We start from the raw sequence: 71,755 nt of genomic DNA on the forward strand, positions 1-71,755 counted from the left end.
TGTGAGGACTGGATGAAGTCCGCCGCCTTCCAGAGTTCTCTCTATGTGCCAGGTGAACTCCATCTTAGCCGGTTCAACTCTTTTTCAAAGAAGTGACACGCCTAGGGAATGTTTGGAGTGTTTCCACAGCATTCCATTGGAAGCTGCACGGATGCTCCATTCTCTCCAAGTGCAACAGCATGTCCCCCACCCACACCTCTGCTGCACTCCGGAAGTTTTGTCAAAAATTATTTAGAATGCGGAATTCATGTTACAAATGATAGTGTGATTTCCAGATGAGCCACAGAACTCCCCATAATTAATGTATAAAGTAAAGAGCGTATGTGCGCACACACCCTTCACCATTAGAACTGCGAAGGTGGCCCTTCAGGTAAAGACTAGTTCAGACACTGCCTTGATGGAAGTGATATATGGTGACAAATGGCTCCTTCACTTGGAAGTCTGATGTGAGCGGGAGCACGGTGAGGGATTCAGTCTAGGCACCCCTCACTCACCGGGACAGGTATAGACCCCAAGAGCTACCCTGATTTGCTATACTCTGATCACCGTCTTGCTGTAATTTTCATTCCACCCCTCATGGGTACCATTCTTTCTTCTTCTTCTCTCCCTCTCTCCCCCCACCCCCACCTCTCTGGCATAATCTGTTTTAGTAAGCCCCCAAAATATGACATTTGGGGAGAAAACAAGGTCTGAAAGGAAGTTTAGGAAAGCAGGTATCATTTATCATTTTACCACTGAAATATGTTTTTCATTTAGGATGGGCTTCTGTGGATACTTGGCAGAATTCTCTAGTTTAACACGTCTTTCGAATATTCCATTCACCGAGATAACGAGGCAAAGGAACAAGAAGAGGAGGAGGAAGCCCTACATAGCTATCAGTATCAACTCACTTCTGTGGCCACACTTGGCTATGCATTTATTAGATGTGACATGACTTAAGGTTCAAAAAATGATAAGGCCATCTCCAGGATGATCTCATTGAAAGTACAAACGTCCCTGAAATTCTTATTCTGTGACCAAGAAAAAAAAAAAGAGGGCAAGTCTGTCTGGTATTCTCTGTACATGTTCTTCCTCAAGACGACATTTCTAAAATAATCTCAGATGTGGTGTAACATTTGCCAGACAGCTGTTCTAGGGAATGCCAAGAAGATAATCCTTGGGTCTATCATAGTCTTTCGTGTTTTTTCTCCCTTTGGTGAATTCTGGGTCGAGGACTGTTTATTGACGCATGTTCCAAAGTTGAGCCAATCTCTCTAAGGAGGCTTGAAGGCACTTGAGGTCTTTTACCCCTATTCTACTGATGTAGTTGAGAAGGCATTTTCTCAACTGCATATCTACGAAGATGCAGTTTCCACTGAAGTATTCTACTGATGTAGTTGAGACGGCATTTTCTTGGTAAAGGGATTGACCTTAGCTCTGTTTCTAGAGGGCAAATATCTACGAAGATGCAGTTTCCACTGAAGATGTACTTGGTCTGCACGTTCTCTCCTTATCCCTGTGACAGCTCCATCCAGGATGATAAAACCCTGGGGACAGGGAGTTAAGACTCAGTCTGAGAGCTGGAAGGAAATTCTAGAATCCAATTGGCCCAGCATCCTCCTTTCCAAACTGCTAGTCACCTCCACTGTTTTCTAGAGAATTACATGCTTTTTACCAATAAACACATTCAGAATCTCGTGGATACTTTAATACACATGAATTTATCTTTCATTCAAATGAGCTTATTGAAAGAATTTTAGACAGGGGGTGGGGGGGATTTTGTGTGTTTACCTGGATATGAAACCTTGAGGTCAGTCCTTCTCTCAAATCTTCAAAATGCCAGTATTTCTGAGGCTGCCACTTCTTAAACCATAGTCATCTGTCAGACAACAAAGAGGACCGATGTAGAAGAGGAAACAGGGGCGTACAATATGAACAGGGGTCTAGAAAACAGGCAGATCTCAGGCAGAGACAACATGAGGGAGGAACGTTTTAATGGATCTCTTGGAGGTCCTGCCAGATTGTTGCAGGAAGCCAGAAAAAGAAAGAGAGAGAGAGAGAGAGAGAGAGAGAGAGAGAGAGAGAGAGAGAAAGAAAGAAAGAAAGAAAGAAAGAAAGAAAGAAAGAAAGAAAGAAAGAAAGAAAGAAAGAAAGAAAGAAAGAAAAAGAAGGAAGGAAAGAGAGAGACAGGAAGGAAGGAAGAAGGAAATCTTGCCATGTGCAACAACATGGATGGATCTCGAGAGTATTAGGCTCAGTGAATTCAGGCAGAGAAAGACCAAGACTACGTGCTGTCACTTAGGTGGAATCTAAAAACAAAACCAAATGAAAACAGATTCACAGATATAGATAACCAAGGAGTGGTTGCCAGAGGGGAGAGAAATGAGGGGGTTGGGTGAAAAATAAGGAAAGGGGATAAAGAGGTATACGTTTCCAGTTATAAAATAAATAAGCCACGGGGATGTCATGTACAGCATGAGCAATGTGGTCATTAATATCGTAACAAGTTTGCATGGGGATAGATGGTTCCTAGACGTAGGGTGGTGATAATTTCATACTGGATGCAAATGTCAAATCAGACGTAGTGCACCTGAAACTAAGATAATACTGTGTGTCAACTATTTTTCAATAAAAAGGAATTAATTTAAAATAGTCTTTAACTCAATATCTTTAATATATCATTTTAGTATGTCATGAATATTTAAAAATTGTTCACAAGCTATTTTTATCCCTATTTTGTGTTAAGTCTTCAGGCTCTGGTGACTATGTTATGCTCACGGCTCCTGTCCATATGGACCAGGCTCGTTTCTAGTGCTCAATACCCACAAGTGGCTAGTGGCTGGCACTCTAGGCAGTACAGAGCCAGAGAGGGGTCAGGTCCACTGCAGTCCAGGAACTTGACCTGTCTTACACTCCAAACAGGAGGAGTCTGAGGGTTTAATGAATGAGCAGGATGGGCCTGAAGCTAAGGAGAGTTTCATGAGGTCCTCAAGAGTAGTCAGTGCCTTCTGGAACTTTGAGAGCTCCCTTAGCAACCTGCGATTGGGGTCCCGTCAGCCACTGCTTTTCCAAACTCAAGAGTTAACGGACTGACCAAGGGCATGTCTGAGGAGCAGAGCAGCCGGAGAGGGACCCTGACCTTCCTTACACCACTCAGCTCTGACGTGGTAAAGAAGACCAAGACAGAGCACTCAGCTCAGCCTTCTCTTCCGTCACTGACGAGCTAGAATTTTGGCCAGGTCATCTAAGCCCATGCCCGACAGGGATCAAACAGGCCTAATAAGAAATGCTATATGATCTGCTCTTGTCTTTTGTTCCTTTCACGTTGGCTTTTCTAGGAGGTGAGGAAGATTTTTCCTGCAGGCTGGCAAGAGTGTGAGGATGATGATGTGATATAAGGAAATATCTGTTGAGACAAGAAAACGGGGAAGTGATGAAAATTATGGAAGTCCAATGGCCTTAGAGGATTACTGACTTGGAAAATTGCATAGGAAGTGAAACATCCAGACTTGGAAAAGGTTTAAAGGTTTAATTCATGCCCAGGGATAAAGCAAGTGGCCTGAACGAAGGCTGCTTTCTGGCTATAACAACACAGGCTCTATTCTGTGAAAGAAGTCATTTGAGTTCATTGTTAGGAAGAATTCCATGGTTATCGACAAAGTTAAGGCTGGCCCTACCAGCTCATCCCTTATGTTCCTAATATTGATGTCTCCTGCTGACATATGACATCCATATTGTACATGAAGCCACTGGACCCTAACTATGTCCCCATGAGATGGGACAAAACACTGAGGTTCTCAGAGTTGGCAGTTAGTGGATTGTAGAGGATTTTAAAACCAGTCTTCTGAATTCAAATCTACATAAATAATACAAAGGGTCATATTATGACCAAGGTCATAATATATGGCATGTAGCCAATAAATACTTATTGAAAAAGTTGGTTGATTGAATGAATGGGTGAATGAATGAATGAATGAATGAAAAATAAGAAACTGAACTTCTTGACATTCCTCAGAAGACTCCATTTCCAAATTTAAGTATGATCTCATACATCCTCAGGAAATGTCCTTAGGAAAGTGTTTCCCTTCATTGATATTGCATAGGAACAGCAGAAAGTATCTTCTTTTAGTCTAGATTTCCTTGTCTAATCATTATATAGAAGTAGTTTGAACAATGAGGTATCACCTTCCTCCAGTCAAAATGACCACCATCAAAAAGTCTATAAACAGGAGTTCCCATTGTGGCTCAGCGGTAACAAACCTGAGTAGTATCCATGAGGATGAGGGTTTGATCCCTGGCCCCACTCAGTGGGTTAAGGATACAGCATTGCTGTGTACTGCAATGTAGGTCATAGACACGGCTCAGATCCCATGATGCTATGGCTGTGGTGTAGGCTAGCATCTACAACTCTGATTCCCAATTCAACCCTTAGCCTGGGAACATCCATATGCCACACATGGAGACCTAAAAAGACAAAACAAAACAAAACAAAACAAAAAGCCTATAAACAATAAATGCTGGAGAGGATGTGCAGAAAAAGGAACCCTCCTATACTGTTGGTGGAAATGTAAGCTAGTACAGCCACTATGGAGAACAGTTGGAAGTTCCTTAAAAAACTAAATATAGAACTACCAAATGATCCAGAAATCCCACTCCTGGGAATATATCTGGAGGAAACCATAATTCGAAAAGATATATGCACCCCAATGTTCATTGCAGCACTATTTACAATGGCCAAGACTAGGAAGCAACCTAAATGTCCATCAACAGAGGATTAGATAAATAAGATGTGGTGTGTGTGTGTGTGTGTGTGTATATATAATGGAATATTACTCAGCCATAAAAAAGAACAAAATAATTCCATATACAAAAGCTGGATGGACCTAGAAATTAGCATACTAAATGAAGTAAGACAGAGAAAGACAAATATCATATGAGATCACTATTATGTGGAATCTAATAAAAAATGATACAGAGGAACTTTAAAAACAGAAATAGACTCAAAGACTTAGAAACCAAACAAATGGCTACCAAAGGGGAGACATGGTAGGGAGGGATAAATTAGGAGGTTGAGATTAATATATACACACTACTATATATAAAATAGATAAGTAACAAGGACCTACAGTATAGCACAGGGAAATCTACTCGATATTTTGTAATAACTTGCATGGGAATAGAATCTGAAAAAGGGAGTTCCCGTCATGGCGCAGTGGTTAACGAATCCGACTAGGAACCATGAGGTTGCAGGTTCGGTCCCTGCCCTCGCTCAGTGGGTTAACGATCCGGCGTTGCCGTGAGCTGTGGTGTAGGTTGCAGACGCGGCTCGGATCCCGCGTTGCTGTGGCTCTGGTGTAAGCTGGTGGCTGCAGCTCCGATTCGACCCCTAGCCTGGGAACCTCCATATGCCGAGGGAGCGGCCCAAGAAATAGCAAAAAGACAAAAAAAAAAAAGAATCTGAAAAAGAACAGATATACGTATATGCATAACTGATTCACTTTGCTGTACACCTGAAACTAACAAAACATTGTGTAAGTCAACTATACTACAATAAAATTTGTTTTTTTTAATGTCGTTTGAGAACACTCATCTCTGTTGCTCCATGCTTTGGGCAAAAATATTCAGACATCTCAGTGGTGAGTACTGAACATTAGGCAAAGCAGCCTTCACTGGGAAATGTGTTGTCCACGGATGACCTTGATCAGCTGCAGAGACAGAGGCAGCCTGGTGGAGAAGGTGCTGGTCAAGTCAGCCTCTGCCCAATGCCTTGCTTTTCTTACCTGGATAGGAAAGTTTCCAGGGAAGAAGATGCTGTGTTAAAGGAATTTGATAGACGGAACTGGGTAGAAGCAACAAACCAGTGAAGAGAGAAAATAGTCTGCCTATAGATTATTTTGTCCTTCAAGTTCAAATTCACTTTCTCTATTTCTAGAGGGAATTTTTTTTTTTTTTCTATTTCAAAGGATCTCAGACACAGGGTATTCCAACTGGAAGAAACGAGAGATAATAACAATAATAACTACACTTGCATATCCTAGGTGTGATCCAAACACTTTACCTGTATTTACTCTTTTAACCCTCCAGCAGGCCCTAGCATCTCCCTCTGCAGTAATCCTCTCATGTATGATCCCAGATACCACTGTTCACATTATCTTTAAGAAATTCAAGTGAATGGCACTCACTGGAACTGTACAAACCTTCAACCTTGCCCATATTATAGTGGAAGAACCATCACGAATCCAGCACCTGAATTTTACCGATGGAGAAACTAATGTTAATTCACATAGCAGGTTGTCCACAGAGTTGATTCCAGAATCCTGACCCTTAGGTGGTTTTTTGTTTTTTGTTTTTTTTTGGTCTTTTTGCCTTTTCTAGGGCTGCTTCCCACCGCATATGGAAGTTCCCAGGCTAGGGGTCTAATCGGAGCTGTAGCCGCCGGCCTACACCAGAGCCATAGCAACGCGAGATCCGAGCCGCGTCTGCCACCTACACCACAGCTCACGGCAACGCCAGATCCTTAACCCACTGAGTGAAGCCAGGGACTGAACCTGCAACCTCATGGTTCCTAGTCGGATTTGTTAACCACTGCACCACGATGGGAACTCCGCTGACCTTTAGTTTTGAGTCTGATAACTGTGTATTCTGTCCTGCGCTCCACTGTGGAAGCTGAGGGTGACTTCAGTATCCATGTTTAAAGAGCTCACAACTAATAGGGGAGGTACTGGTCACAGAGGTACGTAAAAACCAGCATGTCTCCACATTCAGGTTCTAGTAAATTGTTCCCTCATCCTCTAGTTGTACATGTTTTCTCCTTCCTCAGGTCCCCAAGTCACCAATGGGTCTCCATACACTTTCATCTCAGCAGCGCACAGTAGTGGCAGACGTGTGCTCTGAGGTCACGGCTCCATGACCTTGGGCACATGTCTGTGCCTCAGTTTTCCCCTCCAGAATGTGAAGATAACAATAGCACTTATCACTAGGGTTGTTATGAGACTTCGGTGAATTAATCTTCTAAAGCAACTAATAGTGCAAGGCACGGAGGAAGCATATGTGTTTTGCAAAATGCTGGATTATGAAACAGCCTTCCAGCTTCATTCTCTTCCTATAATATCAAAAAACTCAGACTCATAGACGTTGAAGACAAACTTATGGTCACCAAGGGAGAAAAGCTGTAGTGATGGGGATAAATGAGGAGTGTGGGATTAACATATGCACACTACTATATAAAAGAGTTCACCAGCAAAGAGCGACTGAGTAGCACAGGGAACTCTACTCGATATCCTGTACTAACCTATATGTAAAAGAATCTGAAAAAGAATGAATACATATATAACTGAATCACTTTGCTGCACCCCTGAAACTAACAACATTGTAAATCCACTATACTCCACTATGAAATAAAAATTAAATTTTTTAAAAACAATAAAATTTTAAAAATACATACTCTTGCTAAAGCCCAAGTCTGCTTACCATCTTCCAGGCTCCAAGTTCTCCAGTAGCTCTCACACTTGATTTTGCCTAAGAGTCTCCTGGGGTGCTTGCAAAAAAGGGCAAACTTCTAAGGATTCTAGCTCAGAAGGTCGGGGTGGGGCACAGGAATCTCCATTTTATCACATACCCCAAGGGATTCTAAGGTAGGTGGTCTGATAGCACAATCCGAGAGGGCAAGTCCTCCCCAATAAAGTCCACTTTTAGCACGGCTTTTGGTGACCCTGGCCATCTGGCCCTTGTCTACCATTCCAGCCTCACGGCTCAAAACCCGCCCCTCATCCTGCCAGCCAGACCTGCGTCAGGAAAAATGCAAAGCCATGCTGAAGTCAAGCCCAATGGCATTTCTCCATATGACTACTGTGTTATATGAGATTAGGGGGAAAAACAGCTGAGTCGACACCCAAGCAAAGTCTCTCTGGGCCATGCCAGTGGGTCACCATGGGAACCACGTTGCTGTGACTTCGTCCAGAGTGAGCATAAAAGCTGAGAGGGACAAAAACACACATCGTGTTTCTGAGTTCCTGTTCTCTTTCTCAACCTCCCTGAGAGACCAGGGCACTTGTTTTCTTCTCTTAAATTAACTCAAGGGACTGTCAGTTCTAAATTTGGGGAAAGGAAGGTGAGAAGGGGCAGAACGGAGACAAAAGCAGTCCTGAAGCCAGGGGACAATTCTCTGAGATAAATGGCACATTGAGCTCCAGGAATGCCCTGCTGCAGACTGGGAACTCATCCAAAGAAAAGACTTTTTTTTTTCCTTCATGACAAAGCTACTTAAGCTGATTTGATGCTAGATTCCCTAAAAATTGTCTTGACACACTAGCCCAAGAACTTGATAATACCTGTTTTGCCCAGTTATACAATCCAAGCACTTTTGAAAGGTGTTTTGGGAGTTTCCTGGTGGCCCAATGGTTAAGGATCCAGTATCACCACTGCTATGGCACATGTTCTATCCAGGGCCGAGGAACTTCTGCCTGCCACAGGTGTGGCCAAAACCTAAGAAAACAAAAGTCCCTGAGCTCCCTTCTCAATAAATCCAGGTCAAACCTATTAGTATTTTGTGTTTAAAGTTTACTTCATCAACCGCCAGACGGCATCATCCACCTGGACTGGGTTGAACAGTGTCCCCAAAACACGTCTATCCAAAATCTGTAAAGGTGACCTTATTTGGAAATAGAGTCTTAGATGTAGTTAAAATGGAGGTGAAGATGAGGTCACACTGGTTTTCTGTCTTCCACAACTTGGGCTGCTCTAACAAAAATACCACAGGCTGGGAGGCCTATAAAGAATAGAAACTGAGGGAGTTCCCACTGCTGCACAGCGGAAACGAATCCAACTAGTATCCATGAGGACGCAGGTTCGATCCCTGGCCTCGCTCAGTGGGATAAAGGATCCTGTGTTGCTGTGAGCTGTGTTGTAGGTCACAGATGTGGCTCGGATATGGTATTGCTGTGGCTGTGGTGTAGACTGGCAGCTACAGCTCCAATTCAACCCCTAGCATGGGAACCTCCATAGGCCGCAGGTTCAACCCTAAAAAGGAAAAAAAAAAAAAAAAAAAAAAGTATATAAATTGATTTCTCACAGGTCTGGAGGCTGGAGGTCTAGGTGCTGCAGCATTGTTTTCAGGGTAGGGGTGGTGATGGCTGAAGAAGTTAGGGAACCCTGTGGGATCCCATTCAAGGGGGCTCTACCCTCACAACCTAATCACCTCCCCAAGGCCCCACCTATTAATACCATCACATTTGGGGGTAGGATTTCAGCACATGAATTTGGAGGAACACAAGCATTCAGAAGGTGGCAGATGGGGGTCATACTGGATTAGAGTAGGAACTAAATCTCATCACCCAAGTCCTTTAAGAAGAGAGACTCAGAGAAGAAAATGCCATGTGCCGGCAGACACACAGGGAAGAGGACCACAGGATGAAAGAGGCAGAAACTGGGGTGGCACCAGACAAACCGAGCAAGACCAAGCATCGCCGGCCACGACCAGAACCCAGAAGAGGCAAGGCTTCAGAGAGCGGTGCCCTGCTGACACCTTGACTTCAGACTTCTAGCCTCCGGAACTGTAAGAGCACAAATTTCTGTTGTGTTCAGCCACCTAGTAGGGAGTTATTTCAGCCCTAGGACCCTGCCCAACAGGTCCCTTTCTTGGTGATAGAAAATTCATACTCTGATGGCTTTCGGATTGATCACTGGACAATCAGCAGGTCAGATGGGTTTGAACCATCACTGGACTAAGCTCAGATCCTGGAAAACAGTAACAAGCAGTTTTATTTTGCAATCAGAAAATTTCCTCCAGCAAAGCCAGTATGGGGTCCAGTTAACATTCCCTGCTGGAGGCAAGTCTGAGCACAGCGTTCCAACTTCCTTAAGGGTCTGTCCTCTGCCCTCCTTGCAGGCAGTTTAGGGAGGCTCTCAAAATTCCTTGACATCCACTAACGAGGAACAGCCACTTGACTCATGCTTTTGCCCCTTGAACTCACTTCTGGGATTTCTGCCCCAAGCCCAGCAATGCTGGCATGAAGAGCCACACAGCGTCCATCAGTTGCTGGGTCCCAAAGGGACTGTCCACCAGCACCTGCCACCTGGACACCAGGAGGTAATCAAGCCTGGTTCTATTACCATCAGAACAGTCTTACTGCCTGCAACCCACAACTGTATGGAGGTATATGCCTGCACCCAATGCCTCCCCCCGCCCCACCCCCTCACAGGGAGGGGACAGAAGGGAATCTTGGGGGGGTATAATGAAAGATCACAAGTGCCCCCCACATGCACACACTCAGCTGCATCTGTTGCAAAAGTAGAGCTAAAAATATCATCATCATATTGTTCAAAGTGCCTCATAGACAGACCTGTGACAGAAACTTATTTCAGAAATCAACACAGTGTTTGTGGAGTTAAAGTTCCTGCCAGTTTTGGGAGTTTCCATTGTAGCTCAGTGGTTAACGAATCTGACTAGGAACCAGGAGGTTGAGGGTTCGATCCCTGCCCTTGCTCAGTGGGTTAAAGATCCGGTGTTGCTGTGAGCTGTGGTGTGGGTCGAAGACGCAGCTCGGGTCCCGCGTGGCCGTGGCTCTGGCGTAGGCCTGTGGCTACAGCTCCAATTCGACCCCTAGCCTGTGAACCTCCACATGCCAGAGGAGCGGCCCAAGAAATGGCAAAAAGACAAAAAAAAGTTCCTGCCAATTTTAATGACTGAGTTTGCAACTGGAAGTATATTTTTCCCCTCCCCTTTTCTGTTGTTTTTGATCTTTGATTTTCATTTCAAATATCTGCCATAAGCCCCTAAAATCTCAAGTGCAAATAGGTAAGCTATAAATTATAAACAAACAAATCGATACATATGGAGGTGAAAATCTCCATAAATCTTAAGAGGTGAGAGTTATAAGTGATCACAGCTTAGCTTCCAGAAGCGTGTTAGTGTCATTTCATCTCCAGACATGGCTTAATTGGGAAGAAGACAGATTGGACCACAAAATCCAACATGCCCCACCCCGTCTTCCTTTCCTGGATGCTGCAAAGGTTTTCATGTTATCCCCAAATTGGGACGCCATTACCTTCAAAGACCTGCCTTAGACCCTGAAATATATTCTTCCAAGTGCTCAGCAGCGTTCATGAAATAGAGCAGACAAATTCCTAAACCATCAGTCAGAGGTCCCAGAGGCAAAAGGCCATGCCACACCCTTGCCTCTCACCAGAAACTTGTGAAAAGGACAGGTCCCGCTGGTCTTGTTTGGTTTGGTTCTCATATTTTTTAACTGAATCGGTGTACTCACCTGACAGGGCAGGTCCGTCAGGAAGGGATTTCACTGGGTGACCCTTTGGCCAGAGAAAAGCCATCTTTGTTTTCCAACCCCCTCCCCTGTCCCCAGCGCCTGAAAATAACACCAACACCAACACCAACTTGCCTCAAATCTGAGGCGCTATTGTATGAGCTTGAATAAGTCAGTTACTCTCTGTCTTTGCCTTGGGGAGGAGGAAAAACACAAAACAAAACACAGACGGGACTCTTCGCGAAAACCAGACCAGAAGACCAAAAAGATTAATATTTTCCATGGTCAGATGAAAGATGGCATGTAAATGCAATCTAGGTCTCTGTGCATTATTAAATTTCGATTACGTTTGAATTAGTTATAGAGTGACATTTTGACTGGTTCCTCCTTGTAATTCTCATAACTACTCCCGCCTGACATTTCCTTCCTCTCTGGGGCCCCTGTAGAACAGGTCCCACTTTGCAGGAGAGAAGCCAGCCCAGCAGAATTTCAAGAACACATTCCCGGGAAGGCGATTACCGAGCCACAGGCAGGAAATTTCAAACATTCGCAGATAGCAAGAGGTTCATCGCCCCTGGGCCTTGATCATTCAAGAACTACCCATGGGAGAACAGAGAATGTCCTTCATTAAAAAAAAAAAGACATTCCAAATCCTTTCCCCTCCTTGATAGCCCTTGGGGACAAAACCTTATTAAATAACCAAAGAGACACTCCCCCCCATCCGCGTGGGCACTCAGAGAAAAAGCACAAAGATGAAAAGAGCTTAGCACCCACCGTCCAGAGGAAATGCCCACGGCAGTGAGTAGACTAAGCGAGAGGAAAGAAGATGCCAAGAGCTGAGATTTACGAAAAAGAAAAGACGAAAGGCGATGACCTCGAACAAACATAACCTTTATGGAGGCGAATGACACGGCAGACTGTTTCTGAGCGGCCCACCCCCGCTTTTTCCTTGGGTCCCAGCCAGCCGTTCACATGGCCTCACTCTGAGACTCGGCACCCACCTCCCCATGCGCTAACTTTGTCCAGGCACAGATTCACTCCAATGCATAGTCTTCTGTCTTGGATAAACCCAAGAGACATCAGCTGCCAAGACCCTGAAGGGTCTTGTGATGTGTGGTGGGGGGAGGACAGGCCTGGCCCCCCAACCTGGCTCTGTGGTTATTATGGGGTCATAAAAGCGGTCTTCGCCCCAGCCCCAAAGCGCAGGCTTTGTGGCCCTGCCATTTGGAGTCCGTACTTCTCATTTCTCCCTAAAGAGGTGAGGAATTGAAACCAAAGAGGTGAGCAAGGGCCCTGCGTCGTTGTCTATCCACTCTCCTCCAGCATCCCTCCCACCCACACTCAAGCCCAAACATTTCCTCAAGTGGTTAAGCTTAGAGATTCATGCAGAATAGTACCCCACCACTCTGTCAGATATCTTTGTTTCACTATAAAAATATCTCAAAGGACCACTAGGTGAACTTAGATCCCATGAAGCTGCATCAAGTGTATCCTGTGTATTAATGCATTTTGCTGGGTCACTACGCCACCAGGAAACCAGGTACCCCAGTTTGAGGAGCACGATCTTCTCTTGGAAAAGCAAATGTCTGGCCACTCATGCTGGAGACACATTAGGGCAGTGGCCCTATTTTATCTTCAGTTGTCATCAAGAAAGGCTTTTGATAGATGAGCAACATTCCTCTAACCGGATGCAATGGAGCCACTTCTCCAGTGGTGGTGGGCCTGCCTCCCTTTCCTCATCACCCTCACTGGGGAAGCTGCGGAAACATGATCGGCTCATACTTCATCTCTCAAATCTTAAAACGGCCTGCAGAGCTCTGCAGGATGTGCCCCCACCCCTACCCCAAACTCTCCAGGCTCCTCTCACAACACTGCCTTCCCCTCAATCCCTGCATTCTTGCTTTGATCCTATTGGGCCTTCGCTCTAAAGCTAGCCCCTCCTTGCTGCTAATTCTCCTACTTGTGAAGGAAGGAAATGGTTCTATCCATGGTCCATGTGAATCTGAGGCTCTTCAGTAGCTTGTCCAGCTCACCTAGAATTTGCTCCCTCTGGGATCTCCCGGCCACCAGCCATCATCTCCTGGACGCTAGAGCTGGCCTCCTCAACACCCATTCCACCCTCCTTCTTTGCAACAACCAGTCCCAATCCACCTCCAAGATCAATCAGTTATGGTAATGCCCATCCCCTCTCTCCCCAGCTGGGGGTTGGGGGCCATATAACTTCATTTTATCCAATGGTTGAGAGCCCAGGATTTTAGTTTGATGGTTTGAGAGGAAACCATCTGTACGTTCCTTCTTTCTCGGCACACGGAAAGAAAGCAGGTATCCTCTACAGGATGGAGTAAATGGAACAGGAGTGCCTTTTAGGATGAAGCTGACACAAAGCAGAGAAGAGGGAGGAAAAGAAACTAGATCCTTGGGCTACACCCCTGAACCACCGCATGAAAGCCATGTTGAGCCTATGCTCTAGTTTATTTATTTATTTTTATTATTATTTATTTATGTATTGCTTTTTAGGGCTGTACCCATGGCATATGGAGGGTCCCAGGCTAGGGGTCAAATCGGAGCTACAGCTGCTGGCCTACAGCACAGCCACAGCAACACAGGATCCGAGCCGCATCTGCAACCTACACCACAGCTCACAGCAACGCCAGATCCTTAAGCCACTGAACAAGACCGGGGATTGAACCCACATCCTCATGGATCCTAGTCAGGTCTGTTAACCACTGAGCCATGAAGGAAACTCCCTATTTTTAAGAGCCAATACATAACTTCATCATTTAAGTCAATTTTTTGTTTTGTTTTATTTGTTTTGGCCACTCTTGCAGCATGCAGACGTTCCCAGGCCAGGGAATAAACCCAAGCCACTGCAGTGACAATGCTGGATTCTTAACCCTTAACCTGCTAAGCCACAAGGAACTCCTATTTAAGTCAATTTGTTTGATCTGAGGTTAGAATAGGTTAAGTTTCCTGCCTTTGGGGAAATTATACTCCAGTCAAAAAGAGGAGAATACATCTTGTGATGAATATTAACAACTGAAGGAAGAATAGGGTATTGAGAGGCATAGAGTTGGGCCACCAGGTCCAAACTCAGAGCCCAAACTTGGAAAAATTGACCAAGATTTGATGGGTGGATAAAATTAGGTAGGCAAAGTAAGGGGAAAAAGAAAAAGAGAGACGGTATAGAGTTCTAGACAGAGAGAAAAAAAGACTTAAGGTGAGAAAGAATACAGTATTTCTTTCTTTTCCTTTTTTTTTTTTTTTTTTTTTTTTTTTTTTTTTTTTTTGCTTTTTAGGGCTGCACCTGCAGTATATGGAAGTTCCCAGGCTAGGGGTCAAACCAGAGCCTCGGCTGCTGGCCTACACCACAGTCATAGCAATGTGGGATCCGAGCCATGACGGCGACCTACACCACAGCTCAGGGCAACACTAGATTCTTAGCACACTGAGCGAATGCAGGCATCAAAGCCATGTAGTCACAGATACTAGTTGGGGTCGTGACCGCTGAGCCCCAACAGAACTCCGAATATGATGATTTCATGCAACCGAAACTGGCTCCATGATTTAGTCCTGATTTGCAAAATAGCCACTGAGGGCATGGTTCCCCTAGATCCTGCCAGGGACCCTTCTATACCCCTTTAAATGAATTGTAGCCTGAAAAGCAGATCCTGGTGCCGTCTCTAGCCCGAAAGCATCCTCGCATGAACAATGCAAGTAGAGGCAGTGAGTACCAACCTACCGGGTCTCTGGGAGCCACAGAAACCAAGTCTAGGCACACTCGCCCCTCTCCACCCACGCACACTCTCCCAGTACTAGCCCTACACTTACCTGCCTCAGTGCCCCGATCCCAATTCTCTTTACCAGCCAGGATTTGCACATCGAAATAGCAGGTCAGGGGACTCTGATGGTATCCAGCTATGGTCTGTCCTCATCATTTGCAGATTCACCTATTTGTAACCCCAAAGACACAAACAGGTCATTGATAGCCATTTGCAAAGGGGTGAAAATTTTGAATTTCTCGATGTATACCTTCCCAGCTCATCTCCACACTGTGCCTTCTTGTTTCAGCTCTCATACTGTAAAATGTCCTTTTGCAATCTATTTATTCCACTTTTTTTTTTTGGCATTTTTGGGGTTTGTTTGTTTTTAGTAATTTCACGGTTTAAAACAACCCCCAAGGACAGTACCAAAATGCTCTCCTGTATTCCTTAGCAGAAGAAAGCTGTGACATCTTATGGAGCAAATAATATGTGTATTAGATAAGTTTCACTCATGTGTGATTTATAGTGCTGTTAGCTGTGAGCTTATTGTTAATCAATAATATATTTAAGCGTGGTGTCTTTAAATAGAGACATGCAAAAAACAAGATTATGTATTAATCAGTTATCAAAAATATTGTAACCAGAAGCTCATAGGAAGCTAACCCTGAATTCCTCCCAGGAGCCATGGCTCAGTATTGGCTCATTTAGTGTTCATAGCAACTTTACAGAACACACAGAAATAACAAGAACAGACTGCACAGGTTTAGAGATTACAAGGACTAAAGGCTGTCCAGCTCAAACGTTTGTTCCCATATGAGCTAATATTATTGCACTGCTCTAGATACAGACCCCCAAATTCATAACAGTTCAAATGCAACAGGTGTTTATTTCTTTTTCCTTTTTTTTTTTTTTTTGTCTTTTTAAGGCTTCACCGAAGTTCCCAGGCTAGGGGTTGAATCAGAGCTGCAGCTGTCAGCCTACACCACAGCCACAGCAATGCAAAATCTGAGCCTTATCTGTGACCTACACCACAGCTCATGGCAACACTGGATCCTTAACCCACTGAGCAACACCAGGGATCAAACCCACAACCTCATGGTTCCTAGTCGGATTTGTCAACCACTGAGCCACGACGGGAACTCCAGATGTTTATTTCTTATTCAGGCCAGGGATTGAACCTTCGTCCTCATGGATACTGTCAAGTTTGTTACTGCTAAGCCACAATGGGAACTCCAACAGATGTTTATTTCTTTTTTTTTTTTTTTTGTCTTTTTGCCTTTTCTAGGGCCGGTCCCAAGGCATATGGAGGTTCCCAGGCTAGGGGCCAAATCGGAGCTGTTGCTGCTGGCCTACAACACAGCCACAGCAACATAGGATCCGAGGCACATCTGCAACCTACACCACAGCTCATGGCAGCACTGGATCCTTAACCCACTGAGCGACACCAGGGATCAAACCCAAAACCTCATGGTTCCTAGTCGGATTTGTCAACCACTGAGCCACAACGGGAACTCCAGATGTTTATTTCTTATTCACCTATCGGTTTTGAGTGGGTGAATGAGTCAAGCCAGTGGTGACCCTCCTCCACTTGGCTCTGCAGGAATCTCAGAATCTTCAGACCAGATGGACACAGACAGTACAAAATGTGGTTTTCAAGTTACCGGGGCATTACCTTCATTTGGCCCAAAGGAACACATAGGAGTGCACCTGAGATGTTTTCATGGGCCAAACCTGGAAGGAGCACTCATCACTCCTGCTCACATTCTATTGGCTAGAATTCAGTCACATGGCCATGCTTAGCCGTAAGGGAGTCTGGGAAATGTAGTCTGACTGATGACCAGGAAAAAGAGAACACAATTTCCTTGACTGCTAGCAGTCTCTTACTCAGTTCCTTTGTTTTAGGAACTCCTAAGACATTGGGTTCATTCAATACAACAACAGTCAAATATTCAATATATAATTATTGTTATTATTATTATTACTTTTTTCTTTGGGGATTGTTTGCAGATCCTATGAAGCTGCTGGTTTGTGGAACAGGAACCCAAGGCATACAGTGTCAACCTGGGATAGAGGTTGAATTGGAGCTGCAGCTGCCAGCCTATGCCACAGCCACAGCAACGAGGGATCCCAGCCGCATCTGTGACCTACACCACAGCCCAGGGCTATGCTGGATCCTTAACCCATGGAGCAAGGCCAGGGATTGAACGCACATCCTCATGGACACTATGTCAGGTTCTTAATTGGTGGAGTCATAACAAGAACTCCTAGAACAGGGTCTTTCTTTTGACACCCAGGGGATAGAGGCTAGAGTGCCTTTTTGTGAGCTGTCACCTATCTATGTTGCCTTTTATTTTAGTTAGACTATGTGGGACCATATGGTGGGGAGGGCTCATAAGTGGTCTGTGGCTCCCTGATCTCCTGCACACACTTCCAAAGAACAAAGAGGGCCTTCTGCCCCTTAGGACATGGGCTCCATTCCCTCCTCTCACTCAGGCCACTCTGACTGCAAAGTCACTAGACCTGGGAGGTAGGTATTCTAATTCCTCTCCTACTAATGAGGAAACTAAGGTTCTAGGAAGTGAAGCCACTTGGCCATGTTCACACAACTAGAATAGAAGGGAGTAGAGTCAAGCCTTCTGTCTGACAGCCAAGTCTGCCTTCTTTTTAGGGCTGCTACCACAGCATATGGAAGTTGCCAGGCTAGGGGCCGAATTGGAGCTGCAGCTGCAGGCCTACAAACAGCCACAGCAACATCAGATCCGAGCCATGTCTGCAACCTACACCACAGCTCATGGCAACACTGGATCCTTAACCCACTGAACAAGACCAGGGATTGAACCCATGTCCTCATGCATACTAGCCAAGTTCATTACTGCTGAGCCACAATGGGGTCCCTAAGCCTGCCTTCTTAACCTCTAAGCTCTGAAAATCTGACAACTTGGGCGAGTTGCTGGATGGGGACAGAGGAATCCCTACCAGCTACCTTCTTGCACCCATGCCCTCTTCTCCATAGCGGAGGTCTGTCTCCCTTGCTAGAACCACTCCATACTGAGCACCTAGCAGAATGGCCCCATCACCTCCATGCAGTCACTGTACTCGGCCACTTCTGATGGGCTTTTGGGCTGCTCCCCAGCATGAATTCCATCCTGGTGCATCTGTTAGTTCCCGGTGCTCTGCTGGTATCTGCTCACCAGTTGCCTGAACTCCACAGTTGAAAGCAGGTGTCTCTGGGTTGCTCAAGGGAGCCTCAGGTAGCAGAGCTAATCCCAGAAATGCTCTCTTCTCCTTGGTCACCTCCCTTCAGGAGCTCTTGAAGAGACCTGGCCTTGTACCCACATCTCAGGACCCATGGCTTCCCCTAGCCTCCCCAGTAGGGCTCAAAAGGGAGTGCGATCTATCAGTGAAAGAAGTTCGTTTTTAGCCCCGAATCAGGCAGGGGTCTGGCCACTGCTCTCCCCTGGCAGGCTGCCATCCGTGGCTGCTTGAGCCACACAGAGATGTGGCCTTGATCCTCCCTGTGCCAACAGCCCATGGGATGGAGTTGAGGCCTCGACAGGCAGGAAAGAGCTGGGGACTCTCTGGACCCTGCCACTATCACCTTGCTGCTTGGCCTTGGACAGCATCCCTCCTTTTCCAAACATGTCAACCTTGGGGGATGGGGGGGTGCTTCTGTGGATTTCTCCTGGAAGCCTTCACTCGGGCAGTTGGTGGTGGTTTCCTGGCCCCTTCTCTCTGGGGGCAGTCCATCACCATCTCCCGCTTCCTCTCCATCTTTTCCCTCTTTTTTGTTTCTTTCTTAAAACAGATCCCATGGACTCATGTGGGACAAAACTAGTGAGGATTTTGTAGTTCCCATCGTGGCTCAGTGGTTAACGAACTCAACTAGCATCCATGGGAGCATGGGTTCAATCCCTGGCCTTGCTGAGTGGGTTGGAGATCCAGCATTGCTGGGAGCTGTGGTGCAGGTTTCAGGGTTCAGATCCTGAGTTGCTGAGGCTGTGGTGTAGGCTGGCGGCTGCAGCTCTGATTCAACCCCTAGCCTGGGAAGCTCTGTATGCTATCAGTGCAGTCCTAAAAAGACCAAAAAACAAAAAACAAAACTAGTGAGGATTTGGTGAAGGCTCATCCTTTACAATGTTTCATCTTTACATTCTTCCTGGTGTTTGGGGGTGGGGTGGAATGGTATAGGCCAAGCCTTTATCATTCCTTGCCAAATTCTCCCCAACCTTTCTCTCCAACCAGATCTTCTTCCCAAGGTTGAGGAGCAGCTGGCAGAGAAGGGCCAATTGGGCCAAATGGATGCCACAGCTGTGTTCCCAGGAGTCTAGGTCACGCCTGGCTTCCCAGCTGCATTGAATTGAGTGACAATGTGGTTAAGAGAGTTGCCAAAAATCAGAGCCAGGAACAGCCCTCCCAGAGGACAGGGATGTTAAGACCAGGCCAAAGGGCCCAGAGTTGAGTCCCATGGAGGAAGCATCTGGGTAGCAGTAGAGAGGACCCGGGGCTGAGGCTGACCAGCTTGCTCCAGGCCTGACTGCCGACAGCTCCCTGGAGAATGAGTCACCAGCATTCCAGGGCCTCAGTCTTCTCATCTGGGAAAACAGCAGTCCAGGTCATCCAGGCACCCTCCCAACTTTGGAACTCTCGGGAGTTCCCATTGTGGCTCAGTAGTAATGAACCCAACTAGTATCCATAAGGATGCAGGTTCGATCCCTGGTCTCACTCAGTGCGTTAAGGATCAGCATTGCCATGAGCTGAGGTCGCAGATGCAGGTCAGATCTGGCATTGCTGTGGCTGTGGTGTAGGCTGGCAGCTGCAGCTACGATTCCACCCCTAGCCTGGGAATTTCCATATGCCATGGGTGCAGCCCAAAAAAAGACAAAAACAAACAAAAACAACTTTGGGACTCTCTGCCTACTTTACAATCTAGGGGTCCAGAAATGCTTCCTACACCTTTTCCCGTGTGCATGGAATGTTGGGGCAACACCAAACCTCAGACGCAGCCCACAGCTCTTCTCCCCTCCTGGCTTCCATTCCAGCCCCTGCCAAGGAAATGGGACTCAGACCGTTCCCATCCATTGACCTCAAAGGCAGCCAAATGATGGTCTTGCGAAGAGGATGGACGCCTCCAAAGCCTTGCTGCCCCTTCCGAGTGGGTGACTTTATGACTTCTCTCCCTCCTTGGGACCAGAAGCCTCTATCTGACCAACATTCAAGCCCCCAAACTTTCATTTTGCCTGGAGAAACCCTAGGCATCTTAACCTTAGGGAATAACCTCTTTAGCCTTCATCAGATGCCTTAAAGGGCGGATGGGGGGTGAACACCCACTGCCCTGCGACAGCCTCATCCCCCCTTCACCGTCACCACCCTCACCCTGCAAGGAAAGCCAGTCCTGCCAGAGTCGAAGAGTCACAACAGGAGTTCCCGTCATGGCTCAGTGATTAACAAATCCAGCTAGGAACCATGAGGTTGTGGGTTCTATCCCTGGCCTCACTCAGTGGGTTAAAGATCCGGCGTTGCCGTGAGCTGTGGTGTAGGTTGCAGACGCGGCTCGGATCTGATGTTGCTGTGGCTGTGACATAGGCCAGTGGCTACAGCTCTGATTCGACCCCTAGCCTGGGAACCTCCATATGCCATGGAAGCAGCCCAAGAAATGGCAAAAAGAGAAAAAAAAAAGAAAAAAAAAAAAAAAGAGTCAAAACAAAGCTCTTTTTCCATGTGCATTTTCTTCCTCTAAGGCTTAGACTGTAAAGTCATCAGGAAGCATGGTCTAGTGCTCCAAGCTCGAGACAGACAGCCTGACCTCTGTCCTGGCTCCCAGGTCTGGCCTGGGCCAGACACCACACCTCCAGGACTGTCCTCACCTCTGCAAAACAACCTGGGCCTCCCCAAGGCATTGCCTCTCAGGGCAAAACACAGCCCCTCCCTCGTCCAGCAGCAGCCAGACTGAGAACCTGCCTCCCTCTCCAGAGAGGGAATCACCATGGGGAAGGCAGGGCGTGGAAGAACAGAGCAGAGGAAGGAAGGGTTCGCTGTACCTGGGGGCGGTGGGGGAAGGGATGAAGACCTGGGGAGTGTCCAGCACATCTTCAATCTTCCACCCTGCCCTGGCCCGGAGGTGGAGGGTCCCAGCTCCGGCATCCCCTGCACTTGGGCTGGTTTCCTTTGCAGGGGAAGAGCCTGCCATGGAGATAAACCGAGGGCCCATTGTGGATGGCTGCTGTGCGTCTCTGGGGATCACTAACACCTTCAGCAGAGAGGTGCTTATGTAAGCATTCGCTTCCCTTCCCTACCCCCACCCCTTAAGTAAGCAGGCTGCTTCCTGCCCTCCACCCCTCCCCTGGCAGCTGGGTCATTTCGCCTTCCTCCCGGCTGGAGCCTGACTTCTCATCCAGGCTCAGACCTCAGCCGCCCTCGGTGCATCCTGTCTCCTGCTCATCTGCCTTTAAATGGGCCCCAGACATGACTGTGAAGGTAACCTGTCTCCCTGTCTGTGCTGCCGTGACAAGGTTCTTTGAAGCTGAGACACAGAAGGTGTCACCTTGGCTGCTAAAGAATGGGCCCCTTCAGTGACCCTCCCTCCTCCAGGCCTCTGGTGAGGGCTTTGATCCAATCTTCAGTTCTCCTGCCACGGTGGACAAACATACCCAATTCGGCCGCCTGGTGGGTCCAGATACCCCTGAGAAAAAAAAACTAAGAGTAGGGGGGGGAACTAAGAGTAGGGGGGTTCCCCGTTGTGGCTCAGCAGAAATGAACCCGACTAGTATCCATGAGGATGAGGGTTCCACCCCTGGCCTTGCTCAGTGGCTTAAGGATCTGGCGTTGCCGTGAGCTGCGGGGTAGGTTGCAGGAGGCTTGGATATGGCATTGCAATGGCTGTAGTGTAGGCTGGCAGCTGCAGTTCTGATTCAACCCCTGGCCCGGGAATCTCCATATGCCGAGGGTGCGGCCCTAAAAAAGAGGGAAAAATATATATATTCTTGGCTGTCCTGCTGCCAGACAAGGGACCTTCATGTACCTTCATCACTGACAGCAGGTGTGAGTGCATCCTTCAAAGAGGAAACATTCTTAGGTACCAGGGCGGAGAGGTCCATGTGTCTGAAGAGGCAGACAGCCTTGCTCCCAAAAGTAAACCACCAGACGCAGTTTCACAGACCTAAGATAAGATCTACAAGAGTGGTTCTCAACCATGGCCACAACTTAGAATCCAGGCTACCCCCTGGATCAATTAAAAGAAATCTCAGATTGGCACAATGGGATCCATGGTATCTCTAGATAGCTGGAACGCAGTTCGACCCCCGGAACAGTGGGTTAAGGATCCTGCGTTGCCGAGTAGATCTTCACTGCGGATCAGATCTGATCTCTGGCCCAGGAACTTCCATATGCAGCGGGGTGAACAAAAAAGGGAAATCTCTAGGGTTGGGGTCAGGCATTGACCAATTTTGAAAGCCATTGATCTAAAATAGTGCTCTGTTGGGAAGTTTGGGAAACAGAAGCTCTGAGGGGCAAGTGACCAGCCCACAATGAAATGGCCAATTGGGACAGAGCTCTGAGCAGAAACTGGGTCTCTTAACTGTCAAGTCATCTCTCTTCCCATCATGGTTTTCCTTCTGGGGACTTTAGGTGAAAGAGACTTAATTTCAGGCACATGTTAAAATTATCTGAGAACTTCATATATGAGGACAGGCTTCATCCTGTAATTCTGATTTGATTGCTCTGGAGTCTGGCCTGGGCATACTTTTTTTTTTAAGTTCTTTGAGTGATTCTACTAGATAATCCTGATTGGAAGCAACTCTGCCGTAAAGGTAAAACTCAGAGAAAGGGAAAGAAAGGGAAGGGAGAAAGAGAGGGGAGGAAAATAATGCTAGAGGTCAGGGGAGGGAAGAATGTTTCTGGAGGAGGCATCTTTGGGATCTGCCAAAACACGGGGTGTTTGAGCTGGACCTTGACGGAGAAGTGAATTTAGATATTTGGAAGTGGTCAAAGGCTTTGCATGGAGGGAAGAGTATGGGCAGAGTGCAGCAGGAAGGGATTTGGGAGATATAAGAGTGGAGAGGTGAACAAACGGGTCAGTTGAGGCTACAGCATGGCAGACCATGACCACACACACACACACACACACACACACACACACACACACACACACGGGAGTGTGGACTCGTTCAGGGCACGCAAGCAGAAGCACCTGGAGGCTGGTGACAGCAGAGTGCCCAGCCCCACCCTCAGAGCTCTGAGTCAGTGCATCCGCGTTGGGGCCTGGGAACTTGCATTCCTCACACGTTCCTAAGTGTTACTGATGCTGCTGGTGCTCAGAAGATGCTTTCAGAAGCATTGGGCCAGGCCAGGGGAAATGACAGGAGGTTCTGGCTCTTGGAAACTGAGAGAAAGAGAGATGGAGAGAGAGAGAAAGGACAAACCGTACTAACGTACCAAGATGAGAACATGATCTGATGTAGCGAGAGAAAACAGGAAGTCCAGAGCAGAGGTTTCAAGCAGAAGTGGCAAGCAAGGGCAGGGGGCCAGGGATGCAGGGCGGCTGGAGGATGGTGGCGGGGGAGGGCACAGAGCCTGGTGACCAGCTGGATTTGGAGGGACGTGGAGGCAGAGTTGGAGGCGACTGAGCTGGGGAGGCTCAACAGCCAAGAGGCTGATGGCACGATTCTCTGAACGGGGAAGCCAGGAGGAAGAGCAGGCGTGGGCAGCACCCGGGGCTCGGCTGGAATACGAACACTGGACACTTGTCCCAAGCTCCCGGCAAGCCCATGGCCTCTGACTCAGGCCTGGAGGCTGCCAAAATAAAGAAGGCTCAGCCCTGCTCCCCGAAACCTCACTGCTGCCACCTTAAAACTCCTACCCTCCTGGGGGTGGAGGATGGGCTGAGCCGGCCTGACCCTCGCCCACCACGCAGAGCTTTGGGCCAAGAGGGAGAGCAAGGCAATGGTGACCCCCTTTCAGGTCCAGTCAAGGAGACAAGTTGAGCAGCAGGGGTAGGTTACACTAAAACTCATTTTGCTCCAAACCCTCTTTTTTCATCGGCCTCTGGGTTTACAGACCGGGCTTGTTCCCTAGATCGGTGAATCTCAAACTTAGCTGCACGTTAGAAGCGCCTGGGGAGCTATCAAAATGCCTTGCACCTGGGCTGCATCCCACACCAACTGCAAAAGAATCTCTGGAGTTGAGACTCGGCAGCCTGCAAGCTCCCTGAGTCATTCAAAAGTGCAACCGGCACTGAGAACTCTGCCCTGTAGGGTGTGTGTAGGTAGCCTTCAAATAGCGTAAGTATGAAAATGACATTTCCTCCCTAAGGAAATGGTTTGAATGTGTCTAACATGGCCCCGCCATCTGCACCCCCGTCTTCCCACCCATGGGTACCCAGCCAGCTTTCTGACCCAAGGCCTCCTGTGCAGGTTGGGGTGGGGGCCGCTGACCACCTGATGGAGTTAGAGGAGGTGCCCTGGAAGGGAGGGGCTGGAATGCCCAAAGTCCAAGGAGGCCTGCACTCCAGGAGGCCACCAGAGGCTAGGCGGAGGGGAGGGGTGTGGTTCAGAGCCAAACCCACAGGGAGGTTCTGAGGCGCGGAGAAGCCCTGTGGGTGTGGGTGACCGGGAGGGGCCCTGCCTGGATGTTGGCAACTCCCACGGTTGCCCTCCAGGTACAGGTACAGGGGAAGCCAGGAGAGGGTGGAGTGTGACAGGGGCCCGGGCTCCTGGACCTCCTTCCTGACTCAGAGTCCCAGAGGCAAAGATGAGGAAACACTTGGGAAAGATGAACTCGAGGGCCATGGAGATTTGGGGGTCCTGAAGCTGGTGCAGTTTGAGGGTCCAGCTGTAAGTAAAAGAATACAGGAATTCCCATTGTGGCTCAGCAGTAAAGAACCCAACTAGTATCCATGAGGATGCAGGTTCAATCCCTGGCCTAGCTCATGGGGTTAAGGATCCGGGGTTGCTGCGGTGTAGGCTGGCAGCTGCAGCTCCAGCTGCTGACCCCTAACTTGGGAACTTCCATATGTCATGAGTGCAGCCCTAAAAAGATGAGAAAGAAAGAAAGAAAGACAAAGAAAAGAAGGAAGGAAGGAAGGAAGGAAGAGGAGAAAGAAAGAGAGAAAGAAAGAAAAGAAGGAAGGAAGGAAAGAGAAAAGGAAAGGAAAGGAAAAGAATACAAAATGCCAAGTGGACACAAGCACAAGCATCTTGGAGGGGCCCTGCTAGGGAGCTTTATGACCTCCCAGTAAATCCACTCTGATTAACAGGATACCGTTTTGTGGTTTACTGTTTCATTTCCAAAGTCTGTCATATCTTCCAGGGTGGTACCCACGTGGTGCTGTAGGAACTGTGATTTTCAGGATACCTGTCCAACCAGGGAGGCCAGGCGTCCTTTCTATTTCAGGGAAAACAAAGGTATAGAGCGGTGTCCACGCTCAGTCACCCAACACGTCAGTGACTGTGCCACTGACAAGCCCCCCGGGGCCAGCACTCCCTCCACAGACCAGTATGAGGACCTCCTATGGGTCAAGGCTGTGCTGGGCATGGCAAGCACCACAGGAACTCAGACACGGCCCGATTCTCAAAACCATGAGCCCCTCCCCTCAAGGAGCTCTGACTCTGGTGAGGAGGCTGACTCAGGGTGGCAAATAGAGCGGCAGGAACGCAGGAGAGATGCGCGTGCAGGTGCCTGAGAGCCCAGGAGAGCAGGTGAGAGGTACTTGCCCCGGGGCAGGTAAGACAGGCTTCCCTGAGGGGGCAACAGGAGAAGGAGCCTGAGAGAATCAGCCCAGGGGAGGTAACTCCGCAGGCTGAGAAGGTTTTCCTGCTCTGCTAACAGCCACAACAATATCTATTGCGCATTTACTATGGGCCAAGCCCTGGGCTAATCATTATCTACATATGAAGTCAGTGAGTCTACACCACATCCGCACAGGATGGGTCCTATCATTATCCCCATTATACAGATAAGGAAGCTGAGGCATAGTGAGGTTGAGGCGCTTGTCTGAGTGCTGAACCCAGGAAGTCTGGCTCCAGAGCCCATGAGGCACAAAACTAAGGAGACCGCTTAGAGCATTTGGAGAATTGCAAGAAGTTCAGCATCTCACAGAGGAAGTGCCAGGGAGGATGGCAAGGAAAGAGTCTGGAGAGACCTAAAAGGGCAGAATGGATCCTGAAGGACCTAGAAGAACGGATAAAGGAGTTTGGGTTGTTCCTGTAAGAGGCAGGATAACATCGGAAAGTTTTCAAGCGAGGGTGTAGCATGGTCAGATCTAGGCTTTGGTTAGATATGATTATAGAAGAAAGAGAGGAGGCCATCAATGGAAGCAGGGGGACCTCCAAGGATGCCATGGCAGAGTCCTGGCAAGTGCTAATTCAGTATCGGTGGAGGCCTAGAGACCAGCTCAAAGCTCTTCTGGCTCCAAAGGCCAGCTTTACCAGCCTGAGCTAGGTGGCTGCCTGTGGAGGGCAGGGGGAGTGTGACGATGCATGGTCACAGCTTTAGGTCACAGAAAGTGCTCTGGACTTGGAGCCAGGAGACTTGAGTTCAGTGGCCACATTCCCACATTTATGGACATAGTCAAATCCCTTCACTTCTCTGAATCCCAGTTTCCTCATCTGGAAAGTGGGTATAATAATTCTTGCTGTGACTCACTCAATTTTTGTGAAAATCCAAATAACATTGCGTGTGTGAAAAATGACCCACAACTATCAGTGGCAATCCAATGCTTGAAAATGTCTTCACAGGATGCTTTATTTAATTTATTTATTTATTTTTGTCTTTTTAGAGCCACACTCTCAGCACATGGAGGTTCGCAGGCTAGGGGTCAAATCGGAGCTGTAGCCACCAGCCTACACCAGAGCCACAGCAACGCCAGATCCGAGCCGCATCTGCAACCTACACCACAGCTCATGGCAACACCGGGTCCTTAACCCACTGAGCGAAGCCAGGGATGGAACCTGAAACCTCATGGTTCCTATAGTCGGAATCATTTCCACTGTGCCAGGACAGAAACTCCTTCACAGGACTCTTTAAAATGTCTTCACAGGAGTTCCTACTGTGGCGCAGCAGGTTAATGACTGGGCTGCTTCCTCGCCCGGTGCCTAAGACAGACGTGGTGCTCAGGTCATTTATAAAAAGAAACGATGGATGAGGAAACGGGGCACAAGAAGGTGCAGTAACTTACCAAAGGCATGCAGTGAATAGCCAGTAGAGCTGAGATTCATCTTTTTTTTTTTTGTCTTTTTGCCATTTCTTAGGCCGCTCCTGATGCATGTGGAGGTTCCCAGGCTGGGGGTCTAATTGGAGCTGTAGCCGCTGGCCTACACCACAGCAATACCAGATCCGAGACGCCTCTGCAACCTACACCACAGCTCATGGCAACACTGGATCCTTAACCCACTGAGCAAGGCCAGGGATCAAACCTGCAACCTCATGGTTCCTAGTCGGATTCGTTAATCACTGAGCCGTGACGGGAACTCCTGAGATTAATCTCTTTACTGCTCCTCATAGAAGAAAAAATGGCAGGTTATGGGCACCACGAGGGAGAAGCAGGCATGGTGAGGGAAGGCCTCTTTCCTCTGTGCTGCTAGAGGGGACTGGAGTTTGAAAATCCAGGAGAGACCCTGGAATCAGTGGGCCTGCTTGGCCAGCCTTCCACAACCTGAAGAGTCAAGTACAAATCACAGGTCCCCACCTTGAAGGGGGATGGTTTCAGATCTGAGGCCAGCAGAGCCCAGCACCTGAGGAGTGATGGAGTTTTATTTGCTTGAGGTTTTTCCAGACATTTCCTTATGAGCATTTCTTCTGGAAGGATCTGGACAATCGGCTTCACTACAGGGCTCAGGCTGGCCGAAACCCTGTCTACGAAGAAGGGTGGCGTGGACGTGGGGTATCATAGGGTCTCTCGTCCTCTCCCTCAGCGCAGCTGCTTGAGAAGACAGGAGATAAAGACAGTGTGAACTGTGCAGGAGAAAACCCACAGTCTTCTCCTGGGAGAGGTGGAGAGAGGCAGAGCCTGTCTGACTGATCCCAGACCCCCGTGCTGGCCATGCTGACGTTTGATAAATGCTTCCTGTGAAAATGTTTACCCAGGAGGAAATGGATCATGCTTCCCCTCCCTACCATGCGGGTGGGAAGGGGGGCTGGGGGGGAGCCCACACTGGCCCCATAAATCCCAACAAGTGTCCGTGCTCACCACCCCACCTCCCTGGGTGCCCCGGAGCGGGGAAGACAAAGGTGCCAGACACAGAAAAGCTGTGACAGAGGCAGGTCCACAGCCAGGGGGTCACATCTATACGAACATGTCCTTGGCCATTTGTCATTATGATCTCCTATTTTTTCCTCCATTTCTCTTAAATTAAGTTGCCATCTGTCCTTGTTTTACCCAGGAAGTCCACGAAGAGCCATCAGAACCTGGCTGCTCTTCATTTTTCCCTGCTTGGGAGGGGATGCGAGGGCTAGAGGTAGCCAACTGTCACGGCAGATCTTAAATCTTGGGAGAGGTGACTACAGGCCTAGAAAAACCATTTGCTTCCCCAACAATCAGGGTCTGTCACTTGCAGCCTCAGGTGTGCTGATGTCTCCTCTAAAGGGGAACTTGGATGTGATAAAAGACGTGTGATGCCAGGAGCCAAAGCAGCCCATCCAGTCCTGGTGTCACCACCCACTCAGCCTGTGACCTTGAGCAGGTCCCATAACTTCTCGGAGCCTAGATTCCCTCCCCTGCAGAACAGAGACAATGATACTCCCCGCACACTGTTTCCTGTAAGGGTCAAGTAAAGGAATTCATACACAAATGCTCTGAAACAGTAAAATAACGCACTGTCATGGGGTGGGTGGCGGTGTTTAAGCCAAGGAACTTGGCCGAGTTCTCCATCTATAAAATAGGTACAGTAATCTCTGCGCCTCACTTTCCTGAAGGTCAGGAGGACAGAAGATATAACAGTCACAAAGGTGTTTAAGACCTTGGGTCAATATTCCATTTCTCCAACATTCGAAACAATCACAAAATGAAAAACACCCCAAAACTTTTTTCATTTCTAAAACAATGACTATCTCAGCCAACCATAGCACCTTAGGCAAAGCACCAAAGACTAAATTATTTTTTAAATATCACATTCCCAGTTTATAAAAGTTCATGATGGGAGTTCCCTGGTGGTCTAGTGGTTAGGATTTGGTGATTTCACCACTGAAGCTGGCCAGATTTGATCCCTGTTTTGGGAAATGAGATCCTACTTCAAGTCACTGCATGCCATGGCCAATAAATAAATAAATAATTGAAAGCCTGGAGTTCCTGTTGTGTCTCAGTGGAAAGGAATTTGACTAGTATCCATGAGGATACAGGCTCTATCCCTGGCCTCGCTCAGTGAGTTAAGGGTCCTGCATGGCTAAGGCTGTGGTGTAGGACGGCCAGGTTAAAGCTCCAATTCGACCCCTAACCTGGGTACTTCCATATGCTGCGGGTGCGGCCCTAAAAAGATAAATAGTAATAATTTATAACTGAAAGTTCGTGATAGCATATTTCTAGACTAGCCCAAATGTGCGTTTAATTAAAGCACCCCAATTCTCAGCAGTAGTTTATAAAGTATAACTCACAAAGCACATGCATCAGAAGCAAAGCATCAGTTTATTTCAAAACCCACATTCTTGCGATGTACTGGATCAGAACTTTGGGGGGACAGGGCTGGGAAACACCATTTTAACGTGGATGTTAGGTGGTTAAACGCCGGGCATGCTGATGTTTAAGAGCCATTCATCTGGAGGCCCCATAAGTGCTGCTGAAGTCATCACACCTTCTCTATGTCCTTAGCTGCCAAGCCCTGGACCCCCTAAAAGACAAGACGCCCTACAGGCAAATCTAGTAAAACCTACTCACCTGACCCCCAGCTGGCCCCACATCCATAGATCTGATTCTGGAAAAGGCAGATGAGAGAGGCTGGGTCCAGAGCCAAGTCTGGACTAGAGCCAAGACCACAGCAGAGGTGAGCACAAGGGAGGAGGCACAGCCGATGCATGAAATGAAAGTAATAAATAAGAGCACGGTGCCCTGCACTGGGGGAGGTGGTAACATCAGAGTCCGGGTTTCCCGGCAGCTGACCCAGGTCGCAGGAACAATGTTAGAGGCGGGGAGAGGGAAGAGACAAGCAGATCATTACAGATTCTCGGGATCTAGCTAATGACGTGCATATTTCATTTCAATCAATATATAGTTTCCAGGCATGGTGAATCTCGGAGGCTCGGACAGATTGATGCATTGTCAGCTATCGGTTGAACTGGGGTTGTTCTATCAGTTGACAGGATCCTCGGACTCTACCTGGCACTGGAGTTGTGTGTGGAGATGCTGCATTTCCCCAGAGGGCTGACCTCCCACTTATTCATCCAAACAGCCTGAACTTGCTGTTTTCCACAACGATTGTTCGCTGCAGCTTGTAGTCAGCCTATAGGGCTGAGGCGAGTGTCTGCAAATGAGTAACCTTTCCATTTCATGATGTCACTTGGTGGCAGCCACAGCCCCTGTGACTAAAATGGGCTGGGGCCCTCTTCTCCATTTCTCAGATGAGTAAGCTGAGGCTCAGCGAGGTTAGAATAATTTCCCAAGTCACTCCGTCTGAAGTTCATAAACGGGACACCAGTCCTTTGGTCCAAATTTCCTTCCACTGCAACTTTCTTATTGAAGTCTCAGAAACTTGACATTTGAAATATGTCTAGAAGCTTTCTTCTTAGCACCTTGAAAATCTATAGAGCTCTTCTTGTTCTCTGGATAAAACAAATTCCTTCTTGAATACTTTGGCATCTGAGTTAGGATGATCAACTGTCTCGATTTCCCCAGGACTAGTCCAGTTTTAGCACTAAAAGCCGTGTGTTCCATGAAATCCCTCAGTCCTGGGCACACTGTGACAGCTGGTCGCCTTACCACGAGCTCAGATCAACTTATCACCCCCTCAAGGAGTCTCCAGTTTCGAAGGAACCCATGCCTTCTGACTTACTTTCCTGCATCCTCTGCTGCCCAAGACCCAGCGTCTTCAGAGCAAATATGACACTGAGCAATCACTTACCATCCAGCTAAGCCCCTTGGTGAACTTCTGATCACAGCAGATATATTAGCCACATAGGAGAAAGTATACAGAAAGCAGTATTAGATTCATCGATAGCAATTTCCAAATGACCACATATAAGAATTTGCTTTACAGAATCTCAATGCTGGAAAAGAAAAATGATTCAGGATACACACACTCTGCTGGTCCCCAGTTAATTTAGGGGAAAAAAAAGTGGTCTGTTCATTCATTATTATGACCACTGGAGTAGACAAGCTGGTTAAACCCTGGTTCTGCCACTTAATAGCTGTGTGGCCTTGGGCAGGTTGCCTAATATCTCTCTGTACCTTAATTTCCTCATCTATAAAATGGAAATAAAATGTCCTTCATAGAGTTATGATGAGAATTAATACCCATAAATCATCAGAGAGTGTCTGCAGTCAATTGTCCATTGCCCCAGTAACCTACACACTGCATAGGCAATGCCAGTGTCTAAATATTAAGTATCACACAAGCCAAGCGGTGGGAAACAGGGAATTTGTTGTTTCTCAATAATTGGAGAAAGTAAGGGGGACTAGAAAACTGTTTTCCCAGAATATATTCTTTCTTTCCTTTTTTTTTTTTTTAATTGCCTTTTTGCCTTTTCTAGGGCCGCTCCCACGGCATATAGAGGTTCCCAGGCTAAGGGGCTAATCAGAGCTGTAGCTGCCGGCCTACACCACAGCCACAGCCACGAGGGATCCAAGCCGTGTCTGCGACCTACACCACAGCTCATGGCAACACTGGATCCTTAACCACTGAGCAAGGCCAGGGAACGAACCTGCAACCTCGTAGTTCCTAATTGGATTCGTTAACCACTGAGCCACGACGGGAACTCCCCATATTCTTTCTTCTTTACTTTGCAAGTCATTGGAGAGTTTTTACAAAAATGGCAGCGTAGAGGGACCCTGAGTTCACCTTCTCTCAGGACCACACCAACATCACAACCAACTACTTAACAACCATCTATAAAAGACTAGAACCTGCCTTGAGAGTTGTTGTCTGTCCTTGCTCTTTTTTTTTTTTTTTTTTTTTTTTTTTTTTTTGCTCTGTACCCACCGCATACAGAGGTTCCCAGGCCAGGGGTCAAATCAGAGCTGCAGCCACCGGCCTACGCCACAGCCATAGCAATGCGGGATCCACGCCAGTTCTCTGACCTACGCCACAGCTCACGGCAACACCAGATCCTTAACCCACTGAGAGAGGCCAGGGATTTACCCGTATCCTCATGGATCCTCGTCTGGTTGTTACCACTGAGCCACAATGGGGACTCCCTAGTATTGCTCTTTGACCTGCTGATCTAGGCTGCTACAAATAAATAAGGAACAATCACCTGAATAATGAATTGTCCCTCACATTAGTACAATACTTTATATATGTCAATTCACTTTCACGAATGTCACCCCACCAGACCTGTACAAGCCCTTCCCATTATCAACCAAGGTGGTTTGGCTCCTGCTGTCTGACTAGTACTTCCTACTTAGCATCTACCGTACATTTCTTGCTAAGCTGGGTGCTATGGGAGATGCATAAAGTATAAGAAATGAGAGGAGCTGACCCTTGATGCATTTACCGTTTATCTGAGGGACCAGCTATCAGTGGGTAAAACAGTACATATCAAATGTCAAATGACCTAGATATTCAGTAAGGACAAGAGAAAGCAGAGGTCACTGTGGGCCAAGGAGATGAAGACAGGGAGGAGGAGAAATGAGCTGGTGCGTGTTGAGTGCCTGCTGTACCCCAGCTTTTTACACATCTCAGTCAACCCTTTCACACTGACGCTATCAGAGGGCTGCCTGTGACCATCCAACCTCATGCTTTCAGTATGCTCCAGAAAATGCTTAACTTCCAGGATCTGTGTCTCTGGGCCTCAGGGCTTTTTCCAGAACAGAGCAGCCCAGCTGAGCTAGAACTTTAGCACTCAGTGGGAAGTTAACCCCCTCTAGGGAATAGCCTTCAGCCAATAGACTGAGAGGAGTCAGTGTTTAAATACCCCAGCTCCCTCATGCCTCGGGGAGAATAATTTTCAGGGCATATGTTTCACATTTTTCCTAAAGCGTCTCCGTTGGGATGAAGCTGCAGCTGCCCACGGTGCGAACTGGCTTGATAATGAACCTTCTCCATACCACTGCCCACACCCTCTGCCTCGGCTTCTGCTTCCCCTGCCTCCCAGTTACACCATGTGCACTCCCATCCTTGTGTCGGGACCTGCTTCTGGCCAAACCCAAACTAAGACAGCCTCACATTTCCTGTGAAATTGGTGAAATCTGTATCCTTTCGACTGATGAGAAAAATAAGATTGCATGAGATGAAGTAACTTGTCTAAGGTTGCAGATCGAGTCAGTGTGTGGTAGAGCTCAGGTCTGAATCTGAATCCACATGCTTCTGGCTCCAAGTCCCTGCTGGCATACCACGAGAAGGGCATATATGTCCGTGGGGACACAGTTCACCTGTACGCTCACGCTCACCCGACTCAGGGAACTGGGAACTCTTCCCCCAAATCCAGGCTGAAAAAGAGGTCTCTGAGAAGGAAGAACAAGAATGCTGGTAACAGGAGAAAAACAGTCACGTGGAAATGCTGTATCCACATGTGAGGGCAAGTGCAAGCCAGGAAACAGGAAGATGCTTTCCTGTGGGTGAAGATGCTGAGAAAATGTTGTCTCTGTATTGTTTCTCTGGATCCGCAGAAAATGGCTTTTGCAGCCACACTTCCGATTTGCAGTGATTTCTGCAAATCTTTTGGATTAAGGCAGCATGCAGGGCTGTGCTGGAATGAGTGAACGGGCCATTCACTGACAATGAAACCAGAGTCAGGGAGCTTGAAAGCTTTGCTGCAGCTTAGAGAGCTGTCCGTGAACCCAGGTGAAGTTTTGATTCAGTTACAAGGTAATTTATCCAAGTTTCAAGCAACATGGAATTACCATGGTCAGGAGCAGATCACACAAAACCAGCCAAACTTTATCAAAAGCCATAGGGGGTGCAGGTTTGATCCCTGGCCTGGCACAGTAGGTTAAAGGATGTGGTGTTGCCACAACTGTGGCGTAGGTTGCAGCTGCAGCTTGATTTCAGTCCCTAGCCCAAGAACTTGCATATGCTGTGAGTGCAGCCATAAAATTTTAGAAAGAAAGAGGGAGGAAGGGAGGAAGGAAGGAAAGGGGAATGGAGAGGGAAAGGAAGAAAGAAAGAAAGAAAGAAAGGAAGGAAGGAAGAAAGGAAGAAAGAAAGAAAGAAAGAAAGAAAGAAAGGAAGAAAGAAAGAAAGAAAGAAAGAAAGAAAGAAAGAAAGAAAGAAAGAAAGAAAGAAAGAAAGAAAGAAAGAAGGAAGGAAGGAAGGAAGGAAGGAAGGAAGGAAGGAAGGAAGGAAGGAAAAGAAAGAATGGCCACCAGCAAAGGTTCTTCTATTTATGCGTGGTGTTCTAGTCATCTATTGCTACAGGCCAAACCATCCCAAAATCTGGTAGATTACAACAGCCATTATATCTCATAGTTGTGTGGGTCAGGAATTCAGGCCAGGATTGGCTGAGCAATTCTGTTCCACAGGGCGCCAACTATGGTTCCTTAGAGGTATTCAGTTGGCAGATGGGTTGGTCCGAAGGGTCTGAGATGGCTTCACACACATGTCAGGCTCCTGTGTTGACACGGCTGCAAGGCTGGGCTTAGCAGGGCTCTGTTGATCAGAGAACAAAGTCTCCATTGAATGAGATGGAAGCTACATAGCTTTTGATGACCTCGCTTTGGAGTCACCAAAGGTCGCTTCTGCCATACTACTTATCAAAGCCATCACAAGCACACCTGGATTTGAGCAGAAGGGACTTGGACCCAACCTCTCAATGGCCAGGTGTGTAAAAGTACACACCCAGTTTAGGTTAGAAGCCCAAAAGGGGAGTCAGAGCCTGCAGGCTTTCTCTGACTCTGAGAGTGTAGCTGCACCTACTTTGCTAGCAGATGTGTGACCTAGGGTGGGGGAGGAGCTGGGAAAAGAAGGAGTTGGCATGACTAAAATCCACGGCTGGCACTCAGCACTGCAGTCATGACTAAAGGGCTAAGTGAAGGAGTGAAGGCTCTCACCTGCTCAGGACGCTGGTCCCTGGGAACCGAGCAAAAGGGAGGAGGCGACTGTGCAAGGATTCGAGCAAAGTGCAAATCCAGCAAGTCAGGAGCCTGAGAAACTGTGCCTGCTGTCAACTCACCACAGAGATCTGCCACTGACCTTAGGCTCCAGAGAGCACTGTCACCTCCCAAGGTGTCTGCGTCTTCCACCTGCGGGCTTCGTGACGTTGCTGTCCAATCATGGAGAAGAGTTCAAGTTACTTCTGGTGGGTGTGGCACAGGTGTGTTCTCAGAGGAGGCCACCAAGAAAACACACTGATCAATTTAATGTTTGTGTTCTTCTTTCTTTTTTTTCTTTCTTTCGTTTGTCCTTTACTACATTAGAATCAAAGACCTAGAAATGGACTGCAATAGGGGTTTGGTGATAAAAGGCAGAGAAAGAATGGAACTTGTTGTCACTAAAAACAACTTTCTGGCCTTGGACTGTGGCCCAGCCTAGTGTCTGGGAGTGGATGGTGCAACCCTCAGAGACCCCCTCAGCCATGATCTCTTTACTCAAAATGAATTTGAAATGTTTGATATGGTCCTAAATGAACGAATTATTTCCCTCCATATTTGCACAGGTTTATTCAACAGATGGATGGATGGACATACACACCCTAGGCACTAATCCATATACATTAATCCATCAGTTCTTACCAAAACTCCAAAGAATAGGTGCACTCACCCTTATTTTACCACGGAAGAAACTCACACTGAATCAAATGAACACCCAGGTTTGTCTGTTCCACTGTTGCTCATGCTCTGAAATGACTCTATGAGCACCCCCAACTCCATCCTATGGGCGGGAACACTAGGAAGCAATGTGGGCCCCTCCCTCAGCCCCCTGTGTGCCCTCAGACAGGCCCCTGCTGTTCTGCATCCTCAGTGTTCTCCCACGAACACTGTTCTTACTCCATGTCAGGGTCCTCGGCCTTTGTCACCTGGGCTACCACGCCAGCCTCCTGGCCAGTCCATCTGTCTCAGTCCCCTCCAGTTTGTCTTCCACACTACAACCAGAAAGCTGAAACACAGACCTCATCACATCAGCCTTTGCCCACAAAATCTCAATAATTCCCCACAACCCACATAATATATCACGAATCCTTCAGTCTGATGTTCAAGTCTTTCTCTGCTCTCCTGATCAATTTCCCATCTCATCTACCACTGTCTCCTTTCACCATGTTTAACAAACTAGAGCCTACAAAATTCTGAGCGTTGTACTGGGAGAAGTTCTAGAAAATATTTTAACATTTTCTGCCTTTGTTTCAGTAGCAATCTAAAGGGGAGGATATATATATATATATATACACAGAGAGAGAGAGAGAGAGATGAAAGATAGATAGATAGATAGACAGACAGACAGATAGACAGATAATCTGCTTAATTTTGCCTATTTTAACCTGTATTACTTACATTTGTGTTTGCAGTCTCTGATGTTATATGGGCAACTCGAGTTACAGTTTTTAATTTTTGATGCAGAGTTTCTTAAAAGGGGGTCCCAGAACCTCTAGGAGTACCAGAAAACTTTGTCATGGGTCCTTACATTCTTCTCCACACTCCAGCCACACTTCAGATTACAAATTCCAAGTCAGCCAGATCCTTGCTTCGTTTCATTGGTTCACATTGCCCTTTGGGTTTAGAATGACTTCCCACATCCTCCACGCTCAGCTCCTACCCACCACCCCTCCATGCATCTCACTAGGGACAGCTCAACGCAGAGCTCCAGATGTAAAGATTCTCCAAGCTAGAATGGACACTGTCAATTATGCCCATTTTACAGTTAAGAAAATCGAGACCCAAAGACAAGAAAGAACACACTAGGCCTAGAACCCAGGCCTCCTGACACCTTATATGGGGCCCTTTTCACATTCTGCAACTTACGGATTACTTTTCTTAAAGTTCTACTATCCATCTTTGCATTGAGTCCCTGGCATGGTGGCATGCAGAATAAATCCTTAGTTTCCCTATAACTATGACTGACAGAGCCATAAAACCACAGTAATTACCTGACATGTTCATATGTCTAAAGCACTTCTAATGGAATATCCCCTGGGAATTGAATGCTAGAAGCATCTCACATTTCTGCATTGGACAATGGAGGCTGCTCCAATTAATGCCAGTCAGATTCACTCCTGAGACGCCTCAAACACTATGCTGGTTTACTGAACCTACCATAATGTTCCAAAATCAATTTTAAACAATCCTGCAAAGCAGGATATTATATAGAGGCAATATAGCAGTTCGTACAGCACTCTGAACTTAGTAAATGTTCACTAAATGTGAACTGAATGAATGGATGCCTCACAGACTGGAAGCCAGGACATCTGAGGGCCAGTTTTATTCTTCTGCTCACTGGCCATGAGGTCTTGGGAAAACCCACTCCCCCTCACTCAGCCTCAGTCTATTCATCTATGAAATGAGGTATCTGGATCAACCCATCATCTCTAAGCTAAATCCGATAGCTCCAGAATTCTACAATTTCATGAAAATGCTAAATCCATTTACACTATTGGTGTCAATGGATAATAAAGATAGAACTAGTATTTATTAACGGATCTTATTTTATGTTTCATTGCTTATACTGTACACCATTTTATATGCTTTCAGATCTATTATGTATTTCAGTTATTACAACTTTTGAAGAAAATACTATTATGCTCTGTTTTTGTACTTGGGGAAACTGAAGCTTTATTCAAGAAGACATCACCTTCTATGCTTGATAGAATTACAACTGCTTTAAGACACTGGGAAATATAGACAGTGCAAAACTGTGATTCCCCAAGAGAAAGGATCAATGAGGTGAGCCTTAAAAGAACCCTGGATTTATGCTTGGAAGCAATTCCCATTCCCAAATCACAAACACATTTCTGGAAGCTTTGCTAAGCAGAGGAGAGAGAGACCAGAAAGTGGGGAAGCTGAGGGGGCCAGGAGTTGAGGATTGCAATTCTAGAAAAGTGGGGAGATACACAGAAAAAGGAATACCGTAAGCCTGTGAGCTATCCTCTTGAGTCTACTGAGTATTGGCCCATGAATGTATAAAGTAAAACTCCATCAGACCAGGCAAAGAAATGATCAGAGAGCTAAGCTAAGCAACCTAGTGCTCTGACAAAGTAGGGAAGTGGCTGTGAACCAACCAGTCAAAGTGCAGAGGACTTGGTGATCCCCAGGAGCATTCAATGGAGGGCCCAGAGGAGTCACACTTGACTCAAGTGCCTGGACTATTCCTGCAGTGAAGGTGCCTCTGGATCCTGCATAACAAAGCTCAACGACAAGACTCAAAGGGATCAAACCATTTCATGAGTAAATTAACTGCCAAAGTCTAACACTATTTCAAAGAAGACAGCAAGCAATGAGATCCTGCTGTATAGCACAGGGAACTATATCTAATCACTTGTGATGGAAAGGATGGAGGATAATGTGAAAAAAGAATGTATAGAAATGTATAACTGGGTCACTTTGCTGTACCGCAGAAATTGACAGAACCTTGTAACTCAACTATAATAAATTTTTTTGTTAAAAAAAAAAAAAAAAAAAGGAGACAGCAAAGTCCAAATATTTAACAATATAGCTTCACAATGCCCACCATCGAATAAAAAATTCCCAGAAAAATGTTCACCCATAACCAAGGGAGAAATTCATCAATAAAAACAGACCAAAAAATGACAGAGATGATATACAGGAGTTTAAGTAATGGACAAGACCCATCAAAAAGTCAGTAGAGAGTCCAAATTCAAACCTAGGTCTCCTAGCACTTTCTCTCTTTTTTTTTTTTTTTTTTTTGACTTCTTAGAGCTGCACCCATAGCATATGGAGGTTCCCAGGCTAGGGGTCTAATCTGAGCTACAGCTGCCAGCCAAACCACAGCCACAGTAACATCAGATCTGAGCCACATCTGTGACCTACTCCACAGCTCACAGCAACAGTGGACCCTTAACCCACTGAGCGAGGCCAAGGATCAGACCCGAAACCTCATGGTTCCTGCAACACGACGGGAGCTCCTCTCCTAACACTTTCTTACAGAGTCCCATTACCTGTGCTTACCAGTCTCTCTGCATCTGTGGCAATTGGTCAGGCTTTATCATGACAATCCCAAAGTGATTCTCCTATATTCTGGTATTTGCTTTAGTTAGAATTTCTCAGAAGTCCACAGAGGTAAACACAGATCTCAAGACTGTGAAGGCCCATCTCTGACCGGGGACCAGCACAGGCCATCCTCATGGACAAAATTTCAGCAGCACTGTAACAGGACTTCTTGTCTGGCACCCTCCTCGGCTAGGGCACTTGCATGGGAATCCCCCAAGGCCATCCCTAGGTCACATCTCTAGTCGGAGGAGCTCTGCACCAGGGGCTGTTGCTTAAGGGAACCTCGTGTGTGATCAGTGATCACACCAGGAAGGCAGGCCTCAGGTTCAGCCCTGAGTTGGCAAAAACATAAGAAGAGGTAAAGGGAGAAACAGAAAGCATCACAGGCTGCTGTCAGCCTGCAGAAAGGTGCAAACCCTCTCTCCCCACTGCTGGGGGGGCGGGGGTGCATATATTCATACTCGAGCTGCCTATGAGTATTTGCGAAAAAAATGGCTCAGGGAGCATAGACAGAGGGTCACCTCCCAGGCTGGGGGTGCAGCTTTCCTCCCTGCAATTTACTACACAAGTTGTTACCAAAGCAAATATCAAAGCCCTGCAATTTGCTAATTACAGGCGGGATCCTGGGCTTGTGGGCCCAATTAACCACTTGTTCCTCATTTTCTGTGTGTGACCCGCCAACTGCACCCACAATTACCCACTTGTCTTTTAACTGCCCTGAGAGCTGACTGACTCACCTCCAATCCACTCCCACTATCGCCTCCAGATGGCCTTTGGTATCTTTTTGCTTTCCAGGTTCCCCAGCCCCACCCCCACCCCAGCCACCGCTCCCCTATTATCTCTATCTGTATCACAGGCCAATGTCTGGTCTCCCAGGTTGGGGCTCCAACGAGATTTCCTGCTGTCGTTCCTGGCCTAGGCTTGAAGCCTGGAAGGCAGGAAGCAGATCCTGTTGGTCTGGGCGTCTTGTCTAGCTCCCCCAAGGAAGCCGAGGAGGTTGTGGCCACCTTCGGCCTCTGCCCCCAGACACAGAAGGAATAAAGAAAATTACAGCTTCTCTGGAACCGGCCCACTGCCAGATTTCCAGCCCACGCTCTCCATCAGTGCCCCCAAGGGCTCCCTACCTCAGTCAGACCAGGGCTGGATCCAGGGAGGCTCACCACCAGTCCTGGGGAAGGAGGTCCCAGGAGGTACTGGCAGGAGCTCTCCAGGGAAACACAAGTTGGACAAAGAGAAAAATCCCCTCCTGACCTTCTGTCTCATCAGCCAGGCCACCTGGCAAGCAAAACATTTCCAGCCAACTTTTTCATGAATTACTGTGTCAATGATTCCTATCCTTGTTTGTGTCACAGACACTTCTGAAAATCTGATGAAAAGTTCTGGACTTTCCAGCAAGAAATGCTCATATTCAGTTATCTATTTCGTTGTTCAACAAATATTTATGGAGCACCTATATGCTGAGTCCTACTGCAGGAACCAAAGAAGCATCGGTGGAAAAAGGACACACACAAAAAATTCCTTCCGTCGGGAGTTCCTGTTGTGGCTCAGTGGATAAAGAACCCGACTAGTACCCATGAGGATGTGGGTTCAATCCCCGGCCTCAATGGATTAAGGATCCAGTGTTGCCACAACCTATGGAGTAGGTCACAGATGCAGCTCGGATCTGGCGTTGCTGTGGCTGTGGCGTAGGCCGGCAGCTACAGTTCTGATTCAGCTCCTAGCCTGGGAACCTCCATATGCCACAGGGGCAGCCCTAAAAAGACCAAAAAAAAAAAAAAAAAAATCTGCTCCCATGGAGCTTACATTCTAGCAGGAAGAGATATGCAATACAGAACAAATGTAATAAATAGGTTAATATACAATCTGCTAGAGAGTAAGTACTATGGAAAAAGAAAAATTCAGGCTGACTAAGACATCCGAAGGAATGAGGTTCTATTTTGTTTTTAGGATCCTACCCACATCATATAGAGGTTCCCAGGCTAGGGGTCAAATCAAAGCTGTAGCCGTCGGCCCACACCACAGCCACAGCAACTCGGGATCTGAGCCACATCTGCAACCTACATCACAGCTCACCACAACACCGGATCCTTAACCCACTGAGCGAGGCCAGGGATTGAACCTGCGTCCTCATGGACGCTAGTCAGATTTGTTTCCACGGAGCCATGCCGGGAACTCCCCATAAGGTTCAATTTTTAAATAGCATAAGCCAGGTAGTCCTCATGGAGAAGTGAAATGTTAGCGAAGAATTGAGGGATGTAAGAGGTTTTGTCAAGTGGGTCTCTGGAAAAGAGCATAACAGCCAGGGGGCACAGCCTGAGGACACGGCCGCGTGAGAAGAACAGCATGGCTAGACTAAAGGGGCTGGAAGGGCAGCCTCGAGGGAGATGAGGTCAGAGGGGCAGGGGTGTGGTGGGGCAGAGATCACCTAGGGCCTTGTGGGCCACAAGGACTTTGATTTTTACTCTGAGTTAAATCAGAAGCCATTAGCAGGATTTGAACCAAGGCGTAACGAGATCGGACTAAGACTCTCAAAGGTTGGGGACTGTCGGACGGAGCTAATGGTCCACAGGCACATGATGGACCAGCAGTAGCCGAGGAGACCGTGAGACGACTAAGTCAGGGGGACTACCTGAACGGCTGTGGTGTGTGCATGGAAGATGCGCAGATACAATTTCCCAAACAATTCAGCAGTTCACCAGTCTCTTAAATCCCCTCCATGGATGTAGGTGAAGAATGAAGGTGAATCCCATCCATGGATTCCTGACCCCGAAGGAAAGAGAAAGGGAAGTGGTGACCCAAGGAGGGAGGTGAAAGAGGGACCCCAGTGGAGATGAGAGCCTCAGCGGTACTTGAAAGTTTCCTTTCTTTTCTGAGGTTTTTTTTTCTCCTAAGTATAACTGATTCACAGCATTGTGTTAGTTTCAGGTATACAGCATTAGGAGATATATATATTTCTTTTTTTTTATTCTTTTCCACTATAGTTTATTACCAGACTCTAGATGTGGTTCTCTGTGCCATACAGTAGGTCTTTGTTGGTTATCTATTTTATATATAATATAATATATAATAAATTTAATATTTAATATATAATATATAATAAATTTAATCACATACTCCCAATTATCCCTCCCCCACCCCTTCCCCTTTGGTGACAGTAAGTTTGTTTTCTATGTCTGTGAGTCTGTTTCTGTTCTGTAAATAAGTTCATTGGCACTATTTTTAGATTCCAAGTATACATGATATCATATCAGACTTTTCTTTCTCTGACTTACTTACTTGGTATGATCATCTCTAGGTCCATCCATGTTGCTACAAACGGCACTTGTTCTTTTCATGGCTGAGTAATAGTCCATTGCATATATACATTCCTCTGTCAATACACACTTAGGTTGCTTCCATGTCTAAAAGTTTCATTTAAAAACAAATAAATCAGAAGACATTTAAGTCAAATACTATTATCTGGTATCTTGTGTGGTGGACACATGAGTGCCTATTATAATATTTTCTGTATATTTAAAATAATTCAGCATTTTTTAAAGAACTGCTCATCTCAGGGTTTTACAGAAAGCCTCCAACTTGCTTTGCCAAAACTGTGAGGGGAAATCAACAGTCAGTTCTGTGTGTGATTCCAACTGCGGCACCTGGCTGGATATGCTTCACCTCTCCAACTTCTGTTCCTTCTCTTCCTTCCAGCAGCTCTGAGTCAAAGGTGAGACAAGTCAAGAACTAACCTAAAAACTATACCCAATATAGTCGAGAAGAGAAAGAAGAAGGTAATGGCAACTGGGACGACTGGGGAAGGCTCCTGGTAGAGGCAGCCTCTCAGCAGGACCCAGAAGAACACCAGGCAGATTTGGAGGTGTGGGGGGACAGAGAGGAGGCAGCTGGAGGACGCCAGGCCCAGTGAGGGGGCAAAGCCCAGGGCCCCAGCACCTACTCCACTCTGGCCCATTTTGAGGAGAACAGGCCGATTCCTCCCTCCCAGTACTGAATTTGAGAAAAAGGCCAGAGGAAGAGCTTCCAGAGCCCTGTGGGCTCGCCCCGGTGGGGCCAAGGGGGCCCAGGAGTGGAAAAGCTTGGATCCAGGACAGCAGCAAGCTGAAACCTGCACCTTAGGGTGGCTTCAGTCCCCAGGGATTAAGGCTCCTGAGCTGGGTGGAGTCTCCTTGCTGACCTCAGGGGAGACCTCCTCAGGGAACAGGAGGCCAGGGAGGCTCCCCTGGGCGGCTGGGCTCTGCGTCAGCCACCTCAGGCCAGGGCCCTCAGACGGCACATTCCTCCCAATCTTTAGGCCGCTGAGCGCTGAGCCTGGGGCGAGGTCCCCTGCTGCCCACATTTTGCAAAAACTTGCCTTGTCACAAGTCCTGATGAGGTGCCAAGAGAACCATTTCCCAGGCCACGGCTTTAACAAGACCATGCTTCCTAATTACTAGTTTTCTTCTAATTAAATAAAAAAGAGGGGGAGAGAAACCAGTGACTCCTCCACCTTCTAATACCACCTTCCATTTATGTGCGTCTCTCTTCAGAGGAGCTCCAAACGCTTTGTATATTATTGTATATTTTTCCCCTCGTAATGTCCTTGAGATTCCTCGGGGTGGTTATTATCATGCCATTTTACAGCTGGGAAAGGGGATGTGGTTGAGGTTAAGCGGTGTCCAAGCCTCCTCCCTGGCTCTGGTCAGTATTGTGAAGCTCTTACAGGAAACCTCCTCACATTTGAAAATAACACCATCGCCTGGGAGATAAACTAGGCTAAAGCAACACATAAACTGCACACTTTGCCATAATAATTAACACCATTTAATTCTCGCAACAATCCTATAAAACACCTAGTAGTGCATCCTTCTTACATCTGAGGACAATGAGATTCATCGAGGCTAAGGAAGCTGCCTAGAGTTGCCCCTTAAGAGCTGTAAGAGTAGTACAAGTGGAAGCTAATATTCCCTCTTTTTTTTTTTTTTTTTTTCTTTTTAGGGCCGCATCCACGGCATATGGAGGTTCCCAGGCTAGGGGTCCAATGGGAGCTGTAGCCGCCGGCCTGCACCACAGCCACAGCAATGCAGGATCCGACCCGTGTCTGCAACCTACACTACAGCTCACGGCAACACCGGATCCTTAACCCACTGAGCAAGGCCAGGGATCGAACCCGAAACCTCATTGTTCCTAGTCAGATTCATTAACCACTGAGCCACGACGGGAACTCCGGAAGCTAATATTTATGAAACAACGTACCATGCACCAGGCATTTTGCATTTAGGAACCATTTAAATTCTTCCAACAGCCCTAAGGTGATTATTGGTATTAGCACCATTTTACTGGTGTCAAAACCGAAGCACAGAAAAATTAAGGAACTTGCCCAAGGTGACAGAGCAAGTACATGGTGGGGCCATAGAGGAACCCACAAGAGGCACGCACGTCCCATTATACCAGTTTACCTAACCAGAGGCACAGTGCACTCTAAGAGTTGGCTTAGTGATACCCAGGTACAGGCCAGGTGAGCCAGGGACAGCCCCACAGCTGCTCTGTGCCCTCATCACTGTCCTAGAAAGGTGCGGTGGGGGGAAGCCTCGAAGCTAGGTCCTCCCTCACACCCTGCACCCAGAGAGGGGGCCACAGGGAAAAGGCCTTCCTCTCTAACTGAAGGAATATGTACGTGTACTTTCGTTGGTATCAAATGGTGCCACCATCCCCACCAAGGTAGCAGAATCTGTGAGTAAGGAAGGATTAGCCTAGAGAGACATGCAGACCAGCAGGAAATAAACTGGAGTGTGCGTGGGAAGCTATGAAGCTAGGTCTTCCATGGTGTGGAGAAATGAGCCCTCAAACTATCCTAGAACCTAGGCTCGTTCCCTGCCCTCCCCTCAAAAGCATCCTCTAATGGCTCACTCCATTCCCCAGACATGGATACCAGGACAGGGCAGTCCTCAAGGCAGAGGCAAAGCCTGACTCCTTGACAACTTCTGTCTAGCAATGAATCGGCCTGCCAGACCCAGGCTTCAGAAGAGGAGGCCTGGCATACCTTCTGAGGCCATGAAGATGAGACCAGGCCCTCCCCCGACTCTCAGGTAAGGTCCCAGCTGGGCTGCTCTCACACCCCTCCTTTTTTTCAGACCAACACTTGTGGCCAAGGTGACAATCCTGACCTCCTGCTACTTACTGCCAGTCCTATCTCTTTCCTATAAGTCAAACTGCCAGGGACCCCAGACTGAGAATGACAAGCTGAGCGTTAACAAACTTCCAACACTTCCAAAACAGAGAGCACGCAATTCCTAGTGACCACTGTACACCACACCCCCACAGACCCCAGCTCTTTCTGACCACGTCGGAACATTTCAGAAGATCCTGACTTGGCCACGTCTGATTTCCAAACTTCCTAGAGCTCCTTTCTCCACCTTGTCAAGACCCAGTGTGCTAGGAGACAAATTCCAAAACACAGTATCTTTCACCTGGTGAGCAAAGCAGTTATAAGCACAGGCTCTGGAGCAAGACTTGCCTAAATTTCAATCCCAACCCTACCATTTCCTAGCTGTGTGACCCCAAGCACATTGCCCAACCTCTCTGTGCTTGTTTCATTGCCTGCAAAAAAGGGATAATAAGAATTCCTACTTCCGAGGATTCACAGGATTGTTGTGAGGCTCCAATGAGTTATTGCATCAAAGTGCGTAGCTCAGAATAAGCACTCTGTAAATGTTACCTACTATTATGGGGCCCGGAAATTTCGGCCCTGGAAAAGAAGCATTATTTTTGTCAATTTCAACTCTGCATTCCAGTACCTCAGGCAGGTAGAGGCCAAGTGGAATCAGTTTGGGGACGGGGGGGATGATATTAGAAAGGAGACTTCCTCTTGTAAAGATGTAAAGCTTCTGAGCCTCTGCTGACCACCTGGTATCTGCAGAAAAGGCAAAAAGAAAAGAAAGAAAAATCCAGGCTGGAGACCCACCCAGGGAGGATGGAGAAGCAGGCTCCCTCAGTCTCTGGGAAGGTCCCTTGGCCGCTTTCGCCCCGGCCCCCGCCCCGCCTCCACCGCAGATGCTCAGACCCTCAGAAACCTAACACCCAGGAGGCGAAAGCCTGCGAGTTCCCAGAGCCTCTCAGGCACGCGGCCTCTCTCCCCACCGGCAGCGCCTTAAATACCAGAGGACTTGCCAAAGATGGAACTGTTTTGTTGGGAGCTCGGGTTTCTCCCGCCGCGAGGCTGAGCCGGTGGCGCAGCTGCTCAGAGGTCACGCCCGAGACACGTCCGCACAAGCCCGGCCGGGGGTGCTGGGGACGCGGGGGCGCGTCAGCTTCTCCCGGGACCTGCCGAGTCTCCGTTCCCATCTTCGTTTCACAAACACGCAACCCACGGAGGTGGCTTTCCTCTCCCATCGAAGACACTCATTTTGCAAAACAAAAAGGATGCAAAAACAAAACAAAAGGATCCCCAGTGAAAAGAAATGTTTCTTTAAAAATGCCAATTGCGAGCTTTTTGCTGTGGTGAGTGGTTTTGGAATTCAGTCTGTATGGGGATCTGGAATTCTTTTTCAAGAAATGGCTGAAGGAGAAAGACCTCAATTTGCTATAGGAAACCTGAAGCCATTTAACCTTGAGAAGTTAGTCTTCATTTTTTGTTACTTAAAATATTTGCATTTGTATGCTTAGAGCCCTCTGCATATGATAAAAATAGAAGGCACTGAACAGTTAACCACCTGTGTTTTCCTTGGATTGCATATTTTCCACCGTAAACAAGAAAACACAGATTGGAAATCCATTCATTCCTCCGTAAGAAGTGCTTCAGTTGGGGTTTGTTTGCGTTTTCAATCAATGGAAACCAAAAACAAGCTTTGCTAGATTAAGATATTTCATGCAAATAAGCCCCAAGACATCTTTCAATCCCTCTGCTGCTATTTCTACAGAAGGCCAAGATTTGTTCTTAATGCACTTAATAATTATAATCACTGTTTAATTTACTAAGCACCTACTATGGCTCATAATACAGATTTGACTTGTCATCTCATTTGTGATAATATTGGGAAAGAGTTTTTTTGGTTGTTGTTTGGGGTTTTTGTTGTTGTTGTTGTTTTGACTCTTTAGGGCCGCACCCAAGGCATATGGAAGTTCCCAGGCTAGGGGTCAAATCGGAGCTACAGCTGCTGCCCTACACCACAGCCACAGCAATGGGGGATCAGAGCCATGTCTGCGACCTACCACAGCTCACAGCAGTGTCAGATCCTTAACCCACTGACTAAGGCCAGGGATCAAACCTGTGTCCTCTTGAATACTGGTCAGGTTCGTTCCTGCTGAGCGGCACTGGGAACTCCAGAAAAAAGTTAGTCTTAATTCCTGTTTTACAGGGTAGAGGACAGCTTCGGAAGGAATAAGTGGTAGCTAGTAAATGATGCCATCTGGGCCACTTAGGTCCACCAGCTGCAAATCTGTACTCTTTTCACTACCATAAACCATTTCTGGTGTTTAAATATTTCTAAGTAAATGGATGGTTAGGAACATAGAGGTGATCCGATCTCTTGATTTCTAATATAACTTTCAGGGGCAGAGGCATTCAGTACAAGGCACTTGGTTTCTAGAGCTAGATGATCTTGCCATCTAACATTTGGGGGGGGTTGTTTGGTTGGTTGGTTTTGGGGGTTTTTTTTGGTTTTTTTTTAAGGGCCACAAAAAAAAAAAAAAAAAAAAAAACAAAAAAAAACATGTGGCATATGGAAGTTCCCTGGGCTGGGGGTCGAATTGGAGCTACAGCTGCCAGCCTACGCCACAGCCACAGCAACGCTGGATCCAAGCCTCATTTGCGACCTATGCCAAAGCTTGCAGTAATTCCGGATCCTCAACCCACTGAGAGAGGCCAGGAATCGAACCCCCATCCTCATGGATACTAGTCGGGTTCTTAACCTGCTAAAACACAACAGGAACTCCTTGCCGTCCGACCTCAAAAAGCCTCTCTGCCTCAGTTGCCCCTCTCTGAAACTAGACAGTCTCTTTAAAGTCCTATCTACCTCTGACGTCTGAAGATTTACCCTAAATTAAAAGTTCAGACACTTTAGCTTGTTACTGGACACTGCATAATATTAATCGCTGCGTTCCTGATTCCCAGGTTCCTTTTATCTGAGTCTATAGTTCTCAATACTGGCTGCACATTTGAATCTTATAGAGGAGCTCTTAAAAATACAGATGCTCAAACCACACCCCCAGAATCCTGATTTAATTGGTCTGACGTGTGGACCAGGCATGGGTATATTTCAAAAGCTCCCCAGGTGAATGTGTAGCCAGGATAGAATATTGATCTAACCTATTGAACTACTCCAATTTCACCCACTTCAGTCGTGCTTTTATAAATGTAGTTGCTGTAACTGGAATTCCTTTTTCTAAAATCCAATAACACTAGTGGTCCCAGAGTCGATCTCAAAACAGATGTGAGCTTTTTACTTTGTGTAATTTGCTTAAATAAGTTAAGGCATCTCCCCAAAGCTTCAAAATGTTACGAGTGTGTGCGTGTTGAGATAATAGATGATTCCTTCTTCAGGGGTAGAGACAGAAGAGTGTTACAATAACCAGAAGGTTCTAGGTCAATCTGATCCAATGATCCAATAATTGATTGGTCCAATGAAAGAAGTCACACAAAATATTTATTTAACCCAAGGGTAATACCCATTCTTTGGAAGCAGCCTATTTGAGACCTGTTCTAAGAAGCTGGCCTTTACTAGTGCTGGCAGAAGTATGGAAGTCTGCCTAAGAGGTCAACTTGGAGCAATTTTTATCCTAGAATGCCCTAGGCTATTTTATATACTACTAATCTCTCAATTTGGCATCTATTAGAGGGAGGCAAACTTCCCAAAGCTGTCCATCTAAAAGTGACCCCATGAAAAGTACCCAGAGAAAGTCCATTCTTGTCAGTCCACAAAGATTTACTTTTGCTTTGTGGAAGGATTTACTGATTTCTTGATATATAGAAGAAACAAACCAAAAAAAAAAAAGAGTTTGCTTCATTAAAAAAAAAGTCTGTTATAGTTTGACTATGGATTACGCTTAAGCTCTTCTTTTGTCATTTTGCATGAATCTACAAAACACAGCACTCCACCCCACACCCCACCCCCACACATACACACAATTTAATCTCTAATGACCTAGTTCTGGTGGATGAAATACTAGTAGGTGCTGTTAATTGATACTGTGATCAGAACAGTGATTTCTCTAAATATCTTTGGTGGGACTAACATTGAAACAGGAAGATCAGGTGGTCCTGTGGACCTTTGGCCTTTATCTGTTACTCGTAAAATCTCAACCATACAAAAAGGACATAAGATTTTCCTTAATGTAAAAATTCGTGATATCACCTTACACGGTAAACTGCTGTGTCTCTGCCGCCACCCCTCCACCCCCCCACTCCCCGCCCCAACAATGGAAAGATTAACATTTCTGTATGGGGAATGGTTTTGATTTTGTCTTCCAGGTTCAGTATTTACATCCCAATAAAGTTCATCTCAATCAGTTAATAGTCACAGGAATGATTATGCAGCCCACGATCATGTTTTTAAATAATCATCCAAAGAGTGCACAGGGGCTGGGGGCATGGATCTTATCCTAATAATCTGAAGATGAAAATCCTAGAAGGATGCAGAAATCTGCTCTATGTTCTCTAATGTGAATTTCCTTGATAAACTCGGGGAACCAAAAAAAGAAGAAAAAAAAAATTACTTCAGGACTAGGACAAGGCAGGAACAAGCTGATTAAAGCTTGCTTCAATGAGGAAACCAGGGCAAAATATTTTGTCAACCCAGATACATTGTCCTGCATAGATCAAAGATGAATCTGTACTTTAAAAAATTGAAATAAAACCAGCCTAGGTAAGAGAAAGGCACTTTGAAGTAACAAGGAAGTTGTCACATCTTGTGTGGACTACAGGGATCAGATCAGAAATGCTGACCTTGAGAAGTTAATCGCAGTTTCCGAAACAGGAAATGATTTTTTTTTTTTTTAATCTCTTACCTGTAATGGCATGTAGTCTGAGTATGGGGACAGAAGCAGCCTGATGAAAGTGTGCTTCACTTCTGTCTAATCCAATAAACATTTATCAAGCACTTACTTTGTACCAGGCACTGAATTAAGCATAAAGATACCAAGATGAGTAAAGAGGTCCCCACCTCAAGACACCTGCCTTCAGGTGACATTGCTCACAGTGGAAATTCACACACGGTATTAGGATACCCCAGTTTCTGAGCTGATAATTCTAGCTCACAACTCAAGGCTTGGGGTTCAAGAGGGCTACAAGTGGAGGTCCTGTCTTGGTTTAGCGGAAATAAATCCGACTAGCAACCATGAGGTTGCGGGCTTGATCCCTGGCCTTGCTCAGTGGGTTAAGGATCTGGCATTCCCATGAGCTGTGGTGTAGGTCACATATGAGGCTCAAATCCCACATTGCTGTGGCTCTGATGTAGGCCAGCAGCGGTAGCTCTTATTAGACCCCTGGCCTGGGAACCTCCATATGCCGCATGTGCGGCCCTAAAAAAATAAATAAATAAAAAAGAAAAGAGAAGAAAAGCAGGGTTGTAAGTAACTCGGACATGCCACCAGCTTTGATCATCAGGTCAGTCCAACGAAAGTTCCCTCTGAGCCCACCCTGGGCAAGATGAACATCTTCCAAAGGGTCCCCATGACATTTCTAGATTAAAGAGGAAAGTTGGGTGAATAACTTTAATGATAACTTGCTGCACTGGCCAGTAAAGACTGCTTGCTGATTGGTTCTCCCCAAAAGGAACTAGCTGGAGAGAGTCTTGAAATGCTTTGGAAGGATAATGCTTTCAAAAGCACAATAGGGAGTTCCTGTTGGGGTGCAGTGGAAATGAAATGCAGCTAGGACCCAAGAGGATGTGGGTTTGATCCCTGGCCTTGCTCAGTGGGTTAAGGATCTGGTGCTGCCGTGAACTGTGGTGTAGGTCACAGAGGTGGCTCGGATCCTATGTTGCTGTGGCTGTGGTGTAGGCCTGTGGCTGCAGCTCCAATTCTACCCCTAGCTCTGGGAATTTCTACATGTCACAAGTGCAACCTTAAAAAGCCAAAAAAAAAAAAAAAAAGCACAATTAGTTGAAACACCGAATGACACATTAGTTTTGCCAACTGCTTACTGAGTGGCCTTCCTTCAGCACGCTGGGCTGACTGCAAAGGAGATGGTAACTGGTGAGCTTCTCTGTCTCTGCCACAGACACTTAACCCTTGGCAGAGAGGTTTTAGGAGAATCAGGTTGTAATTTAATGGGCTTTTCAGGGAAAGCAAAGTACTGGTACCTTTGAATTCGAAATAGCGATGCTGGCAAAAAGCCTAGCTAACCACTTCTGGACAAAAGTTGGAACCAAAAGTATCACTGAAGGAAATGCTACATCCTCCAACAGGCCCTCAGAGTCCTCAGCCATTCGGCCTGGATGGCTGTGGCTGCCTGTAAATTTTCCCAGGCCCCTGGGCTCTACCTGTGGATCTCATACCCCAGTAGAGTTTGGAGCTGCCCTTAGTTGGGGCGTGGCCTTCCCAGTTGTCTGTGAGGCCTGGACACTGGAGGCCACACCTCCTTTCCCCTCTGCCTCCCTGTGCCCCTAGCGCAGGGCCGCGGGTATAGCATGGCTGAACTTGGCCTGACAAAGGAAGCCTTACACTTGGACAGGGAGGCCTGGACCACGACCCATTGTGACCACTGACTAGCTATTGACCTTGGAAAGTTAACTTTTTTGTCTGGACAATAGAATCCCCATGCATACAGTGAAGCGGGTGAGCTACACATTCTTTGAGGCTTGTCTCTAATACTCTATGATTATGTGATTTCTAGCAAATGCCCTCTCTCTCTCTCTCTCTCTCTCTCTCTCTCTCTCTCTCAACACACCCAGGGGCATACATGCATCCTACCTCCCATCTCACTTCTCCCTTTCCTAGATGACTCAGACACACAACATGAAACACACATCTCTCCAGATGAATGCTCCTCAGCCTGACATTTGATCTTAACAATATCAACATGACATCGTCCCCAGCGCCCATGGAATACACAGCTCAGCACCACGTGTCCAATTCTTTCCAGGTTCCAGAACAGTTTCGCCCAGGATCCCACAGAATTCCATAAAAACCTGTTCCTTTGCCCCATCTCACAGAAGAGGGTTTGAAAGCCATCACATCACTAGCTAGTAAGTCGTCTCCCCTCCACGGAAGCCGCTGCTCCCTTCCCAGGGGCGCCAGGCACAGTAGAGCATCCTTCTTCTCTGTGTGGGAGGGAGAGGGAGGCAGGAAGGGAGCGGTTGAGGTTCAAAAAAAGAGAAGAGAAAGCAGAAGAGATGGGGAAAGAGGAAGGGAGAGAAGAGGGTAGCTACCTTCCTGATACTGGGGGAAAGCCCTCCCACCTCAACCTGCCCTCAGCTCATGGCGCCTCGCGCCTCCTAGGATCTGGAAGCCAAGGGTTTTTCTTCCCACCCTCTGCCACTTCCCTGCCCTCCCCTGGTCTCTCTCCACTCTTAGGCTGCCCTAAAAAGAATGTCCACTGCAACCTCCCTCCAGCTGTTTGTTTGATCTTTTTAAAAGTCTCTCGCTTATCAGTGGCATATGCTCCAACTAAAAAATAGACCTTGGGCATTCAGGATGGGAAAGAGTATTGAATGGCAACAGCCAGCCTTGTGCCAAGGGTGTGGGCAGCCCCTGGATACCTCTGATGACCAGATGTCCTGGATTTGCCTGGATGGTCCTAATTTAAAACATTCTAGCCTCTTGTCCCTGCGAGTGCTTTCACACTTGTCAGACCATGTGTCCTATTTGGGGTTTGGAAAATATAGTTACCAGATGGATATCTGATATCCAAGCATCAAACTGGCCCAGTGTGAGCATCACGGGGGTGGAAAGAGGACAAGCATTGGAGCCAGATGGATCTGGGGTCAACCAGCTCAGCCACTTACTATCTATGTGGCTTTAGGCAGTTTTTATTTTCTAAGCCCTGGTTTCTTCATTGAGAGAATAAGTAGTTTGCCTATAAGTCAGCCCCGTGGACTTTGACTTAAAAAAACTACTGCTCATAGATACTTAATATCTCCCAGATGTTTCTGCCTTTCTGTCTGTACTGTCATATTGTTTGGATTTGGGTCAAATCTGGTGTGTTTCTATTTAAAGCATTAGCATAAATGCATGGTTCAGAGTGTCATCTTTGTTTGGGGGGGGGCATGCCCACAGCATGTGGAAGTTTCCCAGGCCAGGGATTGAACTCGAGCTACAGCAGTGACAATGCCAGATCCTTAACCTGCTGAGCTGCCAAGGAACTCTCAGAGTGCCATCTTAAACAGCAAGGATAACAGCAACCAAAATATCCCAAAAGATATAAAATGCCCTTCTTTCTGCCTCTTCATCCATTCCAAATCTTCCTCATTCCTTAAAAGCCCATTCAACAGAGTCGAATGTCTCTAACAGTTTCTCACAGGTTGATCTTTCCCCAGCCACTTCGGAGCATGGGGAGGCTGATCTAGATCCCTGCTGGAGGCTGCAGCTGCTTTTGCTTCTGCTCTCACCTCCCTCTAACTCACCTGTCACAAGCCCAGCACGTGGACCTTCTTTGAGCCCCTCTCCCCACCTGGTACCCAGGGGCCAAGGCGGACAATGACAGGTGGGTCCACTGTAGAGCTGGCCAAGTGCTATAGCTGATCCCCAAGTCCCACGAACCTACTGTTGGCCTTAGCCTGGTCACTTGACCTTTCTTGGCCTCAGTGCCCTCATCTGAAAACTAGGATTAGGTTTCCTATATCTGATGCCCTTGAGATACACTTTCAAAGCCTGACTGTTGCCCTGTCATTGAACAAGGCTCTCCTCCTTCATTCCCAAGCCTCCCTCAGCTCTTATTTCCAGGCACTTCAAGCATAAATTCAGCATTTAAAAAAAAAAACCTCCAACACCTGGCATTCAGAAGCTTGCCGAATCTGGCCATATTCCAAGCTTCTCAAACCTATTTTCCACTCGGCACACACTTTTGGTTCCAGCCACGCCAGGTTCCTCAAGGCCTGCTCGTGCCTGCCTCCACCTCTGCCCAGCCGATTCCCTTCATCAGGTATGCCCCCTGCCCACGTAGTCAAGGAGGTCTCCACTTCTAGCATGAGTTCCACTCTTTCCCCACTGCTAGGGGAATTTCGCCCCCTCCCCCGCCCCCCAATTCATATGTTGACACCCTAGCCCCCTCATGGGAACTGTATTTGGAAATAGGGCCATTAAGGAAGTAGTTAAGGGTAAATGAGGTTATAAGGGCAGGGCCCTAATCCAACAGCTAAGTGCCCTTATTAAAAAATACACTTGATGGAGTTCCCATCGTGGCTCAGTGGTTAATGAATCCGACTAGGAACCATGGGGTTGCGGGCTAGATCCCTGGCCTTGCTCAGTGGGTTGAGGATCTGGCATTGCCATGAGCTGTGGTATAGGTTGCAGAAGCGGCTCGGATCCCGAATTGCTGTGGCTATGGTATAGGCTGGCAGCTGCAGCTCCAATTCAACCCCTAGCCTGGGAATTTCCATATGCTGTGGGTGCATCCCTAAAAAGCAAAAAAAAAAAAAAAAATACATTTGAGAAAAATCTTATAAGAAAAGGCTACCTTTTCTTGAGAAAAGGCTCACTGAGGACACAGTGAGAAAGTAACCATCTACAAGCCAGGAAGAGAGCTCTCACCAAAACCCAAACTGGCCAGAACCTTGATCTTGGACATCCCAGCCTCCAGAACTGTGAGAAAATAAATGTTTCCTGTTTAAGCCCCCCAGTCCGTGGCATTTTGTTAGGGCAGCAAAGTGGCTGACTATATACCCTCCATCACTGCTCTCCTTCCTCAGGACCCTGCGTCACTTGTCACCTGCCCCTCACATGACAGCACTAAATTAATAACACTCCATCTTGCTGACTCAGTAACTCCCCGCATGAGTGCCCATTTTGCTTCTCCAGTAAGGAGAGAAGCTCTTTACAGGTAGAAACACGAGGGTCTGTGTCACCCTTTGACCCAGCACAAAGCCCTGCACATAGCAGATGCTGGAGACACGCTTAGCTGGTGAAAAGTCATGCACTGATGGAAGAGGAAACGTGGTCCTGAGAAGACAGAAGTCTGTCCAGTGTGGCTGTGGGACCCGTAGAGGCACATACTTAGTCACACTCAGACATTTGCTTCTCTATGCATAGTTTCGGCCCTCGTCCCATGGCCCCCAGGAGGTCACCGGGAAGGGAAAATGCACAAAAATTGACCCACTCTGACCGATATAACAAGGCATTTCCCTAACCACCAGTCTAGCTAACAAAAAGATAGAGGTGTTAGATTGGAGTAGTTGTGTTTTGTTTTGGGTTTTGTTTTTTTCTGGCCCAAACTGTGGCATTTGGCAGGGATCGAATGCAAGCCCCAGCTGCAACCTTCCTCACAGCTGAGGCAACACCAATCCTTAATCCACTGCACCACAGCAGGAACTCTTGAAATAGTTATTGACAAAACACTTGTCATTTAGTATTTGCATATTTTGTGCATATGCTGAGACACATTCATATCTTACTAAATATTTTAGCAATTTCATACAAGTATGTGTGTGTCCTTTAATTGAGCACCTGCTCTGTGCCAACCACTACACAAGTCACTTCAGACCTGAGACCAAATGAACTTATCTCCATTTTACAGGTGAGAAAATTGAGACTTAAAGAGGTTAACTAAGTAACTAGCCCAGGTTATACATCCAATAGGTGAGATAGTAAGCCAGTCATAGATTGCATTAGAAAAGCATTCGCACGCTAGTTCAGCCAGCCAGCAAACACAGCAGATACTCTTAAGCAGAGCTTCCAAACTATTGTTTTCTGGGAATATTGAAAGGAGAGCAATATAGTCCGTGTCTTTAAGAAATTGTGGAAGGGAGTTCTCACTTGGCTCAGCGGGTTAAGAACCCGACTAGTATCCATGAGAATGTGGGTTCAATCCCCGGCCTTGCTCAGTGGGTTAAAGATCCCGGGTTGCTGTGAGTTGTGGTGTGAGTTGCAGGCGAGAGGGAATCCCAAATTGCTGTGGCTGTGGCACAGGCAGCAGCTGCAGCCTCAAGCCTGGGAACTTCCATATGTTGCAGGTACTGCCCTAAAAAGCAGAAGAAAAAAAAAAAAATTAAAAAGAAACTGTGGAAGATAGGAGAAGGCAGGTAGATCCTGAACTGTAGGTGGCTGCAAATGCCAGAAGAAGGGACAGAAGCAAGTGTTTCAGAAGTTCAGAAGGACCAGCTGTACTCTGACCTCAGGCCAGACATGGAAGGACAAGCAGGGGCCAGGTGCAGAAACAGAAAGATGCTGGTGGGGCGCTGGGAGGCAGTGAGGTTTCACTCCCCAGGGCCCAAGGCTGGTAGGTGGTACACCACCAGCTGAAGACGGGGGAGGTGACAGGAATAGGGCCTCTGGCAGCATAACATTGACTTTGGGCCAAGCTGCTGGGGTCACAGCACACAAGGCTTACCCCATCTCCATGTGCCGCACTCCCAGCATCTCTAATGAAGGCAGGGAACTTAATTAGCACACTAGGCTGCTGAGAAGGGGTAGGAGATCTAGGAGGGGAGTGTTGGGGGCTCTGGACGCAGATTCTAAGAATGGTTCTGCTGCCACCCAACAGGGTGACCTTGGATAAGTCAGCCAGCATGGCTGGACTTAAAGGCTTTGGCCTGGGGGATTTCAGAGCACCATGTGGTTCCCCCTCATACCCAGCGCTGGGCTGGCACCATGGGCGCGTCCCCAGAGTGAAGGCGGCCGGCAGGGTGATGCACGTCCTCAGCCTGGCCCTGGAGGAAGCTGTTGCTGATTTGGGGGAAGCAAAGCTGAGCCTCCTACTCAGCGCTTAGATCACTGAGCGTGACCTCAGGGCACCTAGGAGGGGACCAGGAAGGTGCTCAGGAGAGACACCCCCAAGGGTGTCGCAAATCGCCGCCCTCCCAGCCCCCATTCCCCAGGCCCTGCACTTAGAAGACTGCTGGGTCAAACACGGCCAGCCTAACGAATCTGAAAGAGACCAGATCATTCGGAATTCAAAGGGCAGGGAGAGGGCTCTGCTGGGCTGGGGCGGAGGCGGGAGGAGGCGGGCGGAGGGTGGGTGCGGCCGCGGCGCGCTCGGAAGTGCCCCCGGGGCCCACGCGGCAGGCGGCTCCCGTTTCCCAGCTCAGCCGGCGGCGGGCGCAGGGCAGCTGCTGGGAGGTGAGCGGAGCAGCGTTTTCCCACAGTCTGGGGCGGTGACACATGGCGCTCACACATTCCACAGCCGGCGGCCGCGCCAGGCCTGGCCGCGAGTCAAGGCAGCGCCGGGGCCGCCGCCGAGCAGGTTCCGACTTTGGCACCCGCCGCGCGCCCTCTCGCCTCCCACGCCGCCCGCTTAACCCTTGGACGCCTAGACCTAACTGCAGAAGGCTTTGGTTTGGGTTTTGCTCTGTTTTTAATCCCAGAGCCTGGCTCACCTCGGTGCTGAGTAAATGTGGAATGAATACATGAACGAAGCAAGGAAGGAACAGAAGTAAGGGGTGGGGGGGGACCCTCCTGGCATGCAGGCACACGTGCCCTGTGCAGTCATCCACAAGAGCCGAAGGCCTGATTCTACTCTCTCAGTACATTTTTGAAAAGACCTTGAAACGTGGGGAAGAGGGGTATTAGCACACCCCCCCACACACAGCTTACCGTGGGGAAAACTGGCCTCAGGGAGGAGTGACTTGACAGCGGTGGGACCACTCTCGCCTCTAGATTCAGGGGGGAGCTGTAGGGGAGGGGCTGGACTCCATCCTCTACCTTTGAGTCTGTGTCGAGGGGCGGAGGGCGAGGGCGGGGGCTGCCAATCTCTACCCAGGATCCACTCCCACAATTCCCTATTGATTGACGGGCTAGGGAAGTCTTGCTCACAGCCCACTCTGGCACAATTTGAGTGCTCCGCCCAACAATTAGAAAATTTCTCCCCAGTGGGCCTTCTGATTCAGGGGTGGACATTCGTGTCTGTGGCGTGGCAAGCACTCCTGGTATTCTGCCTCTCTTGGGCTTCGGTGTGGACTCTCCAGGGTCCCTTCCAACTCTGCTATCCCAGAACTGTATCTAACTGCCCCCAGCAGATACCTCTGTGAAGCTGGAAGTCACAGGAGTCTTTACTCCTGTAAAACCTCAAAGGGCTAAAAAATCCTCCCTCCCCACCCAAGCATCCCCCGCAGGAGCTACACCGGTCAGGAAGTGTCTTGGACACTTTACTATTTTCAGATCTTTCTTACGAGCATCGCCTTTAACTCTAATGACAACCGGTGAGATGGGGAGTATTTTGCCCCCAGTTTATACCTAAAGAAACTGAGACTAAAAGCAGTAGAACCAGAGTTCCTGCTGTTGTTCAGCAGTAATGAACCCGACCAGGATCTATGAGGACTCAGGTTCAATCCCTGGCCAAGCTCAGTGGGTTAGGGATCCAGCGTTGCTGCTAGCTGTGGTGTGGGTCACATATGTGGCGACCCACACCAGAGCTATGGCATTGCTGTGGTTGTGGTGTAGGCTGGCAGCTGCAGCTCCAATTGGATCCCTAGCCTGGGAACTTCCATTTGCCGAGGGTGCAGCCCTCGAAAGACAATAAATAAATAAATAAATAAATAAATAAAGCAGGCAGCAGAACCACTTGCCTAAGGTCACATAGCTATAAATGTGCTTGACCCCAGTTTTGTCTAACCACCAGCCCAGTGCTTTGTCAACTCAGGCTCAAAGTTTAGATGCAACTGAGATTACACCCACATACACACACACACCCCCCCTGCCTCACTCTCCCCATCGCACGCACATGCACACAGAGCTTCCTAACTTCAACCTTCTCTGAACAGGATCACACTGGATCCTCAATGGATCCTCACTGAGGATGTGTAATAACTCTTGACTTCAGTAGAACAAGGTAGAATTTTCCAAACTCATGTTGCTCTGTGAAAATAAACTACCCCTCCCCCGATCCACACATGATATAGTCTCAAAACTTACAACATAATCAAAGAACAAAGAGGTCAACCATGGAGACTTATGAGGTCCTGGGTACCTTCACGTTAATTCACTCAATCAGCTAATATTCACTGTAAACCTACTCTAGGCCAGACACCTAGCAGGGTGCTGCCGAAGGAGATGAGAAAGGAGGCTAGGAATGGAAAAGGAGGAGGAAGAGAAGATGCAAAGGAAAGTACAATTCAGAAGACCCACAGGCCCTACTTGGGGCTCCCAGTCAGGTAGGTTAGGAAGACCCATAAAGAGACAGTGACATCCTAGCATGATCAGAGAGGTATGAACTAAGTGGGGGCCCAAGGATGAGGATGCTGCTAGTTAGCTGACATCCACAAAGGGTTCCCTGAACAGGTGCCCTTTATATTGGACCCTGAAGAATGAGTGATTCTCCAGAAGAATGAGGAAGGCCACACCAGACAAAGGAAACAGCAGAATATCTTAGAAGGGCTGCAGAAAATACAAACCATACATTAAAAATTGATAGATCATATGTCATCAAAATTTAAAATATCAGCTTACCAAAAATATATATATATATATACCATCAAGAAAATAAACAGGAGTTCCCATGGTGGCACAGAGGAAATGAATCTGACTAGGATCCATGTGGAGGTGGGGTCTATCCCTGGCTCTCTCAGTGGGTTGGGGATCTGGCATTGACATGAGCTGTGGTGTAGGTCGAAGACATGGCTCAGATCCTGAGTTGCTGTGGTTGTGGTGTAGGCCAGCAACTGTAACTCTGATTTGACCCCCAGCCTGGGAACTTCCATATGGCACGGGTGTGGCCCTAAAAAGCAAAAAAAAAAAAAAAAAAAAAAGACAAACCATAGACAAGAAGAAATAATAGTCGCAAAACATATATCTGACATGTGCTTCTAGGGAGAATATAGAAAGATTTCCTATAACTCAATAATAAAAAGACAAGTCAGTTTTTTTAATGGCCAAAGACTAAACAGATACTTTACCAAAGAATATATACAAAGGACCACAATAAGCACATAGGGAAGCCCTCAACATCATTGGTCAACAGAAAAATGCAAATTACAACCGCAATAACTACAATGAGATGCCACTGCACACTTACCAGAATGGCTGAAAGTCAGAACTGATACCACTAGATGGTGGGCAAGGTATGGAGCCACTGGAACTCTAATACATCACTGGGAGGGATGTTAAATGGCACAGCCACTTGAAAAAACGAATAGTTTCTTTCAACATTAAACACACATCAACCCAGTGATGTACTGGTACATGGTGAAGAAAAACAAGCCTGAATTGCAGCATTTGCTGATGTCCCCAGTATCAGCTCCCTCATCATAGATTTCAAGGTGCCATTGACATCACCTGGGGCCAGACTGGGAAGAAGTGGGTATAACTGCTTCTTCCACCCACCCCCAGCCCACCATGGTAACTACCCTCCTGACCTGGCAATTCTACCCTCAGTATTTACCTAAGAGAAATAAAAACATACATATGCACAAAGTCTCCGAAGAATGTTCGTAGACAGTTTTTTCATTATAGGCCAAAACTGGAAACAACCCAGATGCCCATCAGGAGAGACTAGGTAAATAAGCTGTGTTCATGCAATGGAATACTTACTACTTATTGATAAAAATGAATGATAGGCCGAGACAGGCAACACCACCAATGGGTCTTAAACATATGCTTTGTGGAAGAAGACAAACGTGAGCAGAACACCCAGTGTGATAGCATTTATATACAACTCCGGAAGAGTCAAAACTAACCAATGGTGATAAAAACCAGATCATGCTTGTTGGGGAGGCAGAGATTGACTGGGAAGAACCCCAAGCCAAGCTTTGTAGGGTGATAGGAATGTTCTAGGCCTTGACATACCTTGGTCAAAACAGAATACTTCAGATGTGAGCATTTCAGTGTTTACAAGAAAAGAAAAAGGCACTGCACCTAAAAAGCCTGGGTTTCCCTTCATTTGAACACTGAAGGGATCTTAGGAGCAGAGGACCATAGCCCGGCACAGGGGCTGCAAAGCAGCAGGCTCAGCGCAGGGGCCTTAGGGAGTAAACTGTGTCTCTCTTATTTTCTCTTTAGCAAAATCAACAAGGCAGTATTTGCTTTCCTGGAAACTGTGGTTACTAAGCCACCTCCCCCGCAACAGGCCAGGGTATGGCCAGGCAGCTGGGGGCACTGAGGCAGAAGCCTTTGGTCCTTGTCACCCCCACAGCTGGACTCATCTTTCCTCATCACCCCCACTCCCCTTCCCCATTTTGGAAGAATTCGTTTCAGGAACTTGCCAAGTCACTGCCCCTTTGTTCTCTCCACCTGTATCTTCCTCCAATGCTCCTTCCCTTCCACCACCTTCCGTTCCTCTTCTGCTTAATATCTTAATATATGTTACAGAGACCAATGCTGATTAATAGCCCGGAGCTGTCAGGAATCCCTGACTCCAAGAGTTCTAACTGAACTCTTGTAACTAAAGCACAAAAATCAATAAGTGACTCATTTGTCCTCCAGTGTACTGAGTTTGGGACTCAGTTCTGCCACCACTTCACTAGCTGTGTGATCTTGGGAACATTACTCAACCTCTCTGGCCTCGGTTATCCTATTTGCAAAAGAAGGGAAATAATTCCTAGGTCAGAGGACTATCTTGGGGATAAAATGAGATAACCTGGGAGGGAGCCAACCTGTTTGGAGGACTTGATGTTTGGGGCTCATTTCTTTTTTCACATGTCGTTGAAAAGAATCCTTGCTAGAAACACATTGATGATACTATGTTAAAGAGTCTGTGCAACTATGTGTCTTGCACTTCCTGAGGAGTAAAGTCGGAATTCCAGCCCAGGTCTCTGCTCTTCCTCCAGCCCTCGGTCCAGACGGTACTTCCCAGGCTGGAAAATCATCTGGCTCAGGGCACAGCAGTGGGCTCCACCCACTCCAGCCTCCCTGTGTGCAATTACTGAGAAACAGCATAAGAGGGCCAGGTGCAGGAAGGTGGAAAGGCTCTTGTCTCACACACACAAAAGCACTGAAATTCCTTTCATACCCTCCTACCTCCCACTCCTTCATCAGTCTCTTATCAACCCAGTTTCCTTGACTTTTCAGTTGTGGTGTTTATTTTATTTGTCTTTTGTCCATTTGGGGGCCGCACCCATGGCATATGGAGGTTCCCAGGCTGGGGATCGAATCAGAGCTGTGGCTGCCAGCCTACACCACAGCCACAGCAACATGGGATCTGAGCCGTGTCGGCGACCTACACAATGCCAGATCCTCAACCTACTGAGCGAGGCCAGGGATCGAACCCACATCCTCATGGTTCCTAGTCAGGCTCGTTTCCACTGCACCATGAATGGGAACTCCGACTTTTTGATTTTGGAAAGAGTTCCTTGGAGAACTCTTGGAGACTGAAGGTAAGGCGTTTTAAAACGACATACAATACACAGGGTTTCCTTTTGCTTTTCCATATTTTATTCGCACACCCTTTCCTATAAAAAATGTGCTCGTTGTCTCCTCGCTCCCTCCCCCCTCCTCCACTTCCTTCTCACGGGCACTCTCTCCACTGTAAAAATGGCTGGTTCCAAGGTCCTTCGAAACCCTGCTGCCTACTCTTCTGAACTGCTTTGATCCCCAAAGTTAATGTTTCATCAGTCTTCTCTCTTATTTGACCTTCTTTCTTGACGACTCACTGTGCCCCAGACCTACACAGGACTTTCCTATCTCTGTGTATCTGCTCATACTGTCTTCCCCATATCCCTTCTTCCTCACATGCTACCCATCCCTCAAAACTCGCTCAGATGTCAGCTCCACCATGAAGTCTTCTCTAAAGACTCCAGCTAGAAAGCTCTCTCCCTGGATCTGAGCCCCCTGGCACTTTTCTAAACCACCCGACTGTCTCCTGTGTGTATACACCACTACATATCTCCCAAATAGTGTATGGATGAATGAGATGGCCAGACTGGCATATTGGTGAGCTGACGGGTGGATGGGTGGGCATGAGGGAGGATGCACGAATGGAGGCACAGATAGAGGGTATATGAGTTGTCAGGTGGACTGCTAACAGGCGGGTACTACTATCTTTTCTTTTTTCTCTTTCTTCTTCTTTTTTTTTTTTTTTGATATTTTTAGTGCTCCACCCACAGCGTATGGAAGTTCCCAGGCTAGGGGTCCAATTAGACATGTAGTCGCTGGCCTACACCACAGCCACAGCCACAGTCACATGGCATCTGAACCGCATCTGTGACCTACACCACAGCCCATGGCAACACCAGATCCTTAACCCACTGAGCAATGCCAGGGATCAAACCCACATCCTCGTGGATGCTAGCCGGGCTCACTAACCACTGATTCATGACAGGAACTCCCAGCTGGTACCACTTTCTAGCATTATGAGCCATATTGGGCATCTGCACATGCTCATGTTTTATGTGTTCAGTGTTTATTCAACAGCTTCTATGTCTTGTCTATCTATCCACAACCCACTTCTGATCTCAGGGAGAGGGATGGAAAATATTTAACTCAGGCTGGATTTCAAGTCCTGTGCAATCACTATTAATAGATGACAAAGGGCCAGCTCTATTTTAATTTGGCCCTAACCTAAGCGGTGGAGTTTTTACTAGCATTCAGAAGTAGATGTCAGTGTCTTTCTTGTTTCTGTTCTTTGGGTCCGAGCTGAATGGGAGGTGCCCCCAGGCCAACTGCTTATGTTTCCAATGAGGAAACCAAGGTCTGGAAAGGGAACGTATGATGCGAAAGATCAGGGGTAGAGTGAGACTAAAACTCTACCTTGACTCCCAACCCCCACTCCTCACTCTGGCCTTTATCCCTAAAACTTTTATGTATGTTTCAATCTTTGATGAAAGGCAGGAAGGTTCAGGAGGCAAGCCTAAGACTTTTCCGACGAGAGGTAAGCACTCTCTCATTCTGGGTTCTTTCTATGTTTAGCACCATTTGATTTAGGGCCCTAACTTTCCAAGGTGTCCTTTGTACAATGAAGAGGAAAATGGTACACTCCGACTCCTTCCCGAGAGTGCTAGAAGATTCAGAGTGGTATTTGCACAGAACAGCCCTCTCTGAGGTGGACAATGAAGGCTTGGAGACCTCCGTGCTGTTGGTTCTGACTTTCTTCTCCGTGGAATTTCTCACATCCACTAGGACTCGGTAACATTTTGAAGAACTCTAATATCAGAATGAGAATTAACCATTTCTCTACTACAGCGATGAAATCACTTTCCATGGTTTTTAACCGAAGATCAACATACTCAGGTAAGACTGTGCACTAATTTCTCTGATTTCTCTAGAGAAGGCTCTGGCTTCTCTGTCCGAAAATACAACTCAACAGCACTTCACAGAGATTTCTACAACTTTGACCTGAAGTTTCCAGAAACGCCTTCAGTTCTGTTTTTGTAAGCTAATGACTACTCTAGGGCATTAAAAATCTTCTCCCAGAAAGTCCAAAAATAATAGAAAGAAAGTGGAGGAGAGGAGTCAGAAAGCAGTGTGTGTGTGTATGTGCGCGCGCGCAGGGGACTTTGCAAGAACTTGACTTCCTCCCCCAGCACCCAAACAGCAATTTTTAGGACTGGTCAGTCAACCCAAAACACAATCTGCTTTCACAAATTTCCAATCAACATCCAAATTGGGAGTTCCTCTGTGGCTCAGTAGGTTAAGGACCCAGCGTTGTCACTGCTGTGGTTTGGGTTGCTGCTGTGGCACAGGTTCAATCCCTAGTCTGGGAACTTCCGCATGCCACCAGTGCAGCCAAAAAGAAGAAAACAAAATCCAAAATACCAGTAGTTTTCTTTTGAAGTTTAAAAAAAAAAATTAGTTTGGGAGGAAGAAAGGAGGAAATCCAAACAGTGGAGAAAGCCCAGGCACTGTGGCCTTCACTTTAGCTAGTGAAGCAGCGACAATGGTGAGAAATCAATGCCCAGAACCACAAGGCAGCTTTCAGACACCTCTTGACCTTGTCACTTCCTGGGTAATTAAGAGGCACTACAGTTCTGTGTCACTGTCAGAGCCTGAATGTATATCGATAGATAGATATATATGTTCTTAAAAGATTCTTTTTCTATAGGCTTGGTCAGGATCCTGCCAAAGAAAAGGGGGGAAAGAAAGGCATTCTGTCCAGAGTGCAGTGAAAAGCAACATGAAAGGAGAAAACTAAATTTTTCAACACAGTCTGCTCCTGACGTGGGAAAATGGCACAGACAAGAATGGAGGGTTTGTTCAGTGTTTTTTGGTTTTTTTTTTCCCCTTCCTTCCCTTGACAGATATCTGTGTGTTGTAGGCGGCAGGGCACCCCTCTTACTCTGTTCTTCGTCAGATATCTTCAGAGCAATAATGCAAACCCCAAGGGCTGCTAGGCGGGCTGAAACCCCACTTTGCTTTCCGGGGCCCCTCAGGGAGCCACTCCCCTTCTTTGGACCTCACTTTCTTCAAATGAGGGAAACTGGACTCAACTCTCTTTGGAGCCTTTTCTCGGGCTGACATTCACTGAAGTCATAAGAAACAGTTTCCAGCTCCTGATCCTGCTGAGGAAACAGGATCTTGGAAGATCCTGGGAGAGTGGGAGGATGCCTCCCCACCCAGTCCTGTCAAGCACCAGCTACAGAGGCTGCTCAAAGCCTAGGGAGCCCCAGGTGAGGACCCTGGGAGAAAGAGGTACTAGCCCCTGGAGAGGAAAGCTCTGAAGCACTTGGCCAACTCTGATGGCTCCTCCTTGCATCTGTGTTCTTGCCCAGTGATTTCTGTCTGTGCCACCCACGTGTGCAGTCTGCTGTGCTATTTTTTTTTTTTTGTCTTTTTGCCTTTTCTAGGGCTACTCCCGCGGCATATGGAGGTTCCCAGGCTAGGGGTCGAATCAGAGTTGTAGCCGCCGGCCTACACCACAGCCACAGCAACACAGGATCCGAGCCACCTCTGTGACCTACACCACAGCTCACGGCAATGCCAGATCCTTAACCCACTGAGTAAGGCCAGGGATCAAACCCACAACCTCATGGTTCCTAGTCGGATTTGTTAACGACCGCACCACGATGGGAACTCCTGCTGTGCTATTGACACAAGCAGCATCTCCACCGTGGATGGTGAGCGCCCTGACCCTCGGCCCTCCTTGTGTTCTCTGCATCCCAGATGTTTCTCCAAGCCCAGGGCACAGCATGCAGGAGGCGTTCAGTGGCTGCTGATTAAGCCAATATCTGAATTGAAGGATGCAGCAGGAAGGGAAGAAGGAAGCTCGTTGGTGCCGGGTGCACGTTGGTGCCGGGTAAATCACATCCACATAAAACGGATTTTATTTCAGCAGAACGAGTCACTTTAGTAAGTTCTTAGGTAACTGGTTTTACACCTGGAGGATGAGAGTCTGGTTCCACTGTCTCCCTCTGCCCACTACTAACACAGGGACAGCAAAGTTTAGGGGAAGGAATGAGGGCACGATGTTACCCACTGAGGTCTTCCTCTTCGGTCAGCCAACTCTGTCCCTTAGGCAGAGGGGCTTGTGTATGTAGTGACTGCCCTGAGAATCCTGTCAATGATATCCTTATATGAGTGACAACCCCAGCATGCTGTCGTAGGAGTGTTACCTAAGCATGGGCTCCCAGCAGACTGCAAAACACTCTGGAAGTTGCACTGGCTGTCACACCAAAAATACCCCCTTTTGCTCTTAGGATATCAAAAGTATAAACAGAATAGCAAGTGTGAAAGAGAATTCACTTGTCTGGAGGAACAGCACAGTATATATTATGTATTGGAGTTCCCGTTGTGGCTCAGCAGGGTAAGAACCTGACTTGTGTCCACAGGGATGCGGGTTTGATCCCTGGCCTCTCTCAATGGGTTAAGGATCCAGCATTGCTGCAAGCTGTGGTGTAGGTCACAGATGTGGCCCAGATCCCATGATGCTGTGGTTGTGGCTTAGGCTGGCAGGTGCAGCTCAAATTTGACCCCTAGCCTGGGAACCTCCATATGCCACGAGAGCTGCCCAAGAAACAGCAAAAAGACAAAAAAAAAAAAAAAAAAAAAAAAGAAAGAAAAGCAAAACAAAACAAAAAAAAACATAAATTATGTATTATCATTAATAGTAGGTTTATAACTCAGATAGCTTGTCATGATGTTTTCTCCATCTGTCATGTAGGTGCCATGATTTAAGGAATTCTAGTCGAACTTAAAAAAGCCAGCTCCGGAGTTCCCGTCGTGGCTCAGTGGTTGATGAATCCGACTAGGAACCATGAGGATGCAGGTTCGATCCCTAGCCTTGCTCACCGGGTTAAGGATCTGGCGTTGCCATGAGCTGTGGTGTAGGTTGCAGATGCAGCTCGGATCCTGCATTGCTGTGGCTCTGGCTCTGGCTGGTGGTTACAACTCCAATTAGACCCCTAGCCTGGGAATCTCCATATGCCACGGGAGTGGCCCTAGGCAAGGCAGAAAGACAAAAAAAATAAAATAAAATAAAAAAGTAAAAATAAATAAGCCAGCTCCTAGGAAATCTGGCTCTCTTTGCAACTCCCCTCCCGCTCAGGGGCAGTCCCAGGTCAATGTGATTCATCGGAGGAAGGGCAGGGTCTCCCCAGGTACAAAAAGATCTTTATTACTTTGGCCTCTTGGTTTTTCTGTTGCTTCTGGCTGCCTAAAGCCCTTTGCATTTGTTCCTACAGTGGCTGGATGGGCAAGAGGGACAGTATTAATAGCCTATGGAAAACGAGGCACGGAAATGGAAAGCTATTTGCTGCAGTGGAATGAAGAACAGCAGCAGTGAGACCTACAGGGTATCAGCATGAACACTAGCAACTTGAGTCCTCAAAAACTTCTGGGAAGAGACCAAAGGGACCGATCATTTAGAACGAAAGGTAGAAGGAGAAGATAAAAAGTATCTAACCTTTAAAAATAAAACACTAGGGAGTTCCCGCTGTAGTGCAATGGGTTAAGAATCAGATCGCACCAGCCTGAGTCACTTCAGAAGTGCAGGTTCAATCCCCGGCCTGGCACAGTAGGTTAAAGTATCCAGCATTGCCACAGCACAGCTGTGGCTCGGATTCAGTCCATAGGCCCAAGAATGTCCACATGCCACAGGTGCAGCCATAAAAATAAAATAAAATTAAATTAAATTAAATTAAATTAAAATACTGAAGGCTGGTGGCTGAAAAGCAACTTTCTGTACAAGGGCTACCCAACAGAACTGCAGTGATGATAGAAGGTTCTAGTCTGTGCAGTCCAATATGGCAGCAACTGGCCACATGTGGCTACCAAATATTTGAAACATGGATAATGTGACTGAAAAACTGAGGTTTTGTTTGTTTGTTTGTTTGTTTTTGTCTTTTTGCTATTTCTTGGGCAGATCTCGTGGCACATGGAGGTTCCCAGGCTAGGGGTCGAATCAGAGCTGTAGCCGCTGGCCTACGCCAGAGCCACAGCAATGCAGTATCCGAGCCGCGTCTGCAACCTACACCACAGCTCACGGCAACACCGGATCCTTAAGCCACTGAGCAAGGCCAGGGATCGAACCCGCAACCTCATGGTTCCTGGTCGGATTCGTTAACCACTGAGCCACGACGGGAACTCCAGAGTTTGACATTTTATTTCACTTAATTCATTTAAACAAATTTACATGGCCCTATGTGTCCAGCAGCTAGTGTGCCAGAAAGCACTACTCTATACCCATCACCATCCAAAAATATCACAAAACGTCAGGTAGGTGGGGACTGGTAATGCCTTGAAAAACCTGAAAAGACAATAAACCAACCAACTGAAAGGAGGAAGAGGCTTCTTAACTCTCACGTGGCATGTACCCAGGACTATATTTTCAAAGTCCATCAGGGCCTGGCAGGGGTTGGTGCTGGAGCCCACCCAGAGACAGTGAGCTGTGCACGCCCCACCAGGAGGCCCCTTCTCCCTCCCATGGCCCCAGGCACGCCCTGCCCCCCTCCCCACCCCACCCAACCCCCGGCCCACCCCGCCAGCCATCCCAACCCTGATGACAGTGCCCGGTTGTCTGAATGAGCAGTGGCAACTCCACTGCGAGCTCCCAGAGAGCAGCCACTGGGTCTCACCCACAACTCATCTGTTCTTGCCAATGCCCAGCCCAATGCCCGTCACAGCAGATACTTGAAATCGGGTTGCTTTGAGCACAGTTCCCACTATTTAGTGCAGAGGTTGTTATTGCAAGATAGGCTGTGGATGAAATGTTTGTGCCGCACCCTCAGAATTCACATGTTGAAGCTGCAATCTCCAGTTGGTTGGTATTTGGAAGCGGGGCCTTTGCAGGGAATTCGGATTAGATGAAGTCATGAGAGTAAGGCCCCTGTGATAGGATTTGTGTCCTTATAAGAGGAGGAGACCAGAGCCTCCTCTCTCTCTACCATGTGAGCAAGAAGGTGGCAGCCTGGAAACTAGCAAGAGGGTTCTCACCAGACACGAATCAGCTGGCTCTTTGATAGTGGACTTCTCAGCCTTCAGAACTATGAGATATAAATGGTTATCATTTAAGCCACCTGGCCTATGGCATTTTGTTATGGCAGCCAGATCCAACTAAAATAGGGTCTTTAGAAAAAGCAGCTTTTGATGTCAGTTTTTTTTTCACATGGACTCATTAAAAATAAACACAAAGGATGGGGTGGACGGAGAGTTTGGGGTTAGTAGATGCAAATGATTACATTTAGAATGGATAAGCAATGAGGTCGTGCTGTATGGCACAGGGAATCACATCCAATCTCTTGGGATAGATGATGATGGAAGGCAATACAAGAAAAGGAAACTATGTATGTATGTGTGACTGGGTCACTTTGCTGTACAGCAGAAATCGGCACAACATTGTCAATCAAATATACTTTCATTAAAAATAAATAAATAGGTGGGAGTTCCCATCGTGGCTCAGCAGTAACGAATCCGACTCAGATCCATGAGGACACAGGTTTGATAGCTGGTCTTGCTCAGTGGGTCAAGGATCCAGCATTGCTATGAGCTGCAGTGCAGGTCACAGACTTGGCTCAGATCCCGCGTTGCCGTGGCTGTGGTGTAGGCCAGCAGCTGCAACTCTGATTCAACCCCCAGCCTGGGAACCTCCATATGCCTCAAGGGCAGCCCTAAAAAGAAAATAAATAAATAAACAAAAAAAGACAAAGGCAACCAAACCAAAAGACATTTTCCCAGGCATCTCCCATGGAGACTGTGGAGCCAAAAAAGCCATTCCCTGCTCTGAAGAGGACCAGTGGCAGAAATGAACCAAGTACGGAAATAATTATGATCGAGGGCATAAAGTGACTGGTGTATTTTTGCGGGACACACACTTGGAGACCGCGGAGGAAGGAGGGCTGGATTGTGGCTAAAATTGGAGGGAGGGGAGGCAGAAGGGGAGAGCTGCAGGGAGAAAGTGGCATCTGAGGAATGAGGTAGCCGTGCTTGCACAGAAAGGAGACTGGGATGACAGCAAAAAGCTGAGGCTACAAGACAGGAAGTGAGAGGAGGGGGAGGGAGCTTTCAGGGACTCACGACTGGTCTAGCCTTTTCTGCAGCAGTGCTTGCCAATGAAGCTGGAAAGAAACTCCGCGCTGGCTGCAGCAGGGATGATCAGGGGTCTCTGGCCCCTGCGGCTCCTTGGAGCTCAGGTTTAAAAGCATAAGGGACTGGGACATGTCATATTCCTAGCTTCCAGGCTCACCTCTCCTGAAATGGATCCCCCCCCACTTCAAGCCCCACCCGTTGCACAAGGAGTGAGGGTGGACAGCTGAACAACCAGTGTGGCCTCCCGAGTGGCCGTGGGAAGGGGTGGCCTATCTGCTCCCTCTCACTTGCTTCCGCCCACTGTGAAATCCGCATCAGCTGGAGGTCCCCAAGAGATCCGTTTCCATCTGTTCTGGGAATGGCTGTTGGGAAAGCCTCAGGATCAGAGAGCACAGCTCAGCCTATAGGAGGTGTGACAGGGCAGCCTGGGGTGGGGGTTGGGAAGGAGCCCACTGCAAAGGCATGTTCAGCCAGCCCCGGGAACAGCTGCCCGGCCATGGGGCCACAAGGCTTCCAGCTTCCCAGCCGCTCTCAAATCACCCATTTTTGTAGCCCAGTTGCTAATGATGTAATTAAGTTCATCAGAAAGCCATCTGTTCTGGTTTTCATACAGTGGGCATGCTCTGAGGGAAGCCGACCAGAGTCAGGGGACTTGAGCGACTAAATGAGCAGGGCCCTTGATGTCCCCAAGGGCCTGGCAACTCCCCCTCAACCCCAGACTTCATCTGTCTTTAATTAGACCGGGAAGCATCCTCAGCCAAGACCCCAAGACAGACTTGCAAGTCCCAGGGCTCCCTACCACCTGCTAGCCCTGGCCTGCATGAGCTCCACGCAGCTCTGGGAGACTGGACAGGGCGTACCCTCTTGAGCAAGTGTGAGAGGAGCAGCTGTTCCATTCAAGCGTATTGTCTTAGCAGTTCCCTCCAAAAGCAGAGCTGGAAACAAAGGTCTCCATCAGGTATTCATTTGGGTAATGGTCCCTCCTGGAGGCAGGAGGGAGGTTCTGTTGCAGGGGGAGCAGGGAAGAAGGGAGAGCCTCGCCAAGGATGCATGACTGTGGCAGCATGCAC

At 47.5% G+C, this 71,755-nt stretch overlaps 2 long non-coding RNA genes across 4 annotated transcripts in view; both read right to left on the bottom strand.

Annotated features, from left to right (window-relative positions):
• Window positions 1-7,838, bottom strand: part of LOC110256560 (uncharacterized) — a 9,666-nt gene extending 1,828 nt beyond the window's left edge. Inside the window, exons 1-3 of the long non-coding RNA XR_002338192.2 lie at window positions 7,450-7,838; window positions 1,771-1,858; window positions 1-1,526 (exon numbers count right to left, since the gene is read on the bottom strand). The exon at window positions 1-1,526 is cut by the window's left edge and continues 1,828 nt beyond it. This is a non-coding gene — a long non-coding RNA (uncharacterized LOC110256560). The remainder of the gene's footprint in view (window positions 1,527-1,770; window positions 1,859-7,449) is intronic.
• Window positions 7,839-29,593: 21,755 nt separating this feature from the next.
• Window positions 29,594-46,769, bottom strand: LOC146397678 (uncharacterized). 3 transcript variants are annotated; one of them, XR_014822665.1, is made up of 5 exons: window positions 46,368-46,561; window positions 46,007-46,122; window positions 42,510-42,634; window positions 35,269-35,513; window positions 29,594-31,068 (listed from the first exon to the last, which is right to left on the bottom strand). It is a non-coding gene; the product is annotated as an uncharacterized LOC146397678 (long non-coding RNA). The 3 variants fall into 3 exon arrangements; XR_014822664.1 differs by lacking the exon at window positions 35,269-35,513 and having other exon boundaries at window positions 46,368-46,769; XR_014822666.1 differs by lacking the exon at window positions 29,594-31,068 and having other exon boundaries at window positions 32,074-35,338; window positions 46,368-46,500.
• Window positions 46,770-71,755: the final 24,986 nt, after the last annotated feature.

The sequence above is a fragment of the Sus scrofa genome, chromosome 13 (assembly GCF_054392235.1).
Source record: "Sus scrofa isolate SSC_HxYL_T2T_F1_AM1 chromosome 13, Sscrofa_HxYL_maternal_Yorkshire_Landrace_v2.0, whole genome shotgun sequence".
NCBI lineage: Eukaryota > Metazoa > Chordata > Mammalia > Artiodactyla > Suidae > Sus > Sus scrofa.